Source organism: Anopheles nili, chromosome 2 (genome assembly GCF_943737925.1).
Source record: "Anopheles nili chromosome 2, idAnoNiliSN_F5_01, whole genome shotgun sequence".
NCBI classification, from domain to species: domain Eukaryota; kingdom Metazoa; phylum Arthropoda; class Insecta; order Diptera; family Culicidae; genus Anopheles; species Anopheles nili.
The window spans coordinates 63,661,166-63,732,754 of NC_071291.1; the positions used below are offsets into that span (position 1 = coordinate 63,661,166).

The 71,589-nt window shown below is 48.0% G+C and overlaps 2 protein-coding genes across 2 annotated transcripts in view; one reads left to right on the top strand and one right to left on the bottom strand.

Annotated features, from left to right (window-relative positions):
• Nucleotides 1–2,742: 2,742 nt before the first annotated feature.
• On the bottom strand, nucleotides 2,743–52,051 carry LOC128720307 (uncharacterized). Its single transcript, XM_053813972.1, has 19 exons — nucleotides 51,502–52,051; nucleotides 48,635–48,816; nucleotides 48,418–48,556; nucleotides 46,565–46,695; nucleotides 42,393–42,670; nucleotides 41,349–41,484; nucleotides 41,068–41,252; nucleotides 40,788–40,959; nucleotides 40,581–40,697; nucleotides 40,305–40,343; nucleotides 9,948–10,048; nucleotides 9,312–9,570; nucleotides 8,095–8,163; nucleotides 7,930–7,935; nucleotides 7,070–7,150; nucleotides 4,773–4,871; nucleotides 3,144–3,335; nucleotides 2,976–3,068; nucleotides 2,743–2,871 (listed from the first exon to the last, which is right to left on the bottom strand). Exons 1-19 carry the CDS (start codon nucleotides 52,049–52,051, stop codon nucleotides 2,743–2,745), a joined length of 2,958 nt encoding a protein of 985 aa, XP_053669947.1.
• Nucleotides 52,052–70,643: 18,592 nt separating this feature from the next.
• The window catches only part of LOC128727989 (uncharacterized), a 5,425-nt gene continuing 4,479 nt past the window's right edge, over nucleotides 70,644–71,589 (top strand). Inside the window, exons 1-4 of the mRNA XM_053821845.1 lie at nucleotides 70,644–70,710; nucleotides 70,792–70,911; nucleotides 70,984–71,241; nucleotides 71,329–71,574. Coding sequence (XP_053677820.1) covers nucleotides 70,644–70,710; nucleotides 70,792–70,911; nucleotides 70,984–71,241; nucleotides 71,329–71,574 — 691 coding nt within the window. The remainder of the gene's footprint in view (nucleotides 70,711–70,791; nucleotides 70,912–70,983; nucleotides 71,242–71,328; nucleotides 71,575–71,589) is intronic.

Here is a 71,589-nt window from a genome sequence, read left to right on the forward strand (position 1 = left end):
TTTCTAACTGTACGGTTCTACTACCGCAGAAAAGGGCACCTTTCGTGCGAGCAACCGAGGACGAAGGACAAGCGAAAGAACCCAAATAGTGGAGCATAGTTTCCTTTCCAATCCGTTCGCCCAGCACGTGCTCCGTCGGTGCTGACTTTCCCTAGAGCTGCTCCTAGCTGTCGTTAAATAAAAACACATACATGCACGACAAAACAAGGCTGTTGGCAATGGAAAGTGCTTCCAAACACACCCTACGCACACGTGCTACAGACAACGTGCTCTAGCGCGCTCTACTCGAGTTTGTTGTTTTGTTTATTTGTTATCGGATCCTACTAGCGTTTTTAACAGTGTATTTTTTGTTTCGTGAGTTTAAAGTCACCTTCTCGTGGCTCTTTCGACGCCCATTCCTTCCCACCGCCCTACGGTATCCTACAGAAGCAAGCTGGCAGACCATTCTAAATGCTACCACTAAGCAAACATCCTTGACCCGTGGAGCAGCTCGAGCTGCAAACACTGGCTGAGCAAAACGTAAGCGACACAAACGTCTCTCGCCACGCGTACTATCGCACGCTTTTATATCTCTTTTCGCTTTCCTCATTTTCCACACACATTTTCCGGACTTCTTCGGGCACGCCAACGCCTATTGGATCGTCTGTTGGAATTTCCCTTGCCGAGGATCTAATACAAACGCATTCGTTTTCGTAAACGAGCTCCTTGCTTTGCTGTTTTTCCTATCTCGATTTTGGGTTTATGTTTCCCCGCCCCCCCGTCCCCCACCTTTTCCATAGTTTGAAGCACTAGCGTGCATCGTTTTGGCTTGCCGGGAGCCATTCATCGTGTTCACCGTTCAGCATTAATGTTTTTCAGACTCATACCATTTCCTTCGCGTCGAAAGAATGACAACTAGGACGTTGCGATCCCGTGTTCGTGTGCGATTCGTGTGTCGTGTGTGGGTGGATCCCGCTTTCTTGCGGGGTGGCCAGTCAAGCGTGTTCGGGTGTTACGTGTCCTACAGAGCTGCAATTTTGGGGGCACTTTCTAGCGCGATCGTACAGCGAAGGGCCCATTTTGGCTAGCTCGAGGGTTTCGCTTCAAGCTGTACGCCTACGAGTTCACTAGCACAAGGGGAAAGGGAGTAGGGGTGGGGGGAAATGGGAGGAGGAATAGAGCTGCCGTTTCCGCACGATTTGGCACCAAGAAACGGACACCTTCAGCCTCTCTGTCTATGAGTATGGCCGTTCCCCGCTTTACCGACGTCGAAGTCGTTTGTCTTTCTATCGTGTGTGTGTGGTTTTTTTGTTGTTGTTGTTGTTGCACCTTTGTGTGTCCCTGGTGTGTCCCTGTGTGTCTGATTGTGTAGAAATAGGTAGAGTTTTTTTTGCCACACGGCTCAGCTCAAAAACTGAGCGCATTGGAGGACATCGCCTTTTAAAAAAAGGGCTACCCCGAAGCCGTGCGTGTATCAAAATGGCCACCTTAGGCAGCCCCCAGAGGGGGTATCCTGCTGCAGCTCGAACACGACGGTTCGGTTCCGCATCATTTCTCCTGCTCCTGTTCGTCCACGTTATGGTTCATTATCATTTATCAACTTCAAACATTAGTCATCCCTGACGGCTAGAATATCTCTGAATTACCGCGAATAAAGAACGCTGTTTTGCTTTCTCCTTTCCCTGCTGATTAGATTCTCCTTTTTTTTTTAGTATAGGTTGCTGTTGGTAGATGTTGGATTTGCTTGCAAAAGGTTTTTGGTTCGTGGATTTTGCGAGAAGGTTCGCTGAAGGTTTTGGCAAAAGAGATAGAGCGGCAGAAACGATACCGTTCACTCTGTGTCGTGGAACGATGAGTGTGTGTGTGTGTGTGCGCGAGCGTTTTTAGAAATACAGAAAATCAAAACGGTCATGCTGAGCGCTGATGTAGAAAAAGGACCTCAAGCGGCATTCGAACGAAAACGCGTAGAAATGAGGGGGAAAAAGAATGGAAATCAAACGGCTAACAAGAGATGGGAATGGGTTGGAAACGAAAAGCCTACGTTCAGTATCTTATCATGCCAGCGTAAAAGTAGTCAGTTCTCGGTCTAGTCTAGTCCCTAGCGGGGGCTTTCGCCACCAGATTGTGAGCATTCGCAGCGATATATAAGTAACGGCAGTGTACATCTTAAAACTAAAGTTACGAACGAAAAACAAAAAAACGAACGGGAAATGCGAACCCCCTGCGCTTAGCCGGGGGTGTTTTCGCGAGTTAGTTGATTTGTCTTAAAGCTCAGGTGCCACGTGCTGTTTAAAAATAGGACACGGGCTCTTTGATTGAACCGCGCGTTCACATGCAGCGTGCAAAGCATGGCCTACTAAACGAAGAAAACATAGTGAAGAAAAATAGACGAGTGCGATCGAGTTGATTGAGAAGGGCTTGAGAAAAGGCTTCCCCAATCCAATCCAGTGGCATCTCGCGCGGCTGTTTCTCACTGGGTATTTGGCGGTTAGTTTCGAGGCAGGTGGAAAGCGTAAAATCAGAACAGCGCGAAAAAAGCGGAACGGAAAAAAATTAAAACAAAATGGAACGGAAGTATTGCGAACAGCGTGCGTGCGTGCGTGGTTGTATGGTTGTAAAAAGGAGACAATCCAATTCGGAAACGGAAGAAACGAAAACGTACGATACCGAGATCGTTCACTTCAGCTTATCAGCGGTAAGGTCGATCCCTTTTTCTGGTACTTCAGAATTATCCGGATCGCTAGCCGGCAGGGAAAGCAAATGCTATGCTTCTAAAAATATTAATGCTGTTGGTTTCGGCTCTAGGTTTGATTTCTTTGCTTCCACTACGAGAAAGGTGATGTCGTTTTTGTCGCGGGCCGCGAAACACTCCGCTATCAGTCGAGCGACGTCCTGTGGAGGTGGGAGAGAAAGAAAAAGAAAATGTATTACAATCATCCGTCCTCGATCGAATGGGATCGATTGCTTTACAGCTAAAATATAAGGAATATTCTCACCTGATGATGCATTCCCTCCACCTTATTCCCGTCGACCTCCAGTATCAGCTGCCCTACCTCCAGTCCACCCGCATCGTACGCCGCTCCGTGCTCCTGTCGTAGGAAAAAGGATTGCGTTACATGTGCGTTGCATACATTTAGGCGCTTAGTGGTCCGAACGATCCTTACGTGGATGTTGATGATGCGCGGCAGCGGATGTTTCGTATTCGCACCGCCCTCGATGGCGATGCCGAGGATTGGCTTCGATTTTTTAACAGTTATATGAAGATTTCCTCTATGGTCAGGTACTATATGTGGTGGTTGATCTTGATTCTGTTCCAGCGACGATCCGTTCTGGTCCAAAGGCAGCCGTTGCATTGACTGCTCAATGCGGCAATGTCGGTGGCACGGAAAGCCGATTGCGAGGACGAAGGAGGAAGGCAAACAAAATCGTATCGTTAGCACACACGCATGAAAAGGCAGACGGCAAAGACGAGATTTAAATATTGCGCCAACATATATTGCATCGAATCGGAGACCGTTTGCCCGCTCCGTGTGAAGAGGAGCCGACGAGATGGGGCGAATGTTTGAAATAAAATTGCCCCACGATTTCCACATTACACGGCTCCGAGATGTTAAGGAAACTGAAGGTTGAGCACTTTTTTTTAATCATACAAACATTTAAGGTGATGCGAAATAGTTCAAACGGATAAGACTAAGAAACTCCATACGGGTAAGTTATTATGATTCGTGCGGAATATCGAAAGAAAACAAACAGAGAGATAAAGAGAGATGGGTGCGTGATGGTACGCACTAATGTCAACCACTAGCATACAGTTAGTCAAAAACAAATCGAAAGCCTTGCAATGTTGTACTTGCACTACGTATTTTGCCTTAGGAAGCGCAAATATAGTGTGTTTAACCTCGTGTCGGTGTATCTACAACGCTCAATAACATACTGCTACATTACAAGGCTTCAATTGATCAGAAATAACTACAATGTAACTGTATTCCGAAGGTGTACTGAGAGTATATTGCGAGAGACTTCAATGCTACGTACAGCGGGAAACCCTTGCAGAAGACAGCTTGTGATACGATCGAGGCGTTATCTGCTCGATTTGCTGTTTTTTTTTTCAAAGGAAGTAACGCTGTACAGCTTAGCTTGTGGGAGTGTTTGAGTTCGTTTGTTGAAGGCGCTATAATTACTAAATTATTTTCACGTAATTTAAAACTACTGTTCTAACGATTACTAAGCATTACGTGCTAAACTAGCTACGGTACACGCCTGTCAAGCTACTACAAAATCACTATAAGCCGCGCATTATAACAAGGCTTTCTCGATGCGTACGTAAGGGTGTGTGTTTGTGTTTTTTTGTGTGTGGGCTACTTTGTACGTAGCGTTAGTAGGTTGCCCTGTTGTCACGCCACATGATCGTGATGTGATTGAGCTTAGGATTGGCGATCGACGAGCTACATTTGCCATCCTGTAAATCCTAGCTTAGCTGGCAAACACACCGACATACAGCGGACTATGGAGCATACATGAAGAGCCCCCCACAATCGGGACCCATTTGTGTCTACATGAACAACTCCCCCGAGAGGAGACAACGATCAAGCCAAACGTTGTGCGACAAATTCACTAGAAGATGGCGATGGTTTTATTTTACGTAATTGCTCATTTATCGGCTCGCTGGGGGGCATACGCAGAATGTGTGACAAAATCCGTGCCGGTGGACGTTTTCTGGCACGATTTCTCGTTCTCGGACACGGACACGTATGATTACGGAAGGCACACATCACAGCACATAGAGCATTTACCTGATGTCGTCTGACACCGGGATCGGTTCCTAACAGTGTTCCGCTTGCTCCGTCCTCATCATTCAAATCAAAACTTCTAGACAACTTTATCGACAACTCCTAGAGCGGTTGGGCGCGTTCGTGTTTTGGTGTGTGTTTGTTAACCGTGTACCAACCCCCGCGCAGGGCAGTTGCGGTACGTACGCAGAGGTTTTACGTTGGAGAAAGAAGAAGAAGAAGAAAAGATGGAAAAAGAAGAAGAAGAAAAAAAGAATTGCACAGAAAATGAAAACTCATTTCGGTACGGACGGTAAGTTAACGCAAAAGCAACGAGCAGCAGCGAGCAACCGTTTTAGTACGGTAGCGGAGGGAAAATTAGGACACAACAGGATAACCGGCTCTGCGCTCTCAAAGTATAAGCCTGGGCAAACGAGAAGCAAATGAACGAACAAGGAACGAATAACGATCGATCGAACGGGCGAACGAGCGAACAAACGATGTAACAAATGAGTAACGAACGAACTAATTTAACGCACAAGAACAAGAACAGAAGCGTAGAGCGCAGAGATTTGTTGGGAAATTATGAGCCGACACAAACAAAAGCAACAGCAACTTGTTCGAGAATAAAATAAGTTGAGCAGTCTACAAATAAATATTCAAAACATACGAATAAACACAGTGAAACAAATATAAACTAATACATTAGATCATTAACGGAAAATTGTTGGTTGTAGTTAAAAAATAAGAGCACGTTTAAAGAAAATTATTGTTGAAATATACCAAATGTATTATATGAGTGGGACAGCTATTTCTTTTTTAAATTAAACATAAGAACCAAACTACGCTAAATAGCGTCACAATAATTTCGTGTAATAGGGCATTGTTCAATGTTTCCCTTTCCTGTTGTTGTATGCCTTCCAATACTTGCGTCTATTTATGTTGGAAATATATAATGATGCTTTTGCATTCATTTGTGGTGATTTGTTACACGTTTATGTGATACGAGCGAGCGATAGCTGCTAGGCTTTTTGCGGAGTTTTCTATACAAAATATGCACTATCAAATGAGATGGTTCAAATAGTCCGGTTGACCGTGGGAAACGCGGATTCGTTAACGCTTCCCTTGGCTCGTTTCAATCCTTGATACTATATGAGAAAGGTGCCCCATGCTTGCGAAAGAAAGTGCAAAAAGAATACGCGAATGTAGATCGGTTGCAAGTGATTACAGAAGGCCAATTCCATTGCCAATCGGATGTTAAGGAAACGAAAAGTTTTTTTTTTACAAAAAATGTGTGTGGCTTTGTGTGTGCGTGGGTTTTTCCATTAGCTCCAATACAGTGTCCATTTATATAAATATCGGTAAGGAAATTATGTTTTCAAAAGTCTCGTGTTACTAAAGGGTTACATACTTGTTTAAGAATTAGCAAAGGACACTAGCATTAAAATTTTAGGAAGAAAAATACGAAACTCATGCAAAGTGCGAGTTAAAGAAAGTTATCTACGTTCTAGCTAGCTACACATAGAGATAATGCAGTATGGAAAATGGGCTTTTTCAATAATGATGAACTGTTTTTTTTACTAAAAAATAAATCGTCTAATGGAAAATAAATTAAAATAAACGATATGATAAGAATATATATATAAGATTCATCAAACTCCTGCAACTATTAGTTATTCATACGAACAAAAAAACGTAATGAAAGTTGATGAGTAGGAAACGAAGAGAAGTAAAGATCGCGAAACAGGAACAGGATTTTATAAAAATGGACACGATTCGTGCATCGCAATACCGATTTATGGGTGCGTCTTAGAAATACTGCCAATGAGGAGGGATAATTGTAAAACAACAAACCAAAAATCAAAATGAAATCATAATGTAAACTGGAACTTTTTTTCCATGACTGATACTCAAATGTCATTGTATGTTTTAGAAGGCAATATGAAATGGATGGTTGGTAAGTAGAATTGATAATAGAAGTCGTTCGATTAAAATTTCGATGCTGTCAATAAAAACACACACTGATAGCTTAACGCTTCCGATATAAGAGGCATTAGAAAAAAAAAGACAGCGTTTATTCCAAAAAACCAATTATTCAAGTACACATACAGCATTCACAGATATTATTAAAAAGAAAAACCATACTAAAACGTAAACGTATAACTGTGATCGAAACCGCATGGTGAATTTTGAGCAAGACCAGAACGGGCAAGTGAAAGACAGAATGGAAGAAGTAAATCAAACAGAAAACACAGAAAACCCAAACTTTGGAAAAACAGAAGGGATTTAGGTTGTAGCATGTATTTAGAGGTTGCACTTACGAGAGGTCTTCCCCAGTACCAAGATTTGACTCGTTGCGTTAAACCACCTAAATGTGATCGTATTCCATCTAAGTAGCTTCCCTGTAAGTTTGCGGGCGAGTTCGTCGGGAAGAAAAAGAGAGGGCCATGAAACGTCCGCAATGGAAGGGCGAGTGCATCGCGACGAAAATAGTGCACGAGGGAGATGGTTCGAAATGAACGTTAAGACGATCTTCGTATGCTCGGTTCGGTGGCTGATCTGACCCAACGCAAAGGGGTCGCGCAAATGTGAACAAAATCATTTTTCGAATGCCCTAAAGCTTCCGCACGGACTTGTGAGTAGAGTGAGGGGCTTTGAACGAACGAACGAACGCAAAACCGAGGTGATGGAACAGAAACGGTAATCGTGGGCGGTTGGAGCTACAAAACGAAGGGAACATCATCCGGGGCGGATGTAAACGCTAGGTAGGTTTTTTAAGCTATACAGTAGTTTTGCTAATTTTGTAACCTGGCCAACGCAACGGTTCTACGTTCGCGCTACATTTGGTATGGCGTTGGAAACGTTATTCGATGTGGTATCGCTAGCTAGTGTTGGTTTCGGTTAAATGCTTGTCCTAGCTAAGGAAAATTTAGAAGAAGCCTAATGGATGGAACTCGCTCGAGATTGTCGAGCGCATCTACGAAAGAATCGAACTACTGTAAACCTTTACGACCCCCCATCACCAAGGTGACCTTGGATGGGGGCGGGTGAATGATGATGGCGAATGTATATGCCACGGTAGTAGGCTATGAATTGATGAAACACCAACACTGGACAAAAGATGGCACTGATGGACGACAAACGAATGAAAGCGAACGTAGTAGGCGTTGAGTTAACTTACCTGATCCTTTAGGTTGCAGGTTGCGTATGATAACAAGGAAGTAAAAATGTTAATTATTAAATAGAGTAATAACATTACTTTGCATAATAACGTGAGTAAGGTTTTATAACTCAGAATTAAGCCCGGAAAACTCCCCGCAAGGCTCAATTGGTCCCGCGTACTTACCGAGTCGTAATCCGCCCTAGATAGCTGAGTCTCGCTTCCTCTCCTGGGTCGTGTAGGATCATTGTAGTCCTGCGAGATGCGACCGACCATAAAGGGATACATGAAAGAAGAAGCACACATGCACACACGCACAGGTGGGAACCATTAGCGGGGGATAGTAACCCTTGTCGGCAGCTCGTGCGTGCCACGTGGTGAAGGAAAATGAAAAACCAACAACAAAAAATCGAAAAGTTGCGTGATGTGGTGTTCACTCGTCGTGATTTAGATGGCGTTTAGGTCGTTGATTTAGATTGCTTTCGAAGAGCACAAAATAAACAGGTGTCGCTGAACGGTAACAGGCAAATCTCTCACGGACCAAAGACGATGGGGGATGGTGTGAGCGTGTGTGGTGGGGACTATTTGCGTGTGTGTGTGTGTGTGGGTGTTTGGGGTTTAGTGTGTATATTTTTTTTTTCGTGGAAAACAAACGGAACATTAGTGATGATTTTCAACAGTCTTCTCTGGCTGTTTGGCCCATGAGGTGTCAGGAGTGAACGTTTGAATTGTAACCTTCTACCCGCTAAAATAGTACTCATCTTTTGGTAGAAAACGCACGAGCATAACGTATGATTTTGCTAATCTTCTTCTAGTATGAAGGAAACGTAACTAAAAGACTACGTATGTGTGCCTATGTCTATGTATGTGAGAGTATCTGTTTTTGTGTGTGTGTAGTTTTAGCATTAGGTTTTTCGTTAACGTTCGGTGGATTTGATATCAAAATGTGAAGAATAGTACGCATAGCACAATGCAAACGGTACGAAGGTTCAACTGTGTTTAGTATTCGAAGTAGAGAAGACAAAATGGAGTCGAAAAGTTGCTTGCAAGTTAAAAAATATCGACAAAAATCGAAGTGAAATAGTGGAAATGAAAAAGAAACAAAAATGGAACAGTGGGTCAGATGTGGTAGTGGGTGGAACGGTTCGTTTCCAAAGCATACGAGTACAATGCAATTTAACCACAGAAACACTCGTTCCCTAACGGAGTGCGAAACAAAAATGGAATGAAACACTAAAGAAATAAAATAAAAAAGAGAGCAAACGAGAGAAAGAGAATGTAAAACTAATAGGAAGAAGAAGAAGAAGAAGAAGAAGTAAGACACAAAAAAAAACAGAAGAACAAAAGCCCGAAAGAAAAAACAAAAGGATGCAAGAAGAAAAGAATGCAATCAAAACAATCACCTTATTCTTCAACTGTTTAACGACGTCGCTAGACGAGGAGGATATTTTGTGGCGGTTCAGGTGATGCAAGCCCCCGATGCCAACGCCCCCGGCGCCGAGGGCCCCCGGTGGGCCGCCCGCGAAGGTCAGCCGGTTCGGCGTGACCGTGAGAGGATTATGCGGAATGTCGGCCAACGATGCGTTCAAGTGGCGGGACGACGCGTGATGGTGTAGGATCGGTCCTGCCGACATCGGCCGGTACGGTAGCGGTGCTGGCGGGCTGTGGGCGGGATGCCCCAGTGTCCCAGTGTCCCCCGTGTAACCACCCCACCCCACCGAGCCAGGTGCACGAATGGCCGAATGACCAGCCGTGCGGGGGGGCGTTTGTCATTCCGTTTCCCAAAATGCCACCCAGAGAGAGTTTAAAAATGGCGGTTGAAAGGAGGAAATCATAAATCAAAAGGAAAGGAAAACGAAACACAACACAACAAGAGAAAACCGTAGTCCCAAACCCCAAGTGAAAGAAAAACACACGGAAGGTGAAATAAGAGAAAAACAAAGAGAAAGTCATAAAAAGAGAAAAAGGAGAAAAGAGAGAACAAGAAACAGGTTAAAACTGGTGGGAAACGTGTGGGGAAAGCGCTCCAGCCGATGTACCGATTGCGAATGTCCGGCATCGTCGATGCCAATCCGAGGCCGGCATCTTCCGCGGGACTGCGACCGGTCGCTTCTATTACTTCCAGATCCGTTTCAGACACCTGGAAAAAGGGTTCGATCGAGGGGGATAGAGAAGGGCGATCGGTGACTATGGCGGTCTTGTTTCGAGGGCTCGGTTGTGCGCTTGGTATGGCGGCAGTGGCGTTGCTGGTATTTTTTTTTGTGTTTTGAGTATGGCATGTTTTAATTTAACTATGTTTTTTTTCTTCTCATTCTGGAGGAGCCAGGTTTTCCTCCACTAGCGCCCGTGCGCCCGACTACGGGTGGCGTTTTTTAAAGTATGAAAGATAGCAAAAGAGGCACTACTACTGCACTAGTACGAGAGGCTACGAGGCGCGCGATTCATACGCGTGTGTGGGTGTGTGTATGTGTGTATGAGAGAGAGATAGAGAGAGAGCGAGAGAGATAATACATGTGGGTGTTTTGCAGGTGTGTCTAATCGAAGTTGGAGCGAAAATTCCGAGCGCTAAAAGGACGTCTATGGAGGAGCAGATTAGTGAAAAAGAATAGTAAAACAAGACTACAAAAACTCGAGCAGTAGAAGAGCAAAAGGAGCAAATAACAGGATGCTTAGACGCGGGCTAGTAGGCTACGAAACGTGAATGCAGCGAGTTGAAAGTAAAACGAAAAAAATGTAGAAACAAACGATTCTCTAACTACGGGATGCGCAAACGGTTCGATTCAGAGCAGGCAGGCTATGAAGTATGGTACAGATGCGAAGGCTTGCTTTGATGCAGTTGGCTATCCACCGGTAGCCGCGCAGAGTAGTGGAATGTTTGGCGGGTGGTAGGCACACATGTAAGGGTCTGGCCTTGCATGCCCAGTGTACGGTGTTCTGCATGGTATGGGCAGTTACAGTGTAAGCTGCGGCACACTCGAAAATCGATCTCGTAACGTATGCCGCTTCGGATGATTCCGGTTTTAGTGTAAACGTGTGAGCAGAGAGACTAGAGGGGTTTGAGAGCAACTAGTTACTAGTTAAAGTTCGTTTTATGAACTAATTTCTATTCATGTTACTTTATGCAACGGTATCGGATGTTTAAAATGATAAATTTATCCTTGTAATCTATTACAAGCATGTTCGATTTTTGAATAGAAAATGAACGCGTTCATCGGATCTGGCCCTCTGGCGGTGAATAGCGGTGAAATATTTCAAACAACTTTGCGACTGATGGTTAAAGGAACAATTAATATGTTTTAAGATAAAACGATTTATTGAATAAATTCAGAAAACTTTACAGCTGCAACATAGGCTGCAGATGCAGTAAAATGAAATATGCATCTTTTTGCATAATTTCGAGGTATATGCATCTTTTAATGTTCGTTTAATTTCGAGCAGAAAAGATGATTGATTCAAAATCGATGGTTCGAATGGTTCAAAAGACATCATTTAAACATTCACTTGCGGTCATATAGCCCTAACACAGGCGGTACACAATCACAAGTGGCCTCCATTATCATGAAAACACTATCAAAAAATCAACTCCACCGTGGGTGTCAACATCACCGTCTACCGACACTGGCGTCACCGGTTTTCAGAACAGGCCGTGCCGGAATCTGTTTCTGAGCATTGTTTTTTCCCCCGACATCACGCACCATTTGCTTTGTTTCGTTGCATCGCCGTATGATAAGCGATCACCCGGGCGGCGCGAGGACGAGCTGGGTCGCTGGGGCGCTGATAAGATGCGGAACTTGTCTGAGCTTGCGTACACCCTGAAAAGGCCACGGGTATGGCTCATCGTTGGTGACATGCTGGCAAGTTCCTGGACGCCCGGGTGAGCCTTTGCAGGGCGTCTCTTTGTTGCCAACGGCGCGGCGAGATTAGAAGTAATCCTTCCATAAATAATCGCTCAGCAAATAAAACGCCCGATGCGCTGTCGAGTGCAACACGTTGGCCAACGATGGGTGCAGCATAATTTATTGCTGATTGCGCATCGATTCGGCCTCACCGGCGTTCATCTAGCGGGTGCGTGAATGTTTGCCTTTCTCAAGCTATCATGTTCAAACGAGCAGCCAAAATCCGTGATAAGTTGTTTGAGAGAGATTGCTTTTAATGTTTTTACCAAATCCCAATGACACAATGACGGCGCTCTTGTGGGCGGATGTAATTTCCAAATTGCCAGTTTTATGCCACTCATCGTTATGAGCAGGAAGGTTGAGTCAAAAATGGCACAAAGTTGAGTGGGATTAAAATAAATGGAAATAAAATGATAGCTTACAAATGTGGGAGATAGTGCTAAAATAAATAACACCGACGTACTGAGAGCAATGCATTTAATAATGCATTGTTTTCAAACTGTATTGTTAATGTGTGTAACTATAAATATAACCAAATGCAAAGGACGAAGATTGCTTAAATATTTCCGTTCGTTCAATATATACGTTTTTCAACAATGTTTAACATAATGTTATTAGCAAGATTTCATTTCTCATTGCATCAATGCGATTATTATTATTTAGTTAAGGACGGCCAGTTCATATTTGGAACCATTGAGATTATCAAAAGTATATGCTAATGTAAATCATCATAAAACTTCGGTACCTTTTCAGAAGATGTATAATACGTATTTAATATGAAACGATTCATTACACAAAATGGTTTTTCTTACCCCATCACAAACCATTGCCACGGATAAGGAAAGGAACGTTGCTTCATCAACTCAACCAAACCCACCCCAAAGCAATCTAGCGCACCCGCGTACCGACTCGTTTGCGGCCATTTTGGATTTCCATCCGCACGGTAAAAAAGTAAAAACCTTCAAAAACGAAAGCTCCTCGCCTGATTCGACGAGCTCGCTCCAATCCGCGTTCAGCGCGCTCGTGGCGTTTTTTTTCCTCCCTATTCCCTTCACAAATGTGGCCCTTTTTTGGGTTTTTTTTCTTGGCGGCGCTCGTTTTCCTGCCACCGCACCATCGGCTCGAGAAGGGGAGTGTTTTGGGATTTTTTTATGTTTACGCTTACGCAACCGGCCAATGCGTGCGCTCGGATTTTTCCCCGCGTAAAGAACGCACCCGAGCACGGTATATAAGGGGCGAATAAAAATGAAATGAAAACAGCATAACAGCGTGGAAAAAAGCGGCTCTCTACCACACACATACACACTCTCATGCTCACCATCCATGTGTCGGGCCCTTGTTCGTTTTCCCCCACAAGTTTCTGGTGCGTTAAAAGTAAAAAAAGACTGCTCGACCCTCCGTGGCCGTGGCTCTTCAACACGCACACCAGTGCACGCACTCCCTTCCGATTCCGGAGGGATAATGGCGTGGCGATAAATAAATGGGGTGCCCTTTTTCGGCTGGGTTTTTGTGTCTCGCTCTAGCGAGTCACGTGTTATTATGAGCTGAAGGCAGCTGGCTGGGACTCGCTCACACACCACCATCCGTTCGGGAAACCGGGGGTGCAGATGTCGCTACGTTTTCCCTTCGTGTGTGAAGCAACGAACCCACGAATAAAAACCTCCAGGGCCCGTGTTTTTCCTCGCGTGAAGGGCGCCGTTTTTTTGTCGCTTTCTCTCTCTCTCACTCGCTTTCTCTCTCTCTCTTTATCTGGGTGCGTTTTCTGGTTTTCTCCCCATCCCCAACTCGTTTTCTCGTCAGTTACTCGCACGTGGTTTCTTTACTTTTCTCTCCCCATGCCTGCGCTATTTATCCAACCCATCGGGCGCCATTTCCATCATTTCCGGCTCGTGTGTGTGTGTGTGCGCGTTGGTGGAGGCTTCTTAGCTCCCCTGAGCCTATTCCGGCGCATCCTAGGGAGAACCATTAATGGACGCTTCCCAAGAGGGGGAGCTTTTTTTTGGTTACAGGACCCCGAGGTAGGTGGTGCTCCTTCTACCCTTGCCGCCCGTAAAAACAACAAATGGCGCCACTCGATAAATAGGAACGCTTGGGCAGGATACGCGAGATGGAACCATCCGCAAGGCAGCTCGTTCTGGCATCAGCCGAAAGAACGGTTTTGTTCTCCCATCCGTGTGGTTCCGTTTTTTTTCCGTCGACTGTCCTTCAACATCCACCCTCACACGCTCACGCCCCCTCCCACACGAGCCACGGCGTCACTGCCATGGCCGCCTTTCCCCGACCTGGGGGTGATAATCGGCTGAATCACGCGCGTTGCCATGGCGACAGGAGCGCTTAGCCCTGGGTGCGTGCGAAAGGACGCCCAGCTTACTATGGGAAAGTGAAGGGGTTTTGTGATTTATTTTCAACGGCCAATGCAAGTTGCATGGCTTGATGGAATTGCATTGGTTGGCCCTTTTCATAAAAAGAAATTATTTTAAAATTCATTACTAGTTTTTTTTTGTTTTTGACGAATAATATGATGAATAAAATTATGCATCTTTTCAATATTCTCTGATTGCACTTTTCAAATGAAATGAAAAATAAAGTGCCACAGCGGAGATTTATCCAAAGAACAGTTGGGATAAACCAAAAATTATGTCCCTTCTTCAGGGCCGTTCTGTTCCACAATTCCAGCCGCCCTTTTTCAAAGGGGGTCAGCCTTTACGCCTTGCGTTATATTTTGCCTCTCTTCACAACCAAAGCTAACAATGGGGGAGGGAAAAAAACGCAGCGTCCTCCTGCTATCGGTTGGTTAAAAGATTTTCCCGATTTTTTTTTCTCACCCCACCATTGCCATTCTTTTTCCACACTCCCTGTCTTCTGGTTGAGGTTTTCCGGTGCCGGCATTTTCCGGCGCGCGCGGACGTGCAATGTGCGAAGAAAATAAAAAGCCCCCAGGGAGTTTTCCTCACAGCAGCAGACGTATCAGCAGCAGGCGACCCCCGGAACCCCTCGTAGGCGGTCTTGTGTGGGTGGGTGAATGTCTTTTCCCGGATTCGGGCGCATTTCCATCACGGTGGCGTTGTTGCGGGAAAATGCCCGAATTTGCCCCCCGGATGGGCGAATGTTTCATTATGTTTTGTTTTTTTTGTCTCTGTTCGTTTTCGTTTAACATTTTTCTCTCGATTTTCCGACGATAACCGCATTGTTCTTTTTCTCTCTCTCTTTCTGCTCGTGAGAGTGAAAGTTGTTTACTTTTGCTAGCGAACCTTCGTCATTCCATTTATTCTAGCGCTTTGTTTCCTGCGGCTATTCGCCCTCGCCGTAATGCTATCGGTAATGTTTAATCGGGTTTGATTACCACGGAACGTGCGCCATTCCCAGCATCCCAAAAAGCCCTCGGCCAAGGCCTCGGTTATGAGTGTAAATAGCGCACCCTTCCACGCGCTTCGCTCCCACAGTCCGGTCTGGGGAAAGCCGAAAGTACGCTCAATCATCGACCGTACTCGAGGTGGCCATTTTAACATCACATCCCGATTGCACCGTATCTTTCGTTTCCCAGTGGCCACGTACGCGATCTAAGGCCTCGCAGGAATGTTATTTTAACACGCGAGGCCAGTAGAAAATTTATTTATTTTCATTAATTTGTCCCCCACGCTCGATGCCATCCGGGCCATCGGTACCGGGGCTTCGTGTCGTTAAAGTGCATTTTAAAAGCAATTAATGCGAGCCTGCAGGCACCCGGACCGGTTCCGGCGGTTGTCGAGTGATTCGGCGCTTCTGGTTTTGGGTTTTTGGTCGCCGCATTTGTGTGACCGGCGCGACATGGCGTGGAAGTGGAATAATAAAACACGATTCCAGCAAATAATTACGTATCTAATGGAGATGATGATTGGGCCGCCTGGGAAGTAACACAGACTGGGTGGGTAATGGTGCGCTCGTAAACATTCCGGATATGAAGGGCAGGCTGAAATTCGCTCGGAAATCGTAAAACAAGCTTCCTTTTTCGTGACACGGATGAAGCATCCTGTGCAAAAGGTAATGTATGGCGGAAATGGCGGATAGCAAAAATTGGTGGACCATCACAAAATCACCATCTGCTAAAAGGCGGAATCTGTTTCTATTTGCTGGTAGGAGAATGTTGAATGTTTCCAAAATGAAGCAGAGTTTCATCATAGAATAGACTCTAATTTGAAATCATACAGCACATTAAATGATAGAGGAATATAAGCATAATAAAGAGATTGTTTAAGTAATCGTTTACCATATACATTGATAGCATATCAATCTCTTTATTCTTTTATACTCCATGAGGAGAATAGTTCTATGATACATTGAAGTAGCTCAATTCTGCATTCTATTCAAACCTGAGCTGAAGTACCTCTATTAACATTCTATTCGTCACATAATAGAGCCCTCAAAACAAGATTAAAACATTCCAATGGGTAACAAACGGCCCAGCGCACTAACAAAGCAGGTGGCTTTCCCAAAGGGTGTTCATGTCTCCAAACAGGTCAACCCGTTTGCACGTTATGACATCGAACTGGCCAAACCGCTAAACCAAAAACCAGAAGCCCGTCTTCCCAGAGAAAGTGGCCCTTTAAAGCGCCATTATATGGAGGGTGGCAAGGAAGAAGATTTTGGAAACCAGCAAAAACCCGCCGAAATGCCGCTCACTTTCGTTTTCCGCGTGGAAAGAATCGCCTGAAAAGGGGGCACTGGAAGTCGCAGCAAAACCGCGTCCAGTTTTTCCTTCTGACCTTCGGGTGGTTTTGTTTTCCGTGTTCCGCTGTCCCGCTCGCTTCGAAGCGGCTCTTTTTCACCGTCTTTGCTCCGGCTCTCTCTCTGTCACACTCCGGTGCGAGTTTCGTTCGACTTCCGTCAGGGCATGCCCCAGGAAAGCCGACTTTTCCACGCTGCGTTCTGCTCGCTCTAGTGTGTAAGACCCTTTGCGGGTATTACCGTACGATGAGAGTGAGTGAGAAGGAGAGAAGCCCTTCAAGAGAGAGAGAGAGAGAGATAGAGCACCCGAAAACGAGAGCGAACGAGCGTACCCATAGCAACGGCTCGGTATGGCAGAGCAAGCGAGCGAGCGAGACCTTGGCTGGCTTTAATAGGGAAAACGAAGGAAAAACGAAAAAAAAAGGTTTGTTGTGCGCCGCTCTTGCTCGCCCAACACACCCCAGCGGATGGTCCGGGAAGGACGTTCGATCGCGTACGGCAGCAGGTCCCACAAAAAATCTCGGATCAGTCAGTTTTTAAAGCGCTACAACCGAGTGCACAGTGTTTGGTCCCGTGCTGGAGCTGATGCTCGGAAATAAAAAGCTAAGGACGAAGGACCTTTTTTGAGCGGATATTAAGCACGGAAAGTTTAGCACGTAAACGGACGGACGGTACGGGAGTTTTTATTTTTGGTTTGGTTTTTGATAAGCATCGTAAAGCAGTTCACGCAGTTGATAGTATATTTACGGGACGTTGTGAGCACGCCCAGTGCCGTACCGGTGCGTGGCTTTCGGATAGTGTGCTGCAAGAGTTTTGCGGTTGGTGAAGGTGAACGAATCGTGTCGGTGTTAAGCTTTCGTCCGCGAAATGCGGTAGCGTGCGTGGATTCGCCCACGACAATCGAAACGCATCGTACAACACACGACCGGCAACAACGGCCTCACGGTTAGGTCCTTTCGACGGATTTGCATCGAACAAGCATCAGGTAGGTTTCGCACACAATCCAACCCTCTCAGGTACCTTTACCCGGCACAATGGGCAAAGGCATCTGCAGGACGAAGTTGATTGACCCAGATACGCCCCCTCAAAAGTCCACCCAACTCTTTTTGCATGGGTGACCACCGTGGGCACCAATGGGTTTATGGCTCCAGACCTTTTGCCTTGGGGTTTTTGGCAAACGGTTTTGACTTTTTGCCACCGGGAAAATGTGGGTGACGGAAAGGATCGCTACCTCCGCGCTTTGTGGGTTTGCAAATTTACGCATCCTTTGCCTCAAGGACCCGTCTGATGGGCGGTACACGGTTGGGCGAACGGAGAAAGTCAATCCACGGCATCAGGGTAGACGGGATAAAGTGGCCACGTTTCTTGAATTATTGAAACCGTCGCACACACACGCACACACACACACACAGGCAACCTGCGTAGAGCGTCCTGCCCGGGGTACACCGAGTCTCGATCAATTACCAAAGAATCGTTGTGTGCAGTAACCGAGAGAGACAAAAAAAAAGGCGAAAACGATCGAGAAGTTTGAAGTAAAAACAACAACGGGACCGTGGGACGGCTCGGTTTTCTGAAAGTGTCCCTCGAGGGGTTTACCCTTTTGCGATGCTCCCTGAGTTTCCATCGGTTCGACCTCCGTCAAGGGGTAAACCGGGGTCGTAAACCGGGGCGAGGATTTTTATTTACGAGCCGTGAGGGAAAGTGTTTGGATATTGGGGAAGGGGGCAATGAGCGAAGGGCCAAGGAATTCAGGGGCCACCGTCAAGGCCGTAACCGGGCGATATGGAAATAGCGCCTGTAAAACAATGCTGCCTCTTTCGGGTGGGTGCAGTTGCAGTCGTTGCAATACCGAAAGCGGCACGGTAATCGCACGCTTTAGGGTCGTTGTAAATGAGCCTCCGGGAGTCCGGGTGAGAAGAGTTTTTGACACGTTTGACAACAATAAGGACAACATAAAGAGTAAAGTCCCTTGCGCGTCGTATGTCTTTTGGATGGTGAGACAAACGTTCGAATTTAGATGAAGTAATGCGATTTGAAATAAATTCGTTTGGAAAATTGCTTTATAGATTTTATGATTTGTCTTTTAGCCTGAAATGTATGTCGAATTGCTTTAATTTATATGTGCATTGCTCTTTCATGCATATTGTGTGTGCCATAAAATCGCAAATTCTTACATCCATTATCCCTTTTGTTATAAGTAATGTAAGCGTTGGTGATACCTTTTTGCTCCCTTATAAAAACAAAAATCGCTTCAATTCCTTTCACCAACGAACAAAGCTTGACATGGCACAAGAAAGCAAGCAAAAAAAAAGATTATGGCATTCTGGGAAGCCTGAGTTCCCCCCCAACTGCACTGCGAGTATACAATCGTTTATGTAGTGGCGTTCTCCCTCGCTGGCGGTACATAATAAAATGCTTCCTCCACCCCAACCAATCGACGTACAAAACGAACCCAATATGATGACAACTGAAGGCTAACGCAAGAAAAAAGCGAGAGTGAGCGAGAGATGAACGACTGGGGGGTGTGCGAGAAAAAACAAAGTAAATATCCTGGATTACAAGCAAGAGCACAGAGCGGACAACAAACCAAAGAAGGAGAAGAAGAAAAAAACACCCCACGGCAAGGAGCCAATGTACGAGGGCGCCGGGGCTCATCACACACAAGAACACGCAACTTTTCCTTTGCCGAGTGGTGAGGATTTGCTATCGATTTTCCAAACCCACCGCCGGCCCTTAGCGAGGCGAGGGCCCAAAAAATAGAAACGCATTCGCAAAAACTACTCAACCCCTAACGTGAACGCTACGCATTTTCCACCCCCGACGTGCGTGTGGGGGTGTAACGCGAACGAAGAAGCGGAAAGAAACGGCAATAGCAAGGGAGAGAGAAGAAAAAAAGCGCACACACAATCGCCCCGCGGCCTGCTAGGACCAATCTCTAGGTGCGTGTATTTTGGTTTCAGTTTCCATTTGCCGGACGAAACAATCTAGTGGGCTTTGCTTTCAGCTAACGCATACACATGGATGGATGGTACGCGTCGACGCACACACCCTCACGTGGAAGGGAAAATAAAACATGGCCAACATGGCGCTGGAAGGGCAGCGAATAAAAAGCAGGATGAAAATAAAAATAATCACCACCGCCGCCGAGACAAGCCGTGCGAGATGATCGTGGGGTGGGATCTGGGATGCCAGCGGGAAGGGTGTTTTGGGACGCGTGCGCTCTCCTTCCTGCCGGTGGTTTTTTGTTTCCCAGGGATTTCCACGCGTCGGGGTGTTTTGTGTTGCTCGGGAGCATTTAATTTTGGGGAATTTTTCTCCCTACGATCTCGGTTCGGTGCGTAGGGGCGTACCAAAAAAGGACATAACGTGTGCTTGTGTGGGTTGGTACTCGAAGGGCGCACTATTATCCTGTGGCAGGGAGAAAGCGCAAACAAAATCGTTCCTTTATTCCGCATCCTTTAGGGCGTTAGGGAGAGGATGTAATAAAAAAAAACCCCCGAAACGCAATTTCACCATTCGCGAGCATGTTTTACTGATGGCTCGTTTTTTTCTCTCTCTCTCCCTCTCTCGGTTTTCCACAGAATGCAGAACTTTGAGACGATGCTGTCGGCAGCACAACCGTCCGCACATCAGCAACAATCGGGAGCGGATCCGCAACATCAACAACAGCAGCAGCAGCAGCAGCAGCAACAAAGCACGCCCGGTGGATGGTTCGATCTGACGATCAAATCCGAACCCGTCGACTACCATTCCCTGCATCATCCGATGCTGCATCATAACCATCATCACCATCATCATCATCACTCGCAGCACCTGAACCATCAGCAAACAGCGCAACAGGACACGCTGCTCCCGAGCGATCCTCACTCGAATCCAACCTCACCGCAGAGTGTCGATAGTATGGACTCGCTGCACGGCAAGGGTGGTTTCTTCGATGGAAAACCCACCGGTGGGTTGATGGGTGGTGGGGGTGGGTACAACCCGCTCGGTTTCAACCCCCTCACACCCCCGGGATACTCGGGGTTGCTAGTGTCAACGGCGGGCGGAAATCAGGCGCATCAACAACACCAGCTGCCTTCGCAACACCTTCAGCAACAGCAACATCAGCGGCTTCTAACACCGAACCGGTTGCTGTATGGGGGTGGAAAACCGGATATTGCCTCCCTCACGCCCACCCACACACCCCCGATGGACGTAACGCCCCCGAAGTCGCCCAAGGAACCCCTCGAGACGCCCATCAAAGAGGACGAGCCGGGTTCGGATTGTGAGGACGCATCGTTGGACGATGGCAGCGAGGATGAAGACGGCATCCGGAAGCCGAAGGTGAACTCGCACGGGCAGGTGAAGAAGTTCCGGTGTAAGCAGTGCGATTTCGTTGCGGTGACGAAGCTCAACTTTTGGGAGCACACGCGCAGCCACATCAAGCCGGAGAAGATGCTGACCTGCCCGAAGTGTCCGTTCGTGACGGAGTACAAGCACCATCTGGAGTATCACCTGCGGAATCACCAGCGCTCGAAGCCGTTTCAGTGTCCGAAGTGTAGCTACAGCTGCGTGAACAAATCGATGCTGAATTCGCACATGAAATCGCACTCGAATGTGTTCCAGTACCGGTGCGCTGATTGTAATTACGCGACGAAGTACTGCCACTCGCTGAAGCTGCACCTGCGCAAGTACGGTCACAAGCCGGATGTGGTGTTGAATCTCGATGGGACGCCCAATCCGTTGCCGATTATCGATGTGTATGGGACGCGTCGTGGTCCGAAGGCGAAACCGCAGAAGAACGCTGAGAAACTGTTGCTGCAACAGCAGCAGCAACAGCAGCAGCACGATCAACAGCAGCAGCAGCAGCTTGAACACCTTCAGGACGCTGGGAAGCAGCAGGATGTCAAGTTCCTGGCGGGAGTTAGCTCGGGAGAGTCAACGCAAGCACCGCTAACACCTTTAGGCCAGCAAGGATCAGCGCAAGGAGTCACACCGACGTCACCTTTCACGCCTTTAGGTGGTGGTCAAACGAACGGGTTGATGAGGAACCTCTTCCCACACCAGCTGTTCCCGAGTCCGCTGGCGCACATGTTCAAGAGTGCGGCAGCTAATGGCGCTTTGCCGTTGTTCCCGTACCTGAACCTCAACTTCCAGATGTTCGCAGATCAGCAGGCAGGTGGTGGTGGCTTTCAACCCAACCTGATGGGGCAGCTCACTGGTGATAAGCTGAATGGAAGTGGTAGCAGTAGCACCAGCAGCAGTAGTAATGGCTGTGGAGGTGTCGGTGGTGGTGTTTCGGAACCCGACAATGATCTCTCCGTAAGAACGAGCTCCAGTGGAGGTTCACTGGGTGAGGAGTTGCTAAAGCAAATCACAGCTGCTGCCGCAGATAGTTCGGCATGTGAGCCATCGGTTTCAGGACCGACGGCGTTTGAGGAACCACAGACCAACCCACGCACCCCTTCGCTAGGGGTGAAAGGTGAACGAAGTCGCAGAAAGGGTCGAGCTTTCAAGCTGGAACGGTTTAGCGAGCGACCATCGTCATCTGGCCCGGATGTAGCGGAACCAGTTGAGCAGCAGTACGAGGAAGAGGAGCCACCGAAGGCGAGTAATCCCACCTGCACCGGTGTTACTCGTGGGGAGCCACCAAAGGATGGCCAGCGGTCACTCGAGTGTAGGTACTGCGATATCGTGTTCCGGGATGACGTGCTGTACACGATTCACATGGGCTATCACGGGTATGACGACGTGTTCAAGTGTAACATGTGCGGTGAGAAGAGCGAGGATCGGATTGGGTTCTTCCTGCACATAGCCCGTAAGGCGCACTGAGCGGGAACGTGAGCCACACACTCTCTACCTGATAAGTATTTATTTATTCAAGGCCAGCAAGGGGATAGGGATCGAGAGAAGCCAGAAGATGCGGGTGCGATAGGGATTAGGGACAGTGTGAGGGGGGGGGGGGGCGAGAATTTAAGCACGTTTTTATGCAAGTACGCAAAACGCAATGGCAGGAAACTAGTCGCCGTAGAACGTCGCAGAAGGTGTAACGTTTTTGGTGTAAGTGGGGAGAGAGATAAAGGATGAGCGTTGCATACATTCAGGCGTTTACAACGATCTACCTCCCGCGCTACGGAAAAAACAAGCTGCCCAAACAAATCCAAAGACTGAGCAAAGTGTAGCAGAAAGGTCCTGAGGGATGTATGAGATTTTGAGGAACACGAGACAGGAAGCAGACAGTTGCCATAGTTAGTAAGAGAGCGGGTTTTGGAAATGAAAAAGAAGCCCGCGAAAGACGAGCAAATAATCAAAAATCATAGTCGAGGTAGTAGTAGCCCTTGCGGTAAAAGGAAAGCGTTTTTTTTTCGCTTTCGCTCCGCGTGTGGAACATGAAAGCAAAAACTTGTTACGAACTCCTCTAGCGTAGGACGTGTTAGTGCGTCAAACATTAGCATTATTTATACTGGTTGATGGTGCACACAATAAAGCAGACCGTATTACGTACATCGTAGGAGTCCGTTTTCCATCGCGATCCGAAAGAAACACACGCATTCCGGCAATTGTCGCAGCCTACTGAAATCAGGAAACTTTACAGCTCATTATCGAGAGCGCGTGCAGTTAAGGGGGGGATTTTTTTCTTTTGATTTGTGTGCCTTCTTCACCGGGGTTTTTCTTCCGTTATGACCCACGCGTGTGACCTCAAGAATCGATTTCCTTGCGCAAAGACACCCCTCGACGTGGCGACACGTGCCCGGTATTAAAGGCAAGATCCTTGAGGGTCCCTGCGTCGATTGGTACGATCGAAGACGAGCCGCTTAAGACCCTTCGTGCTTCGGAAAAGGTCGCGGCACAAGAAACCGTCGGAAGCGTTTCTCAGCGTTTGTGGGGTGATTTTCCCCCTAACGCAAGGATGCACGATCCTACCGAGAGCGGGTGGCACGTGCGACGGAATTTCGGAGGTCTGCCGTTAATTGAAATTTTTCCAAGAATTTAAATGCCAATCTACGCACCACAGGGCGGATCCCATCGCAAGGTCGCAAGGGCACGCAGGACCATATGGTCGGTATGGGAGGAATAGGCCGTTCACAGATCGTTCGCGAACGGGCGAGCTAACGAGGGTCACGACACACGGATGATTGATCAATCGATGGGTTTTCTCCCATTTTCTCCCTTGTACGGGGGTTTGGTTTTTTTTTCCTTCAGTTGGAGTATTCAAATTGAACCGCTAAGTCATAGCGCGTGCGCGATGTCAGTTCCCTTCGTTAATAAATGTTGAGGAATTCACGGAGGACTCGGAGGAACGTTGGCGCGATCCCCCTGAGATGGTGCGCGTGATTTATTGAGGTTAGGACGCCTTTCGATCAATCCCAGCCGAAGGACCAAGCATTGGATAATAGACTAGAGAGTGGTGCAATTTCTCGCCCATTTCGCACCGGAATCGGTTACAAACGCTACCGGGCATCGGTCCAGGGGAGGTCTAAAAGGAACAGACAAAAAAAGCTGCCATCCTTCCAGCCGATAATCGCCACTGAGACGCAAATTTCGCACTCCACACGCCATCGTCCTTGTGCCGTAATCATGTGTGCTCCAATTCAGGTTTCGCAAAACGAACGTCTCAATCTCGAAAGCCCTTCTCGAGCGCAAACCGTGAGCCAGAAAGGTGACACAGGGCACGGTCTAATACGATTAGCGCCGAGTGCGGCGAATGGGATTAAATCCGACCCAAACCTTAGGACCCCGGGAGTAAAGCCGCACTCGGCTGGCTCGGAGTGGCTGCCATTTCGCTAACCTTTGGCCCGCGCGTTACGTTGGTTGGGAGAACTAAAAAGGAAGCAAAAAAAAAGAACTCACTCCACAAGTGACCTCTGAAAAACGTAACGTCTTGTTGGCGTCTGCAACAGCCCGATCGCAACGAGCGTATCGGAAGGATAATGAGCACCGGTTGATGAAGATCGCCCCGAGGAAGGTCCTTGGTTAGGATGCACGCAAAAAAAAGGGAGCGATAAATCTTGGCCTCGCTTGTTGCAGGTCAGCTCGGAACCGTTGGCTGGCCGGTGGCTTCTAATGGTCCGAATGTTCCGCGCCTAATCCTATTAACGCTTGCCAGGAGTGCGTCGGCACGGGCGTGTCGATGCGGGATCGCGCCGGTTGCGGTTCCCGTTCGGGAGGGTATTTTTCTCGCTTTCCATCGCTAAATGATCCCGCGACACATGTGCACGTGGACCGTTTTTCGTCATAATTCATCGCTGTATATATGCATTTTTTTCTCTCTCTCTCTCTTCTCACTTTAAACAAGCGCCACATCCACATGGTGGTGGGTTTGTTTTGAGCTAAAGGCGGTACCAAAACACCATTCGGGAGGGCTACTCACGATGCAGAAATGTGTGCCAGCGAAACGGCAATTTTAAGGCCTAGTGCCGAGTCGAAAAAGTGAACCACAAACACGGACCTTCACCGCCAGCTGACAGACGGTTGGTTTTTGTTTCTCTTCTCACTGTCCAAGGGTAATGAATCAATTTTTCCCTTCCAGCGCAGGACCGCTTTTCCCAATCCTGCAGGTTCGCGTTGTTGCCACGGCGCTGAAAATGAGTGCATATTTTTATACACCGTGGCGTGTATTTTTCGCTCCGGGTTTTTGTTTCGCGTAACCCTCATGTCGCTCTGCCAGGACGCGTGGAAAAAGGTCCATCTGCCAGCGTACCCGATGGTGGACAATTATCCTTACCGTACAGGGCCACATCAGGGTGGCGACCTGCATGAGTGCCGAAAAATGATCGATGATGAGGCGAAATGGCGGCCACAATCAACACCTTCCATGCGTTCGAAAGGGGTAGTGTGGCCTTTATTTATCCAAACCGTACCACGCCATGTGCATGCGTACGCATACACGCAGAATCGGAACCCGGGACAGCACACAAAAAACAAACACTTTGCCTCAAAGAACCTGGGTCCTTGTAAACCCCTTGCACCGAGTTGTTGCACCTTTACCGAATCAGGCTCTCGTGCTCGCTTGTGCATCTGCACTCGATGCGAAATTGAAGACCACGGTCACGGTGGGTGGGTGGGCAACAATGGGCACGCAAACGGATGGTGTGTGCATATGGGATCCTTTTTACGCTCGCCGAAAAATGGTGCCATTCACACAAAGTGCAGATTGCAACGAGTTTTGGGAGGGTTCGTTTAGACTGCATTGTTGGGGAATAGATCGCTAATATTTGGTTTTAGATTTTACATACATTATCGTTACAATTTTATGCAAATTAAGAGTATTTTCGAGCAAGGTTTAGTTAATGAATGTTAACTTTCCCTTGTAGCTGCTTTAAGCGTTGGCGAATAGATCGTTGATATTTGGCATTGGAATTTACATACCTTATCGTTTCATTATTAAGCAAATTGTGAGTATATTTTTGAAAGAATATTAAGCCACATGATAATGTTATCGTTGTAGCGGCTTAAAGGCATAATATTTGAGTAAAAGATCTGTTATACATCGTGAAGATCACTAGAGTCCCTCAGAAAGGAAGCAATAGCTCATTGGGCTTTGGTTAACCGGTAAGGAACCAGGATGCGCGTGTAAAGCGAACGCATTCCAATTGAACTACTTCAGTTCGTTCGTCGTGGTTCTAAATTACCGTTTAAAATCGTGCCGATGGGACCTTCCCAGCCTGCACCCTAGAAGGGCGACATTCGAACGGCCAAATCAGAAACCAAACTGGAAAAGAGGAAGAAAGCAGCGAACCCAACGAAAAAAAAAAATAGCAAGTCAAACACGCGCCAGTCAGCCCGGTCCGAGCAATACGTTTTGTTTGGATGCCGGAACGCAAACGAGCCCAAAAATCCCTCGCCAGCTGTCCGACGATCCGCACCACGGCAAGGAATCGGACACCCGTTCGGGTGTGTTGGCGGTGGCCAGGATTGCAGCCCTTGGTCCTGATGCTACTGCAGCCACCACAAGCTCACTCGCTCGTCCTTTCAACCTCAAACAGTCTCTCTCATTCTCTCGCTCTCTCGCTTGATCGTTCCCAATGGGCCGCAAGTAGCCGTTGCTGGGATTTGTTTCTTTTTTACACCTTCACCTCGAACCGTTCGGGGGTTTTGGTTTGTACAGGATTCCTTCTTTTTCTCTCATCCTGACAACGGCCAGTCCCGAGCTCGCCATGCCAGCGCCTCGGGAAGCTGCAAACGCGTTCCACGGCCTCGGCCAGGAAAACGGGGACTTTTTTCTCGCCCTCCGGCGCGTCCCGTTGGTCCTGTTTTTCCCGGGGTGACATATTTTACGAGCTCACCGAGCCTGCTGCACACATGTGCCCCGTGCGCTTCGCGTTGCCGCGTGCCCGCCGATTTATTTATAGAAAAAAATAGGCACGGAACCGAGGGAACGCACCCATCTTCGCTTCCGTGTGGTGCGAGGGATTTTCCCTTGCTTGCGGGGGAGAAAAAGAAGAGACAAAAAAAATAATAAGACGAATATCCCAAAACTACCAAACGCACCATCAGGACGAAACGGCGCACTCATTAAACCCAATAAGCGAAGTCAAATGAGGAACGCACGCACGCACGCGCACACGATGACGAGTTCCGGCACATCGGAAAAAGGGAAAAACGGCGTAAGGGCGGCAAAACAAAACGCCAAACACCACGGGGGGCACCACGCAAGGACACGAGCGCGGAACCGCGAGAGTGTGAAATTAGTTTCGACATTTCCGTGCGCTTCGATTTCCCCGCGGCCAGTTCTCGGAAAAGGGACCCTTTTTTCGGTGGTCCCGCGTGTTGGTTCATCTGCTGGCGGGCGCGTGGCCCCGATCGTCGCCGGCTAATGAGGTGAAGTGTAAGGATTTGTCGAAAGATCGGTCGATCGTAGCCTGGCGAAAAGGATGGATTGTGTTACCGACTGCTTTTGACTGGCATACGATCCATCGATCAAGCTGTGCCTGCGTTCGGTTGCTGAAATGCTCATTTGCTCGCGCAGGAAATAGCGGATGCGATTTTAATGGATTTTAGATACCTTTTTTTGTTTGTTTTATTTCGCTACCCCAGCAGCAGACGGTTATAAAACGATCAATCGGATACGAAACGGGCACACAAGTGTGCCTTTACCCTTCTAGAAAGTCATGTTACGAGTAAGGGTAAATGGAAAGGGTAAATTTCAAAATCAACTTTCATACACGCCCCTCTCGTTTGGGCGGCCATTTTTAAATTCCAGCCATGTTGGCCCGTTAACCCCCTTTACCCGTTGGTTTAATTACACCGATGAAAGGCTTACCCTTAGGGCGCAATAAAAAAAAAGCGAGCATGGTTTAACTTGTTGATTTCTAGCGTTACGTCGGTACGCCCCTTTTTGAGGCCGAGAGAAAAAAGGACTCAACGTGGAAATGCGGTAGAGAATTAATAAAATGCCACCGGCTTCACGGTCTGGCATCAAAAGTCAACACCAAACCCGTCAACAAGTTCCCCTCTTGATGATCGGATAGGGCGGGAAGGACAAAAAGATCGAGTGAAAAAAAAAACAAACCACTTCATTACAAAAGAGGGGAGTTTTTTTAAAATAGTTTTCCACGGGCTGTACGGAAGCAAAAAATCCCCCCAACACACAAAGGCATCAAACCGCAACAAAACAAACACCAAACCCCGTGCACTTGTGCGCGAGAAAGCCTCAATTTGTTAGCTCAAATTACGCGCCCTTTATTTTTTTTGGTATATGCGTTTTAATCACGTTGCCCGTGACTATTGGAAGAATGAAAAAAATGGTTCAAAATTTCTCACCCCTCTGTGAGCACTAGATCGGCGTTAAAAAAAACGCTTCTCTCGGCCTCGCTTTAGGGGATGGAACTGATTAACCCTCACTTGAACTCAGTTGGCCCCGCAAGGTCGGTGTGTGACTCGTGCGCGGCTTTGAAGCTGTTTTTTTCTTGCCCCGCCATATTACGAGATTGTGGTGAACGAAAAAAAAATGGAAGCATAAACAACCCCGTAAAAGAGCATCCAAACGGTGAGGGTTTTTTCTTCTTCTGTTGGTGCATCTAAAATTTACCTATAAAAAAATTAAACCACACAAATGCACCTTCCAGTGCGGGAAGAGAGCGCTGCCAGCTAGGGTGTGGAATTGTTCCGTTTTTTTCACCCCAATGTTTTCGCCTGATCGGATTTGTTTCTTCCATATTTTTTTATCCCTGTTTTCGTTCCGCTTTCAACAGAAGGTTTTTTTTTCCTCTCCCGTCCGTTTCAATAATGCCCACGGGGGAAAAATTACTTCCGATGCACATGCACAACGCCTCATGATTACGGATATGGGCGTGTAGATATGTGCGTTTTTTTATTCTTGTTGTTGTTCCGCTGACCTGCCTAACCTTACCCGCTGCGGTTTCGGGAGTGGAAATTGGATCGCTTTTTTTTCGCTTCCCTTCTAAATCCCTTCTATTGAATGGTTTTCGGGATGCGTTTTTTTATGCACTTTCCGAGCGATTCGGATGCAATAAAGCGACGAGCGGTTTCGTGGAACGCAGGAACGTGCTTGGAAATGGAGCCGTGCACATGTGCCGGGAAAGGTGCATGGTTTTTTTTTCTTCCTTCGTTCGTTTGTTTGCACGTTGTCTAGTGGAACCGATCGGTGGAAGATGATCGGTTTGCGGAAATGCGCGATTGAACAGATATGATCGGGAAATCTCTCCGTTCGGTTTCATTACTATTGAAATTAACAAGCGTGGCAGCTAGCTTTTAAATATGCCTCTAAAGCATAATTATGCTGTCTTTTCGAACAATTTTTTACAGTAAATGAGAGCTTATTATGTGGCTTGAATATTTTAAAGATATACGAAAGATTTATTTAAAGGTAAAAAATGGTGCACAAATAAACAAGGAAAAACTCACAAGGCCGTGGAAGATATTGGAGAATATTTCAATCACTCACAGCTCTAGTCACTAAATTAGGAGGTCTTTTTGCACCAATGTAAAGGTAAAAAAATCCCAACAGATTACAGCAAGCAACACCCATGGGTACAGCAAACAAAACAAAGCCATTAAATCCATTGATCGATCATGCCCGTAAAGCTTAGGGCTGATCGTGTAACTTTCCGCTATCCGATCGGAGGCTAATAATTTCGTCCTTTTCAAAACGTCCTGATTTCCCGGATTGTTGCCAACGCCACCACCGGCAAGGTGTTGGCAATATGGGCAGTTTATGGTCGGTCCGATCGTTGTAAGAACAACGGACAAAAAAACTGGTTGTAAAAAAATCCTTTTGTCGCTGGCTTCGTAATTCTTGTTTCGCCCTTTTTTTTTCGCCAAAAAGAACCAGCCGGTCAAACAATTATCGGTCCGATTGTGGCTTGGTTTTTATCAGATGTGTCTTATGCTTTTTTTTTGTCCTCTCTTTCTCTCTGGAACCGCTCGACCGGATACATTGTTCGTCCAGTTGGTCGTCGAACGATCGCTTTTGTGTTCGATCAGTTTTAGCAATAAATAAAGCCGGCCAACGGACAGTGAGCAGAGAGAGAGAGAGTGAAAGAAAAAGCGTCCACAATTAGAGGGAAGTAAGCTGGAACGTTGATCTATAAATGATCGACCCGGCCGGCGGCTTACAAGCTTGACCTCCGGCTCGAATCTCAAGCTGGGCCGGCTGAATCAACGTTCCGCGTGTTGTAGCACGATCCTAAGGACACCACGGTGGTGCCATCCGGACACGCGTCCTCTCAACGATTGTCTCCGGCCGTTTAAAGGGCGACAACTGCCCATTTCTTTCAGGGGCGAAGCGAAATGGCCCGTTCCAGCTGTCCGGTGGTCGGCTTGGCGCGCAAGGATGCGTTTGTCTGTTTGTCTGTCCGTAAACGCAAACGAGTCTGCAGTTGTTTAAGGACGAGCATGGGCAAGCGCCGGACAGTTGGAGAAGATTGGATGGCAGTTTTGCTCCACAGCTCATCTACCACGTCTTGTGTCTCGCGTTAATTTCCGGCTCCAGCGGGCAATCCTTTCTGATCCTCACCAGACGGCTACCGGATCGTGGACAGGTTGGACAGCAGGTCACATCACCGTTAGATCACCCTACAGCTCAAGGACAAACGTACACGGAGGAAACGAGTTAAAAATACGCACCCGGAGCCCTCACAAGCCCTCATTCGACCTTCGGACCCAAACACCCCTTTTTCTCGTCTAATTCCCACCCCTAATCACCTTCACTCACAGGAAGGCTGCCAAAATGGGTCTGTAAAAAAATAAATCGATGCCCGTATAATTTTAAACGGGCTAATGTCCCGCGCGACGTGGGCGTGGTACGTCACTTTGCAAAGTCGGCTTCAGGACGCAGGCTAACGGGCTTCACGGACACGGCCGTGCGATAAACAAACATACCGACAAAACCTTTTCCCCACGTTGGGCAAAAGGTACAGCAGCCTGGCCTTGCCTTCGGAGAGGGGTGCAGTAAAACGAAAGTAAAACGAAAAACCAAAAAAAAAACAATAAATGGAAAGACCCATTACGGCAGCAAAACGCATCCCTTCATCGGCTACCTTTTCCGCTGGAAAACGGGTAAAGAACCCGACCATGGATATCTCCCTTTTCGCATACACCACCCCCATAATGAGCGGTGTCCTGGCAATCAATCGAACGAGTTCGACCGGGCACGAAAAGGACGAAAAAGGGAAAGCGTTTTGCGCATTAGTGAGCCTTTCTTTTTTGTGTGTGTGTCTCTCTTTCTTCTTTCCCAGCGATCGGTCAATTTTTGACTTATCCCTATTTTTTTCTCCTTCTTTTGGCCAACCTTATCGGTCTGGGAAGTCAACTGTCTGCTCGTAACATTCCGTTACCCCCACCCCCCATTTTGGGTTGAGTTTCGATTGCTTTATTGCGCCGGTTGTTGACTTCTAGTGATGCTGGTGGCTGTGGAAGATGACTTTACGGGGGGGTGTGCAAACCCGGGGCGAGACAAAAACCGGGTGGAAAAGAGTTTTTGCCCTTTCGGGTGGGGCAAACGGGCTGGCTTAGAAAATGAGTCATCTACCCGGCCGGGAAAGGTTGATGGTTCCATTGAATGTGGCGGCCGGGTTTGGGAAGCTGGGCTAATAAGGCCAGCAAAAGGACGACGTTTTGGTGGTGGTAAAGTAATTTGAATAATTTCCACACGGCTCGGTGAAAAGTGAAAGCATTAACCTTCGTTTTCCCGTTCGCTGGAGGAGGGAAAAAGGATTCATGCATTGGTAGCCTGTCGTTTGTTTGACTTTCGCTTTTTTGTTTGAGTCACAAAATAGCGTACGTTTATGAGTAAACATTACCCGAACGATGATATAAACGATTGGGTTTAGGAGTTTGATGAGAAAAAAAAAATACTTCGATGGCTTCGAAAGTGAAATTTAACCTTCCGAAAGGAAACGCACCCACCCGGGTTTTGGAGTGGAATTGAAGTGCAAACAGCGCATCCCTTTCCCAAGCGGATCCAAAGCTGTCCGAGACGGGCCACTGTGAGACAACGTCCAGCTGTGTTTATGTATCCTTACAACTCTTTCCATTCCAATGGACATCGATCAAACACGCGCGTCCTCTGACGCACTGTGAGGGGGGTTTTTTCTCTTCATTTTCCATTTTCAATCCACCATTTTCAATCTCCACCCCCGCGAACAACCACAAGGAGTGGCCCTCGACAATCCCGACCGTTTGACAGTTTTCTCGCCCGGAACGCTCGAGCCCAGCCGGTGGTAATATGAGCCGAAAGCAGCCACGATCGAGCCACGCAGCTTTCCTGTGGAAGCCAGCCGGCGATTTAATTTTACACTCGAACCATTATGCCAGGGGACACGCGCGTGCGCACTAGTTTTTCACGGGTCGGGTTTGCTTCCGCCTTGGCACGTTTTTCACCAAGTTTTTCTTTCACCGAGTTCAGCGCCCAACCGCCGTTGGTTCGTTCCGGTGGGTTTCTTTTCTCGCAAGTGGGTTTTGCTTCCTCAAAGGAGCTCCTGAAGGCGCAAAAGGAAGGTAGCATTGTGTCGTGTGCGGTTGTGACGCCTTTCCATCGATCCTTGATACCAGGCGGAAAGATAAGGAAGTGATTTTTAAAACCCGCATGAATTCCCAACACGATTCCTTAAACGTCAATTTGCGTTACGTAAGCTCGAGAAAATGCGTTAAAAATGCTGCTTCTAATTTGTATTTAAAATCACTAGGTTTCACATCCAAAAAGGATTCTTTTGCGTCCTTTTAAAGCATATGTCGCTTTATACTCCGGTGAAGAGAAAAGCCCCCGAGCAAGAAATGGAAATTCGGTATGAAATGGTCCTTCCCAGAGACCGCGTTTTGTGTTCGGTTGTTCTCTTTGGTGTGGCTCTCAAAGCAAAAAGGGCCACCCTTCTCGATGCCAGCCGCTTTTCCAGTGCCAATTCATCCACCCTGGTGCAGCTCGCAAGAAACTCGGACACATCGGAAAAAGGAAGTAATTGTCAAGGCGCACTCATACAAAAAAAAAAAACGCAACCATCACCGGATCTTTAGTTGGGCGTTTTTTGAACGTTTTTTTTTCCTCTTCCATTCTTTCATTCGCTCTCCTGCACTCGGGACATCGCAACAATGTGTACATTATTATGACGTTTTATGCTTCTTGCGTTGCACAAAAAGAAAAGCCGGGAACGCGCGGCACAACAATAATGAAAGCAAAATCCCTTCGATCACCGGTACACTGCCGGAAGGAGAGTTCTTCTTGCCAAGGGGCGAGGGCAACACGAGCCAAATCCGGGCACCCGTGCGTCCCGCAGCGACCCGGAGAGGACTTTGGGTCAGCTTAGTAACCGAAGATGCTCAATTTCAAAGACATTATGACCCCGGGGTCCCGGGGAGGGCCACCGATCATTACTCTTCGTACGGACGGAGCGACGGAGTTGCGCAAAACTAGCCGACCGGTGAATCTGCGCACGAGTCCTGCCTGTCTGTGACGCGCACCTTGGGTTTTTTTCCTTCTCTTCTTGTTTTTTGTTGTTGCTGCGTTGCTGTTCGTTCTCCTTTCTTCTCGATCGTACGTCCCCGATCGGGCTATCGAGCCGCACAATAGCTATCTAATTCAGCGAGCAAGCGAGCTCTGTGGCTGACTTTTCGATCGATAGCGATCCGTTTCGTCCTTTCGAGAGCTTTTTAGGCACGCATGCCGCCATGCACGCGGCATTTATGATTAATGATCGCGATCGAACCGGCTGGCCGGGGCGAGTCTGTTTGTTTTGCTGAACGAACCCGGCACGAGTGCACGTCACGGTTTCGGTGTGCCATTCGCCTTCTTCATTTGGCTAATTGAAACCACCGGTGGTGTGCGGTTTTTAACTGTCAGAGGAGTAACGGGGAACAAAATAGTGAAATAAAACCCTTACAATGAGCGGGAGTTTTTTGGTGTCTCTTTCCCCTGGGTGCCATGTGGGATCCTCTCGAAGGATACGCTTAAAAAGGCGCCCTTATTTGTTGCACATTTGCCATGGGTGGTGAAGGTGGACCGTGACTTGCGATCGCGTCACGGAAGGATAAGGAGTTTCGGCCTTCAATGGCCATTAAATAGAGTTTTTTCACATCGGGTGGATGGTTTTGTGTGCTTACGATTTTGTTTTTGTTGAAAAAGGGAAATACTCTATATCCTTAGAGAAGTGAAACTAAGGTTTTTTTTTTCTGAGAATATTAGAATTATTTGTTTAATAAACACTAGCTCTACTCATTGCTTGTTGTGGGGTAAAAGCTCGAAATGTTTTCTGTCGAAAAATGATGATTAAATGATTGTTTTTGAACGATACGAAAACTAAAGGAATAAAGCTGAGTTTCTTTGTTATTATAGCTTGGAGTTTAACTATTCACACATTTAATCTGGTATATCTCACTGTTTCTATTCTATTTCTCGCCAGAACCCATCTCACTATTGTCACTGGATTAACAGGACTAATATATTACAGGATATCATTCATCATCATTCAACAGGACGCTATATTCAGTGATACCTGACAGTCGAATTTATATGATGCTGATTATGAATAATATCATAAAAATATCATAATATCTCTGCGGACAGATCTTAATGCTTTTGAAGGCAGAAAATCCAAGTCTTTTTTTATGTATAGTGTACATTTATAGAATTTATAGTGTACAAAATGTACTATCAAATAAAATAGTCAAACAAATGTAGAATCAAATAAACAGTGTACAATCAAATAAAAGAAACAAACTAACTATCATACTTAGGCACACAAATGCTAAACACTACTCTATACAAGGCTTTTCCCTATCTGAATTGATTGATTTCTGCAAATTCTTCAGCAACATTGATTAGAAATATAGAAATTCATATCGATAAATTCGCAGATGTGTAGCTGAGACAGAGATTACTTTAAATTGCCATTAAGATATTAAATGCTCGACAAATATTAATACTTTTCGTTCGCCATTGCACAATGGGGGTTACAAAACTATGTTGCCCTAGTTCCGGCCGGCTTGACCTCTCGCCCGACATTCACACGTCCTGGTGGACTGGCAATGAATGGCGATCGTAATTGCGCAGCTTACAGCAAAGAATTCGCGTCCGAAATCAGATTACACGACGGCTAACGTGCCAGATTACGGTGATGGCGCTGACCACCACCCAGGGCGCGCTTTTCCCAACCGAACGCATCGAGCCAATCGTCGAACCGTTACGGCCGGCTGACCAATCAATCGCTTTTCACACGCAGCCGGCCGCGGGCTCCTTAATCCCGTTGCTCCCTCCACACGCAATTGCAATTGTAATAATGAAAATTTTCCAAGACAAGCGCACCCCGGAAGCGGCAACCGGACCCGACACTGGCCGGACAATGGACGCAAAAACGCGGCATCGGTCGACATTTGACAAATGGTGTCGGTGTGGCGCTCAAACTCGGATCCCAGCCACCCGGGCAGGGGTCTCGACAGGATTTCTCCGGGAAAAATCCTTCGGCCGGACAATTACGCCTTGCGCGCGGAGCAACGCCGCCTTTGTTCTGGCGCGCACCGGGTTGTAAAAACTGGCGCAATCGGGTTGCCAAGGGTAACCGAATGCTGTCATCGAACGGTTATTTATTTGCATGTTTTCGTAGCGAACTTTGGCCACAGGCACGGCTTAATGGTGCGAAGCTTAGGCCAGCTTCGCTATTGTTTCGGTGGCGGGCTGACCTTGCGACCCTTCTCGTTTAACCGGGATGGGCCCTTTTTGCGGGCGCAAAACTTTAAAATTGTCGCCCTGGGATCACCCATTTCCCAGGCCTCGGGGGAAAAAAAGGGCTTCCCTGGTAGGGGTTTCGGTTAAAGGTTAGCGCTAACGGTCAGCGAGGGCAAGCCCTCGAGCTTGACCCCTTGGTCGGTTTTTCGCGCGCAATCCCCGGGTGCGCTCGTTGCGTGCTGCCGCTGTTGCCAATCCGATAATTGTGACGAATCCGGGGCAGCGATTCGGAGACCGCTTGGTGGTGACCTTTTTTGGCCCCGGGGTGACCCGATGGGTGGGCGCGGGGTCAAGACGGCGGGGAGACGATTTATGGCCGGCGGGATGGAGAATTTATATTTGCAATTGGGTTTAATTGGATCGGTGGGACTTTTTAGGTCTTCTTCCTCGGCCGTTCGTCCTGGCGGGCCCGAAGCGCCCCGAGAACAAAAGGATGGCATGAAAAATGGAAAACGATAAAATTTTAATATGAGAAATATGTCACCGATGCGCGCTGAGTGAGCGTCTGCCATTGCTATTGTGATGCAACCGGATGCTGGCGCCGGTTTCTCATGTACCCGGAAGGACGGTCATTTTTCCGTTATTGCTCGTGATTCCTGAACGATTGAGCTTGACATGCATGTGAGGAGTTCGTATCGATGTGTAATTTATTCAAGAACAGTTCTTAAATAATTAAAATACTGTTTCAAACATGCTTATCCTAAGCATACAGCAACATATTATGATGTAATTTTTACATGCACTTGAATTCATCGAGTAGTATGATGAAACATTTCAAATATGAAATATTTCAAAGCATGTAGTCCTCTAGCGGCAGATAGCCAAAACATATTAGTTCATCGTGAAATATTTCATAGAATGAACTCTTGTAAAGGGGTGAGTATTGTATAGTGAAAAACTGAGAAGAAAAAAGGACATTTGTTCATGATTTAATTGTGAAGAAGTGCGATTAAAAACAGTAGCATGTTTTGAAAAAGCATTTTCAAAAAAAGGATCAACGACGAGGGGACAATAGGTGAGCAATCTAGCTGAAACAATAGTCGCCTTGTTGCATGTGCCAGAGAAAGCATCGTTTGAAAACACCCTAAGAGTTTTCCTCCAAACTTGTAGGCTTTGTGCACTGTACAAAGCACCACCAAAAAGACGTTCAACTGATAGAGAAGTTCGTGCTGCAAACGATGCCATTTCATTCCACTCAATCTTGGCTGAAGTTTGCCCGATCGATTACCGGAATGTGAGGGGAATCGCCGGGCGTTAGGTAAGACAATGGCGACGTGTCGTGAAAAATACCTTCCGACTTGCCGGTCGAAGTACTTAATGAAATACTTTCGAGCAAGTCGTCACCGACGGGGGGTGGGACAAATATGCATCTTGTCAGATCGCTTCTTCATGTTCCACTTCGCACGAAGGCAACTCTCTGGTTGTGCCTTCGAGAGAAAATGGAATGAATAGCAAACGAAAAAAAAGGGGAGGCTCAAAACCCACCCACGCCACCCCATTATGCCACTGTTTGGCAAATGCACTTTCCAGGCTCAAGGTAGCAAGCCGAGAAGCTTTCCACCCTCCGCGGCAAGGACCAAACAGCCAGTAAGGCAGGGTGTGTGCGGAGAGTTCGCTAGAAGTTTGATCAAACTTTTCGGCGTCCGCCCGGGGATGTCGGGGTTTTTCCGGTTTTCCGTGTCCTGCCGCCTGGCTCACCCACTCGATCGGAATGTTGCCAATGCTGGCCGCACCACCCGGAAGTTTCACCAGGGCCACGGGCAGGACGAAGGTATTTGTATGCGGGCTTTTCGGGTGAGGTGGGTGGGCTAGGACAGATTACAATGCTCTTCCGCTTGCAACGATAAGAGTGCCGGTGAATGGTTTTCACCACCCAATGAAACCAAACAGGAGCGCCTTTTTGGGCCGAAAATAAATCAACCCATAAAACGCTACCACCACCCCCACACACACACGCATGCTGCAGGCGGCAGTTTAGGTGGGAGGGAGTGCGACTAATATCTGTGAGAAAACGGCACGGGCGCCAAACTGAAAGGGAAGCCAACCGAAATAAGCCGTTTACTCGCGCGCTTGTGGGAGCAAAAATGCAAAGAAAGGAGTAGGAACAAACAAAAAAAACACATACACACACACAAACTCAAGGTCCCCGCTCGATGGCGCTGGGAAACAAACATCCTTCCTTTGTAAATGACCTCATATTATTGCTCGTGCTGCACGAAAAGTTTGGTGGAGGGAATTTTCTGCTTGAAAACAACCCAAGCCGCACCGAATGTGTGAGGGGGTGGAGGGATGGGAAAGTAGTAGCAAAAAAATGCAACCAAACTTTCGCCAACCACCATGCCCGCTTCCATGCAACACCGAAATCTATTCAAAGTGAATACGATTTGCGTTTTTTTTTTTGGTGCAAAAGACGAGAAAAAAGGGCAAAATCATGCCATTCCGATGGCATTTTTTTTTCGAAGCAGTAAGAGAGAAAGATTGAAAGAGAGAAAGAGAGGGAGAGAACGATGGAAATGGAGACACAAAAATCTCAGGGAAAGGTAACAGTTCCAGCGCTGCAACTATCAACCATAAGAGCATACCGGAGTGGATTATAAGAAAACCAATTACCACCGAGCTTTTTTTCTAGCTCCTGCACAGCTCTTTCTGTGGTTTTTCCGGCCGTGCACCTTATGCGGGCCAGTGTACCCCACCGAACGTGCCCCCTTTCGCACCATTTCAAAGCGAACATTCCAGGTTCTTTTAGTACACTTTTTGTGTGATTCACAACTTTAATTTGTGGCGCTCTTAAAACCAAGGGATCATGGCCTTCTGTGGTTACGGGCGAAAGAAAGCGAAAAAAAAATCTAATAACGCTACATGTTCATCTCTCCCCACAAGACTGGTGGGGTGAAAGCTCTGGATGGGAAACTTCATCCCACGCCCAAGAAAGCTCCTATGCGCGAGCAAACACCCTCCCAAGAAGCCGGCGAGATCTGTGCGATGAGCCTCGGCAGCGGAATCTCGTTACGATGCGAGATAATTAGATTAGGATACCTCTAAGTAGCGCCATTCCCGTGGACGTGCCCTTGCGGTGTGGGTCGGAGATAGCATAATGCTATTCCCATTTCGCGTGGTATGGCGTCGCCACGGGCGACGGGATTTATGCGAGGATGCGCCTACTCGTGTAGTGGGAGCCCACAACTATCGCGAACCCATCGAAGGAGCCGGCGGACAGCGTTTATATCTGATGGTACGAAAGTAAGACGATCAAAGTAAGCCGTTCAAGATACGGCACCGTCGCAACGTTCCTTATTGCGGTACAATCTTGCCACATGGCGTAATCTACTAGAAAAAAAAATGGTGACTAAGTAGCAGAAAAAAATCTAAAATAAAGAAAAACGTAGCTCTACCGATATACCGGCTACAACAAAATTGCATCTATTGCCGTTACCGTTTCACGGCACAAGCCCTGAGGCAGGTGAGATTTTCTAGAAATTTTCCCATACACGTGCTCTATCTCGTTGGTGTGTTTGTGCATTGTTACAGGCGATGGCTAAGTGTATGTGTGTGTGTGGCTGTGTGTGCGTGTGCTTTGATTAAGAAACTAAAAAGGAAACAGAAATTCAAACAGATAACCAAACTATTTTCCACTTAGCACCGACAGCGTGAGCCAGTCTAATTTCCAGGTGTGTATACCGTGCACCGATGTGCCGTTGGTGTGTGCGTAGGTGAGAGAGACTGTACGTTGGTGTATGGGGCGTGTGTAAGCCGTGGTGGAATTTGTCGAAATAATCGCAATGCTAATGAGACGGCCGGGATTGAACCGAATCGCTCCGGATCGCGCGACAAGGGAGCCGAATAAGCAAATATAGAAAAAACGACCCCAACAACATTCGCTCGCGTGAAGTCGAAACGTGTATAGTTGCGTCCTTTCCGTTCCCTTTTGTCGCGAAGGAATGGCTTCCGTATTCGCCGGCGGGCGACTCCATTTGTCTTTCGCGACAGGAAGCTTGGATTTAAATTTAAATTCGTCGCCCTGCTCCAACCCCTCGCGCCGTGTCACGTAATCGCATGCGATTAACATCTCGAAATTCCACCGGCAACAAGTAACTGCGAGAAAAGGTGAGAAAGCTTGCGTCCGGCGATTAAAGTTTGCGATTTATATTATTCTGTTTTTTTTTTGGTATGGTTCGTTAGCGGTAGGTAGAGTAAGTAATGCTGACAAGCCGTTACTCGAGAGTAAAAGTGAAGAGAAGTAGATGTAGCCGAAGAAAAAACGTGAAAGAGTGTATGAAAAAAAAACAGGTGAATAGCAAGATAAGTGTGTGGGTGTGTGAGTGGTTTTGTGTGTGTGGTACTGTACTAAAAAGAATACGTTTTACTGCTTCACCAATTATCGAACGAAAGCAATTGAAGTTTGAGAATTTCGCACGCTGCTTTTAGCTCCATCGTCCGTCCCGTGAACAAAGGAGGACGAGAGCCAATCCGCCAAACAAATTAGCATAATTAGTGAAACAGTAGTTGCTTTTTTGTGTGTTTTGTGTGTGTGTTTTTTTTTTGCTGAGTGAGGCGCAAATATCGATCGTTAAAAGTAGATGAAAGTAAGTTTGAAAACCAAAGTACGTAATAGCAGGAGGCATGGTGTGGCACGGACTTACCGGTATATCGTGTGAATGAGGTAAATGATCTCCTTTTCTCTGTAATACGAACGAGACGAAGTAGAAGTTTTAATGCTATGCGTTTTAAGTGACATTTAAAGGTGAAAAGGCGTATTTTGAGAAGTAAACAATTGAAATACGTTTAAAAGTTCATTTTGGCGCCTAGATGTAGGCAACACATAGCACAAAGGACTAAATGTTTTTTAACATATGGTAAATGATCAACTCAAAATATAGAATAATAACATTTTCACTCTAAAAGCTGCAACTACTTACCCTATGCCTATCTAGTGGATCACCGTAGACGTCTCTACCTCTCCTATATACAAGTTCATCGTACCGCGTCCTGTCCTCGGGGAAAATTAATTCCCTTATTTCGGTCACTAACGTATGCTGTGGGGAACGAAAACCCGAACAAAGAAACACACCAAAAATCAAGAAACGGTCTCAACCGTGATGCTCCTGCTGCTTTCCCCGACTTACCTTTTCGGGTGTATCTAACATTTCTAATAAAACAGATACGAAGGCCTCTATGGTCATTCCTCTAGCACCATATTCCGCTATATAATATGATAGGTTAGCAAAATGATGACGAGGTAATAAGGATCTGGCTTTCTCTTCAACCATCGCAGACACGGGACATTTCCTGCGCGTCCTGAAACGAGCGTCAATCGGAGGGATGGACGTGGCCGCACCGATCGGCGGTTGGCAGGCGGGCATTAGTGGTGGTGAAATGGGCGGGGGGAACGGGCTCGAACCTTACCTCACACCGGTCGGGCTGTAGGCGTCCCACGGTTCCGGCTCAACGGTGGTACACGAGTGTGGCACTTTCCCGACGTCACGGACCAGCAGCGACATTCGTTTGTGGAACTTAAATTGACTAACAGCCTCGTCATGGGTAACCTCCATGAATGATTGACCATTCACTTCTAAGATTTGATCGCCGACCTGAGGATCGAGAAGCAAACGAAACGGCGCTAAGCAAGCTGCGCTAAAAGGGTGAACAACCGACGCGAACAAATGGGGGCCGGGTTTCACACTCACCATCAGTCCAGCCCGGTCGGCTACGCTGTCCTTGTCGACACCGGTAATAAAAATTCCTAACCCGTATTCCACACCGCCACGTATCATCAGCCCTAAGGACTGGCCGGGTTCTATCAGCAGGTCGACTCTCCGTACCCTGTGTTTTTTTTTACCGTTCATTCGTACGGGGAGTTTTTATTCCATTTTCATTAATGCCATTATTTCACGATCGAGGCATCCGTCCGGAAGCAGAGGCATCATAGGGCGAATGGGAAAAAAAGGAAAAAAGAAAAGCGGGATAGAGGGCAATAAATTTTAATTCCGGTGCGATTGCAGGTCCACTGCAACACGACGCTGCTGCTGGTGCTGCTGTGCATAGAAAATTACTTCTTTGCATAATTCGCGTCGAGGTGGCTGCAATGGAGCTGTGGCTGACCCACATGTTGGAAAAAAAGAGGGAGCGAATTATATATTGCGCCCTGGGGCGAACCGGGACCCGGTGTAACGTTTAATCTCGCCTTTGTGGCTAAGGAGGAAGCGCGCTTGCTGGTAGAAGCACCTCGAGCACATCGAGAGCTATATTTTATTTCACGAGCACCTGCAGCCGTATAATGAGCTCGTGTGGAACGTACATGCACTGCATCCAGTAGCGGTGGTTTGAGGCTCTTTTCTGGAGGGTGTACTACTTGGTGTTTTCCATTGAAATATCTTCACCCTTTCACAGCGGTGGCGCATAGAAAATTGTGTATTGATCGAACTCGTGGGTGCTGATGATTTAATTCCAACGCTCAATGATTTAGAGTATAGCAAGAAAAAGCTCCCCCAGCGCAAGTGGTTTTAATTTTCATCTAGCTGGGAAAATTCTAGGTGTTCAAAATCAAATCACCAAACGGGTCGCCCATCGATTCAGCACACTTAGAAGCTCGTTCTTGAGACACTCTCTCGCACACAAAATCGTCATTCAATTTTAATATTTATCCTCAGCCAACCAAGACGTACTCTCAATCTCTCTGCACATCTCCGTAGCTTTTTCTTTTTTCCCAGTTTGGCCACCCTCCAACTCACCTATCACGTCGCTCAGGTCGTCGGCCGCCGTACTCGTACGGGGGCGAGGCGGGCCGCCCTTGGCGATCCATCCAGGAGCAGGTTTGGCGGTTCGGCGGTGGCGGATAGATACCGGGCGGGGGTGGTACGAGATCACCCGCCACCCGGCCCCCGGGTACGCCCGGGGGTGGTCCGAACCCGTGCAACGGAGCGGTCGAGTTGATCATCGAGGCGGCCGACGGTGGCGCCCGCACCGTCATGCTGATTTGCCGCGATGATTTCAGAATCTGCACACATCTCTGGGTTGGTGAGAAAAAAAGTATGGCAATAGGAGAGAGACAGACGGCTAGATGAAGGGCGTACAGGGAAGGGGGGGGGGGGGGAGCACAAAACTAAACCATAGCACGTGGAAGTGGAAGAAACAGGCGAAAAGGAAAAAAAAGGGAAGAAAAGCGGCAGCCAAACAGCATCGACAAAACTAGCGGAGCGTGTGACGCGCAAGCACGTTGGGAAAGCGTGTTAGGTTAGGGTTTAGGAGATTTGTTTGTCTTTGTTTCGTATTTTATTCTTTAGGACCGCACAGCCTTGCATTGTACACCCACAGCTCGATTGGACCGATGGAAAATTCATCTCGAGCATCCCTGGGGGAGTGTCTGTGGGTGGGGGCAATACATCTGCGTTACGGACACCATTAGCGATGCATAGCGTCGCCTGCAGGGTGGTACTCCTTTCGATCGTAAATCTGTCTGGATTGCGTGCTGTGTGACAAGCATATTCCATTTGCTCGTTTCAGCGGCACCATGCGGGAACGGGCGCCAATAAGTTATGACATTGTGTGTATGGAATAAAACATAGCAAAAACGCGCTTTGGAGGAAAAACAAAAATACCGGTTACAACGGACTGTTGGGATGTGGCTTGAATTCTTTAACACTGTTCAATGGTCAGCATGCGACCAAAATCAAGCAAATGCATCGAAGAGCATTAAGCATTCTACTAACGGTGAAAATAGAAATGATTATGCTCTTATCATTAGTGACACCTTTTGGCTATTTTAAACCTATTTTATCTTTGCTCATCTGAAGCATAATTTATTTTAATATTTATTGAATAACGAAGTCAACGATGCTTCTCAAAAACCATTGAGAAGTACTAGGCGTCTCCATCAGCTTGTGGCAGTGGATGTTTTTCACTCGTAAAATCAAAGCATCATGAGCAAGTTAAAGAAAAAAAAACTTACTCTGTTTCAGATTCAAAATTATAATCTCCAAGAAGCTAATTAATCCGTCAACTGTGATTCTGACATATGTATTCTAGTGGCTATGTTACTAATGATGGAGACGCCTGGTGTTTTGTGACAAAAAATAAGAGCATGTTAAATGGTATTCTTCGAAGCCAAACTCAACCAGCAGATGTTAATTTCAATTGTTGAGAATGTTTAATTTAAAAATTATAGATATTGATGCAGTAATGCTATCCGTGATCGAAACGCCTTGTGTCTTGTCAAGCTATTTTTGGAACGTATTGAGTGAATTTCTCGATGCTTTGCAGACACAAATGATTCTCTTTTCCATTGGAGTTCTATGATTACGTCATTACTTAATGCTTCGATGTATTGGAATTGTGTTTATAGAATTTTGTCATTCCACCACATGGCAAATGAATATTGTCATTTCTTTTCCGTAAGTTTCTCAATCTCGTAACAGCTGAATATTTGTTTTTTTTAAGCAACATTTTGAGCGCCTGTGTATCTTAATCATCTTTATTGCTCATAAATATATGCAAAGCAAAATATTCATTCAGAAAACCTACTCGCGGAGAAAAATAGAAAGCACTACATCAGCTCGCACCATGTGGTTTTCTGAGATTACTTTGGAAACCAACCACAAAAGCGGATTTTGAAATGAAACACCACGGCTATCAATATTCCCATTTCGTTCTCTGTTAATTATGTTAATTTCCGCCACGTTGCAAAACTCTCCAACCACCCGGGGTATGTTCGGTGGCAAGCATTTTCCATTTTCACCAGCAAGATGGACGACAGAGCGACTCGATCGTCTATTAGCAACGCTCGCTCCTAGACCATCTCTTGGATGGTACTGACGCTATTGCGATCTCATTGGCCCAGTTCCCAATTGGCTGGGAGGGCCACCAACGGCTCATTTGAATTTTATATCACACTACCGCAGTTTTATTTTCCCAAAAACTTTCCCACAAGGAGCCGCAACCTTCTGTGGCTCTCGCCCACGCGGTTTCTCGTTGGTCACACGATCCGGGTATATTTTATACTCGCTCGTTTTTCGCTCCTTTCCCGGGCGCTAGCTCACCCAGCACGATAACCATCATCCGGCGGGTAATTTGTTAGCCACAGCGCGAGGAACGGAGAAAAGTTGTAATTTATACAGCCTCTCGACTCATCCGCTTCCGTCTTTCGGTGCCAAACTGGTGCCACGAGGCCGAAGTCATTACCGCGCGGCTCTAATATTACAGATTTGCGCGACACAGCGGCTTCACTCTGTGTGATGCTTCGGGTTCCGCGCCTGGTGGGGTTGGGTTGTTTATTTTCTGATCACTCTTTTTCGCGCTCGTTTCTCGTTTAATCCGGCTACCCGTTAACGCTATAAGCCCACCCATGAGCATCGAGCGTGGCGACAGTTTGCGCAGCATCACATCGAGCTCGGCTTTCATCGTCCGAAGGGAAAGCTCGCTTCAGAAAGGTGCCTTCATCGCATCACGGATGCGTCCAGTGCCACTACAATTGTGTTTATCTTTTTCCACTTTCGCGTGCAAGACAATAACACAACGCCGGGCACTGGTTGGTGGCTGGAGGTGGCTTCTCGAGTGCTTTACACGAGTTCCTACGATCGCACGACATGGCGTGGTTTTGGATTTCAACTTTTAGCGGTAATGCAAACGAAGTTAGCTAATAACTTTTCGGCCTACGCCTGGCAAAGGCTGAGGCTTTGTCGAGTGCAGTGCAGTGGAATGCAGTGTGGATTAAAAGTTGAATTTTTCACGGTAGACGTTTTTCTATTCTCTTTTTAGAAACGCCTCTTGGGGATTTAACAGCTTTCTGGGTTCAGCCAACCGTTTGCTAGAGGAAGCCTACAGTTTGTTCTTTTATGCACGGAACTAGCACTTCTTGCGCAAGTGCACTAGAGGCTGGAAAATCTCAAATACTTCTACTTAATGAGAACATTGGGTTATTCGGTGCGGTGTGATGGTTGTGTACGAGGGAATGTTGTAAAATGTGCTAGCGAATGAAATAGGTGCTTCGGGAGTGAAAAATACGAGAGTTTCAGAAAAAAGAAAGACTCACAAAAGAAAAGGTTTTGCTAGAAAAGCTTATCTGCGAACGCTGACAAAGGTTCCTTTAAGAGTAGCACACAAACTTGATGCAATGCAAGTACTACGGAGCCAGCAGAATGTAGGAAAAAGCTACTTAGGGAAGCAAAAAGCATGAAAAAGACACGGTGTGTACAAGCGAAACAGAAGCAGGCAGCAAGAAAGTGACAGCATAGTGATAGAGAGTGACAGAGATGCTATTGCCAATCTTTTTTTCTTATTAAATTAAATTATTGCATTTAATAATATATATATCATATGAGGTATTTAAGGGCGATCCGTTCGTCGTCGGTTTTAACGAATACCGAAGTCGTTTAACGCGCGGTGTATATCACGCCGAACTAGAAACGTTTCAAGTTTAACGGGTTGGTAATTTTTTTTTGTTAATTTTAAGCAAAATTTTCATTACTCATGGCAATCAAAGCTCGTTTGTGTGGGGGCAAAGGAGTGATTTTCGTTGCGGTTTAAATTCTGATTCTTTTCGGATTGCTGCACGAATTTCTTCATGCCCGATTTCGATTGGGGATGGGAAAGAAAAAAAAAACAGCAGATTTAAAGTTGAAAAAAAAAAACACAAAACGAAACGAAACTCAAAAACGCGCATGCCATTTTGTAAAGGGGGCCGAATTTGCCAATAGTACAAACCAATCAATGCGGAACCGAACAAACGTGTCTGTGTATACCGAGTGGTGGGAGTTTTTTTGGGGGGAAAAAAGTAACTGAGAAAAAGAACCCGAGTGGGAGGGAGCGAAAGTAAAAAAAAAAACGAACCCACCCTCTCTCCCACACGCGCTCGCACGGGGAGAGTGGGTCGGACAAATGCCGGAAAGCTCCGGAAAACCATCCTTACCTTAAGCGCTTCTTCATGGTTGATGGAGGTGAACGGCGTACCGTTCACCTCGAGTATCGTGTCACCAGGCCTCAGTCCAGCACGTTCAGCGACCGAACCTTCCTCGATTCGGGAAATGTAAACACCAACTCCTGTGGAATATACGGGGCCGAGAAGCAGCAAAAACAAAAAAAATAGAGTGGTTTCGGTTTTTGTGGTGGAAGCCGGAAAGCCAATAAAAAAAATATTTCCCCTACGTGCTGGCCGTGCACGTTTACGTTTTATAGCGTTTCAATCGGTGAACTCAGTTCCCCATGGAAGACGGCGAGCATCGCAAGCAAACCGAAACTAATTTTACGACAGCCCAATTTTCCCACGAGACTGACGGAACTGCAATTGCAATCGAAAGCGCTGGGAATCGACTTTCGGTTGGGTCCTCGGGCATCCAACGATGGAAGCCTTGTTTTGTGTTTGCCTGGTTTTTTTTGTTGTTGTTCGTCGGTGAAATAAAACTCACCCCAAAAGCATGCCGAAACCATGCGGACCAACATAATGACGTGTGCTCGGGGGAAAGCGACATGCCCCGTGGTGATGGCATTCGAACGAAACCGAAATTTAATAATGTGATGCAAACGAAACAAACGGCCTGCGGGGTTCGGTTCGGTGGGTGGTGGTTTACTTCCTGCGACAGGAGTTGGCACCGGCGCTTGAGAGGTTTACTCGCTTTGGCCTGCCGAATCACAAAGGCCACCCATCAGGCGAGTGCAATAAAATGGCCTTCAGTCGGGGCCGAGTTTTGGGGCAGGTTTTCGTGACCGGGAGCATTTTGTCTGTCCCCATTATCGATTCACCCTGACCATCGGTGGGCTTTCCCTTCTGTTGTTACGAAAAGGACGGTCTCGGGTCGGTTGGTTCCGGCTGAAGGTTGAACTCCGTGAGGTTTGCCATGTGCCGCAGCGCCCGTTGCTTACTTTGTATGAGCAATGTGTGAGCTGAACACGTTTCATGTCCCATTTAAACACGAGCCTGTTGCTCGCGAATACGTTTCGTGGCATTTTATTACCAGCCTCGTGTATAACTTTATCTCACTGTTTTAAGGCATTAAAAGTGGGAGCAGTTTTTTATTTTTCCTTAAAAATAAATAACCATTAATTCTGTAACAAATCGAAGCTATCGCTCTTCGGAAAAAAACAGCATGAAATAATACCAATAACGGCTGATAACGTAACAGCATGCTAATATCGAGTGTTCAGAAAAAATATGCTTCCATTGTGTGCGTTCCCCCGGAGTGGCTTTATTTGATTTTCATTTCCCTGTCCAAACAGTGCCGTTTTTATTCTCTCCGTCGTGTTGGGTGTATGCCGAGCACAAAAAAAAATAGGAGTGCCTTTTTTGTGTTTAATTTTCTCGTTCCCACTCTCGGATTGTGGTATCCTTCATCCCGGCATTTGCTTCAAATCTCTATTAAATTGTCAATCATTTTCACACGTTCTCTGATTTTTTTTTCTCTCTTTCCCACCCCGTGCTCGGCCTCCTCGTCTCGGCTGATGCGGACAAATTGAAATTAGATTCACAAAACATGCCTCCTGATGGAGCGGTCGTGATAAGGTGCATCGGTACACCAACAAAACCCACACAGCTGGTTGGTTCAGGTAGTGGAATAGAAAATCACTCACTCGCACACACACACACCCGTTGAGAAAATAAACCATTTTCCGATTTCGAACCTTCCACCGAATGCAAAAAGGTTGACCGGAAGCCTTGCACTGGCATTTGGCACCGTGCCATCAACGGCGCGGGCCGGTTGATGGACATCGGACACAACGGAGCTGCTTTCTTTGTGCTTTCCCGACCAACAACCACCCGCTACTCACCGGAATCTTTACCACCCTTGACGCAAATCCCGAAACCATGACTGCTGTCGGATTGCTGATCACGGGACATGTTCACGGTTCGGGTCGTCAGCTGGTGTATGTTCGTTATGCTACGATCTCGGTCGCGATCGCGGTAAATCTGCAAAGAGAGAGAGTGCCCGCGCGTGGACGCGTGTTAGCGGAGGAAACACAAAAGGCAAAACGATGACAAACTCACTTGATGGGTGGTGGAAGGCGGACTGCTGGCGGGACTTCGACGGCCTCGGTCACGTGTACCGTTACTATGATAACTAGTAGGAACTGAAGAAGACGAACTAGTTGTATTAAACATTCTTATGACCTGCTCTGGTGATATAGGCCGCTTCTTACCATTATGTCTGGTAGAATTTGGAACTGTGCCTAATTTTGTAAGGGGAGAAGTTGGAAGTTTTCAAGCAATACAGTATAGAGAAAAAACGGGGAAGACAGGAAGCACACTACCCTCGGGCTCGGGTGGCCCGCGGGTGACAGAAAGAGAGAGAGAGAGAGAGTGAGAGAGAGAGAGAGGCAGACAGAGTGAAAGAAGGGAGTAGCAGGGGTTAACGGTGGGGTGGTTTTCGGTCAATTGGAGAGGGAATGAACGAAGAAGAAGAAGAAGCCACGACAAAGACTGTGTGAAGCTCCTTCTCGCGAGGTCCACCATAAAGGTTCAAGGCTGCCGCGCGCAAGCAAAATGCCACTCCTAATTGAGTGCCCGAATTTGGGTGGAAGTGGGTGGTGATGGGGCGAAGGAGAGAAGGGGGACGTAGAGTTTTCAAGTCGCAGCCTTTTTTTTCCACCGGGAATGGGCAGATGCAGCTGCCCGCGAGTGAGCGTGTGTGGGTGGGTTTGAGTTTTATCCTTTTTTTTTCATGAAACCACCTCGATCTAGGACAGTTGGGTGAGTGGGAAAGGTGGGGGGGGTAAAATACATACCATAATTCATATACATAAACACATACACATAAAGACACACGCAGACACACTGTTCAACATCGAGAACGCTAGAACGTAACACGGTTGACAATAACATCGATCAACAACGGGCAAAAACAAAAAAAAAACAGAGGAAACGCTAGAGGGATCAAACATCTCGAAGGAGAAAGGGACACCAATTCGGTGGAAAACAGACGTCCAATGGGGACGTAAATGGGGAAGAAGAGAGAGGAAAAAAAATCCAACAACAAGGGAGTGTGCGTGAGGATGCACTAACGTTCGAGGGGGGCAAAGAAGGACGAGACTAACACGCAACGAAACAGGGAAAGAACAATGGCAAGGATTCGTGATTCGAGAGCCATCGACACGCGCTAAGTGGGTGTGTTTGTGTGTGTGAGTGGTGGGGGGCTTGGTGGAAAACTAGTAGAACAAGAAGAAGAAGAAAACACACACACATTCACAGTAACGGTACTGACAGCACAATCTGAACCGGGACACCGGTTGAACAATTGGAAACCACGTGAAAGGACGTGCCAGGACATGGCAGCGATCGACGAGCCAAACCGGCTGTGGCAGTGTCGTGGGGTGGTGTTGAGTGGTGTGTGCGTGTGTCTTGGGTTGAGGTTTTGTTTTGTAAAATTCCATTTTTTTTCTCTGTTTTCAACGGCCCCCTTTTGTTCGATCGCCAGGAAATCGACCGTGGAAGGACTCACAGACGACACGCGTTGCGTGAAGGATAAGCGGTCGGGAAATAGAGCACAAGAAAGAGTGAGAGAGTGAGAGAGAGAGAGAGAGAGAGAGAGAGAGAGAGAGAGAGCGAGAAAATGCCAGAGTCGGGAAGTAGTGGACCGAGGAAAGAGTATCTGCTATCTGTTGGGTGTGGTTGTGTCTTCCTGTACGTAGGGGTGTGTTAATTTAGTGTCACCGCGTGTCCTCGTGTTATCGGAACCATACTTCAGACTGTGCGCTGCTGTCAGCTTGCGCTTCCGCGCATTCATTTCCGGTTCACTCATAGACATAATGGCAAGCAGAAGAACCGTGACCAGTTGCATCGTATTTATATATTCAATTAGTATTGGATAGCAGAGCGTTACGGTGTATCTAGATGGTACACTACGGGGGCATGGCGTGGAGCTGGGAAAAGGGCACTACGCACACACTACAAACGAACGGATGGCAGTACCCGCCGGAATCCGGCTGTTCGGTTTCTACTCTACTGGTGATGGTTGAATTTCGAGCAGGAACCACAGCAAACGGTGGTGGATAGCACACAAAAAAATGCTTTACGAGCTACTGATCTAGATGAAGATCGCTCAAAACTAGGTGCAAAATGGGGGAGAGATCGAAAAATAGAAAGAACGAGAGAGAGAGAGAGAGAGCGAGAGAGCGAGAGAGAAAGGACACAGTTACGAGAGAAGGAGCAGAGAACACAAATGGAAAGATAGTTTTTGGAAGGATAACAATGTGGGGTACATCATGACATGGAGCGCTATAGGGATAGAGCGATGGCAGACAGGACGAAACGAGCACCGAACCGAACAAGGCGTGGTAAACGAGCGTGTCAATGATGGCTCTACGGCAATCTAGCATGCCAACCGGCGAAGGTCAAACGAAACCTATTCTATTCGAGCACAACGTGATGGGCGTGATGGGGTTGTATACATCCAAGTAGCCATAGAGAAGAAGCAAAATGCAAGAAACGTGTGATGCAAAGATATATCATAGGAGCAAGAGAGAAAGAGAGAGAGAGAGAGAGTGAGAAATAGAGTAATAACTAGAGAGCGAAAAAGAGAAAGTAAACAAAAAACATTGACGTGGGAGAAAAAAAGTAGATGATCTCCTACAGGTAGCGTGGGTTGTCGCAATGCGGTAACAGATCGAGCGACAGTTGAACGGACATTCACGAGAAGGATGAGCCGAATCCGGCATACACCGGCAGGACATACTACTAGCGATCGATCTACGAAAAAAGGGGGGTTGTGAATGGCGACAGCGACTAGGGGGGGTTCGAGAGGTGGGCATGAGAGGTGGGGTTTGGACTTCAAAGGGCGGAGAGGCAAAGGGGGTAGTGGATGAGAGAGGTCGGGGGGGGGGGGGGGTGATGTGTATAAGTAGAAGACGTTGCTTTACCTGCACCAGTTGAAACACCTAAGCTAGCTGACTCTAAATAACTACTTCTACTTGGCAAAGAACCTCCTTTGGAAGGGACACCGGCCGTGTTATAATAATAATGAGGAGAGTGTGGTCTTTCTCTTTCTACTATTGTATATGAAGTACCGGGTGGTGAATAATATAAACCTGAACGTCCGCGTAGCGAGCTTGTGCTGTTGCCGATGCGCGTACTGCCGTACGGGCCGATCACGTCCTCGGCCTCGAAGCTGTTGGAGCGCACGTGTCCACTGGCCACCAGCCCACCGTGACCGACGTGGCCTACACCGTGAACGCCGCCACCCGGGACGCCCGTGCCGACGCCGAGCGTCGAGCCGGTGACGCCCGGCACCCCACCGACGGCGCCCGCCGTCGTGTGGTGGTAGATTGAGTTGACTGGCGGCGAGGCCACTTGCTGGTAGCCGCTCCGGGAGCTCCATCGGGACGGGCCGAGATCGCACAGCTCGGCGTAGTCGTTCCCGGCACCCATTGCTAGGGGGTCTCCGCCACCGGGGGCGCCCCCTAACCGCATTTCCAAACACCTGTCAGATGGGGGAGAGAGAGAGAGAGAGAGATAAAGGATGCGAGTAAGATGGTGTGTAAAATGTTCGAGGAGAAGTAATTTATGGGTCCGGGAGAATAATAACATCTTATTCGAAGGATCAAACATCAGGAAGAAAATGCCCCCGCTTAGCGTTGCAGGATATTCTCAAGGACCTCCATTGTAGAACAAATTGCATACATTTAGGCGCTGGAGATAGTAAATTGTGAAACAAACGTTTTGAAAGACCATAAAAGTGTTGTATTTCATTGCAAAAACTATCCCAATAATTCGAAAACGTACATCATACTTCTTAGCTAACCCTAGCAAGGCAGAATTCGAACCGAAACCTACCACACGGAAGCCCCAGCGCGCCTTCGATAGGTTATCGATCTTTGAATAAATTTTTGAAATTTGATATTTCTAAGACCACGCCGTCCAGGAAGCCCTAGCGTGCGGAACCGACATCAGCACCGGCCGCACTCTCAATTCCGTTAAGCACCGAAGCCTTCCGGACGTTGGCCGCTCCCCACACCCCTGGACACACACTCACAAACACGGAGGGGGTGCGTAAGACGTAGTCGAATTTTATTGAAATTACCTAACGCTTTTACGACCACGGTCAACGTAAAGTCGTTCAGGAAGCCCGCTCGGTTTGGGGTGGTTTTCTTCCCCCATCACCTTCACTGGGCACTGCATTTTACGAAAACCCAGCGCCAGTGCGCGTACGTGACCAATTTGATTCGTTCAAGGGCAGAAAGCGGATACGGAGTTCCGTTTGCGCGCGGATGCTAGAAACGACGGAACCAATTACATTACCGGGAGGATCGTCCGTTTTTCTTCCTTTTTCGTTGCTGCTCGACGTAAGTTGTATCGTGAAGTGTTTCGTTAACCGGCAGTTTGGTGGAAGCAAGGTTCGATCCGTCAAAGCTAATACTCGAGGGAGCTTCGTCGTTGCGTTACATAATAAGGACGTTAAGGTTGGTTGCTTGGCCGTGTCAAAAACCGCAAACAATTCGCCTTTAATTGAGCCGCCTGCTATTCAAATAAGGCATGGAGTTTACTAGCAGTGGAAGTGGCCTACTCCAAGCGTAACGTGCCAACAAAATCCACCCTTCACAGCGACTACCAAACGTACAAAATGGCCAACACTGAGCGCGATCAGAAAGCGAGAGAAAAGGACACGTGAACAAAAACCAACCAATCCAGCACACCCAGCACAATGGAAGCTCCACCACGGTGGAAATGCAAACTGCATTCGTAAACAAACCGCGATGAACCGTGGCTCGATAAATTGCAAGCAAGCGAACGAACGAGCGCACGAGTTCATAAATCATTCCCCATTGCCAAACCGAACGCAGCAACCGCAAACAAATCCTGCCGGTGTGTTCCGGTTCCGTTGGAATGCTGCGTAATGTGCTGCATTCTCGCTTCGGGCAGGGGTTTTCCTTTTTGTGTGTTGATAGTAATCCTAATGCAGCACACGTCTGGAAACATTTGTAATAAAGCGTCTCAAAAATGATAGGAAACTATTATTCAACTAGAGAGAGAGGTGGATAAAGAAAGAAACCGCCTTCGCGAACGACCTCTCAACGATGGCAGCGTTATTCGGGCATTAACGTGAAGCGTCGTTAAAATTTGATGGATTGTTTGCTGCACATACACCCCGAGCTAGCTGACCGTGAGGCACCTTTACAAACACGACATACGGCGTGCACGAAACTCGTGTAACCCATCCGAGGCCACGTCACCGGAGCTAATCGGCTGGACGGCGTGCGTCAACGTTTCAGCTCGAGCTCGATGCACCCATCCCTTATTTTTTTTTGGGGGGGGGGGCTTCAGTTGATCGGCTGCCAAAAAGGATGGTGGGTGGAGTGAATTTAATTAATTTTTCATCATACCATCAATCGCGGGGCGAGCTAATTTCGGGCCCGCCCCATCACGCCGGGGGCGCTTTCCGGTGACGCCGGAATTGGCAACATGACATGTGAGCGGAAGCATAATCAATGGCTGTCTATCTTTCTCCCACGGGATGGCGTGAGGCGAATGAAGCAGGAACGGAAGCCCACGCGGGAACAATGAAGCGTATTCCCGAGGAGAAAGCTAAATTCCCGGAGGAGAATTTAAGCCCCCAATTCATGGTGCTCGGAAACGCAGCCCGGATGGGAGGTTACCTAACCAGGACGCTTAAAGGACCAAAACCATTCGTTACTGCTAAGTGGAGTGGCACTTGGAGAGATTACGCGAGACCGTTTCATGCCTACCGTGGGCTCATAATGGAATAGATCGAATGGAAACGATTTCTTTTGACCCGTCGGTAATCACAAAGCTGCTTGCTAATCATACCGGCAACTCGAAGCGCTTGTTTAAGCGACGTGAGTCCTTTTGGAGCGTTTTTTTGCTCTGGTTTCTCGCTAGTATCACATTCGGCATGAATTCCCTGGCCAATGTTTCAGACGATGTGCTCGCTGGCGTGACGTGACGTTTCCTTCCGGTTATTACGTCACTTCCATTAGACGAGTCTCACGAGGACACGTGGGCGCACAACTGCTTCCCCCATCAGTTGCTCATTTAAGGAGAGTTCGCTTGCAGCTGTGCTAAGCTGTCAGCACAATTCGGGATCTCTCGGCAGGCTGTGACCAACAGGTTGAGCCACAGGACGATGGGTTGAAGCAACAGGAGCAAAAAAAACGAATGAAAAGACATCCACGTTTCCGAGTGCAGCCACCCGGAAGGTTCCCAGCGCACACAGGCCGTCCGTTTGCGTGCCTGCAGACTAAATTACATGCAGATGTGGGCCGCTCGAGTGGCCCTCCTCGGTTTGCTGCGGGTTGGACGCCACTTGCCAAGAGGCTCTAGACGTTTCCGTCGTCCATTGTAACGCACGCGGTGTGGCAGAGGACGAGCATCCGAGGCGCGTTGGCGCTTTTAGCTGGCACGGTTTGCGCCGTGGTTTGCTCGCGATGGTTGGAAGGCTCGGGTTTTTTTTTGTGTTTGTGTGTGGCCCAAAACAAAAAGCAACCGCGCGGACAAAGAAAATGATGTTGGACACACAAACAAAAAAAAAAGAAGCAAACTCCTCAAGCTCGTAAGCCTTTTGTGAGGAGGATTTGCTCTTATTTTCTAAAGCTAATGCTCGTTCAATCTCACTTGCAAACATTTGCAGCATGGCTGCAAGGACCTTTTTCAGGCTCGTCTCGTTAGTCGCCTTTAGCTTAAGTTTAACGTTTTCTTCCCTTTTTAGCCCACCGGGAAGCTTTTCGAGGTCGAAATCTCAAATACCACCCTCGAAAGACGAATGGCTATAATTTTCCCAACCATCGTAAATTACGCCCCCCGTTCCGGTTGGTATCATTTATGCAAATGAAATGACAGAAATGGAGAAGAAGAAAAAAAAAGCACAATTGAAACGAACTCGCCCACACGTGGTGAAATGGTACTGGAGGAAGTAAAAGCAAGCTTCCGCCCTATCGACAACATTTTGCACCGGAAATGACGGTAAGCAGCGGCGGAAATGAGCGAGGAAATTTTCTGCCCGAACGAAATCAATTTATTTGCTCATTGCCCAGTTCCGCCCGCTAATCTTCGATCCATCTTCACCTCTGGCGCCGTTTGCCCGTGGTCCGGAAGAAGCCCGCTTATCAGACCGTTGGTATCGGTGGGATTTTTCACCATCAACGAGGTGCTTGGCGCGTGGCTCGAACGATGATCGTCTCGCCATTGCTTAATCAAGCACCAACGCTCGAACGAATGGACTGCAACGCCTCCACCATTTGACGAGTCCTCGAGACGTTCGGGCTGGGGTGCGATTGCAGTTTGCAGCCTTCATTAGCAAGGCGTGCGCTTTCGGTGCCGGGGTGGAAGTACGATATTGGCGTTTTCTTCCGGTTTTTTGTACCCCACCGATGGCTGACGCTAATGGAGGCGAGCAACTGATTACGAACACTACCATGGGAGGGTGAAAACTCGAGAAACTCGAGTCCGTGTGCCGGTGGCGTCAGAGAGAGTGGAGTATTATTTTTCTTCCACCCTCTATGGAATTTTCCACGCTTCCGTGATCAATGCACCGGAAGCTTTTGTTCTTTTCATGGGAGGGCGGTTTTTTGATTTTCTCCGCCGCTGCTCGTTGGGGTGGCGAGATAACATGCAAAGTGCTTCGAGCCGGATCGGGTTCCTTTGAGATGATAAATCATCTGCAACAAGGATGATGTACATCTTCGCAGGAACGAACGAACGCGGGCGCAAAGTGAAGAGAAGTGATTTATATTTGCATTTGATACGCCGAGAAGGGCCACGTTTCGAGCGAAATGTAAAAGCAATCCATTAATTTCGATTGAAAACTTTCGTTTTAGTATCTTGTCAATTCTGTTCGCTTATGTTTTGTTCATTCTCTTATCTTGAAAAAGTCCTTTTCAAACGATCAATAACGGTTATTTATTTTCCATTTATTCTAGAGCTACTTTTACGAGCCAAATTGTATTGTGGAGAAATAAAAGAATGAATATTATATGAGAGAAATATAGCTATGCCCCATTGAAAATAGGCAGTAAATAACCCTTTCCTATGCCTTTTAATAATTAATCGCATTTCATATGTGATTCCACCACCGTGTGTGGTTCCGTCAACCTTTTCAGGCAACGAAAATGAAGGTACGCCCGCTTAAGAACACCACACCAGTCACCATTTTCCACTCGTATCCAATTATAACACCGAGGGATTCCGGTTTCGTGCTCTAACCGAGGGCTAGCCTCGATCCTTGTAAGATCCGTTTCATTTTCGAAATTAACTTATGCACCGTCGGACCACCGAAATTGGCCGGTCATCGGAACACGCAATTATACGCCCGAATGAAGTTGAAAAGAAAAAAAACCCCTTCGGAGACCCCAGCGGAACCGGAAACGGAACCACACGTCCACGGTCCGCAGCGGAAAAGCTCGTTCGGTTCCAAACAACAGGTTATCGAAAGGCCGTGAGGTTGCAGTTTCTTTGCGAGAGCTGCAGCTTTCTTTCCCAAACGAAACGCCACCCGCGAAAACATGCCACATGTTCGCGAATGTTCCAAATCATCCCGCCGCACCATCGCCTTCTCGAGCCCCATCATTAGAACCCCACGTGTGTGTGTGTGTGTGTAAGCGTTGGTGGGGGAAAAAAGGGGAGGCATTTTTCATTTCCCTCGGTCCCGTTAGCGTGCGTTTGCCAATGGGGTTCGGCGTTTTCACCGGATGTGCGGTACACGGGCTACTGCAGCGCATTCGTCCTGCGTACCGCAGCGCCCCAGGTGGACCGGGCGTTTGTGGGCGCGTGTTATTGAATTTCCTTTTCAATTTCCACACATCATAAATTTCAATTAATGGCGTCTGCATAGGGCGGCACGTTTTGCCGCAACATCGTTGACCCCAAAAGTGGCTCCCAACCAGCGCTGGTGTTCGGAAAGGACTAATCACCGGCCTCGTGGAGGAGGTCCTTCAGCTTTGGGGCTTGGCCAACGCAAAAGCGGTACTCGAGTGAAGTGCCGTGCGATGTAACACGCCAGCCCGTACGCAGCGAAAGGGAATAAAAAGCACCGCGGAATGTCTGCGTCTAATCGTTTGATTGAACGCCGCAGCGATGGTACGCCAGTGGAGCTTGTGCGGTTTGGAAACGAACCCGGTCCGCTTTTCATGTAATCTATTACGAGGGAAAACCACCACCCACAGTGGGACAGAGTGTTCGATCAATTTACTTTCCAGCAGCATCAAGCAGATCGTGTTTCAGCGCGGAAAAGGCTCTCGGTGGCAGAGCGCTGCAGCGCGTGAAACGACGAGCAAACACGAATTAAGCGCTAAAAACATCAAACGGGCTGGCAAATTGGGCACGATAAATCGAACTCTATTAGCCTTACACCAGGGGGTGTCCCGGTGAAGGCGAACGGATCAAAGCGGGTCGAGAACAACAAAAAAAACGCAAGCCGCTATCGGTTGCATTTTAAATAACGAAAGCATAAATCAATACGCCAAGCACGTTTGTCACCAGGCCCGCGATTTCAGCTAGATGTTAAACAAGCCTAAGCTTACGCGCGACCCACGATCGAGCCCTTCCCGAAGGGAGGCAAAATTAATTCATTATTGATTGTTTGACAAACGCTAAACATGGGACAGTGCTGGGGCGAGCGAGCCAGCGCGCGAGGATTGATCAATACTTCCTTGTTTATTTGATTGCCTATAATTATGCAGGAACGAAATAGTTGGGGGCTTCCTCCGGTAAATAATAGCCCCAAACTTCACCTGCTGAAAGGGTTTGTGAAAATCGCTCAGCTCCAGCGACATCGGCGCCGTTTCGTGTTATATTTAAACCTGCGTTTTTTTTTAACAAACCCTCTTTGTCACGTTCGGTTGCAGGCGCCGGAGGTCCTTCGAAAAGTCCACGTTGGCAAAAAGAAAAAACCGAACAATAAAGAAAAAAAAGAAGGATACAAATGCCTCTCCATCGAAACACGGTTCGTGGCTTAGGCAAGTCGACATGCCAATCCGTTGCACAAAACATCCGGCCCAGGCATCCTTTTGCGCGTCCCGTCTGGTGGCGGTTTTCGGTCGGTCCAGTTCTCGTACCCTTTTTTCCCCCTTCTTCTTCTTCTTCTTTCGCCTGCTGCTGCTCGTTGCGATTTTTGGCACCGAAAAAGGCTCCCGTGTGGTCGGCAGACACCCGTGTGGTGTTGACACACCTGTCAGTATGGGGTGTATTTTCGTGCCTATGTTCCAACAACCGTGCACCGGTTCGCGAGCACCCGGACGCGGCACAGATAGTGTGCCATGGGGTACCGGATGGATCTGTGTCAATTTGGGGCCAATTTTTGGGGGAACGCCCGCCAAATTGGAACCGGCAAAGCTCGCGTTGTCGCGACGTTCCTAATACGCTTTGACGCCGGGCGTTTCGGGTGGTTGCCAGCATGGCGGTTGGGCATAAAATTTCGCTTTAAAAACCTTTACCACGCCAAAACAGGGGAAAATTGGATGGAAAAACCATACCCAGGAGGTTGTGAAAATATGTTAATTTGTCGCGGGTGTGTGCAACCCATAAAACAAACCCTAAATGAGCACGTAACTGGAACACTGCACCGGAAAATCAATGTGCAGCTCCATTTGATAGGTCGCTTGTGTGTTTGACTGGCAGTGGGCTATTTTTACAAACGTGCAGGCGTCGAAGTGCGTACGCTGCAAATTGCATTGTGGCCGCTAATTGCTCTCCCTGCTCCCTAGCGGGTTGCCTTCTTCTCCGGAAGCCATATTGGCCGAAGGGACGGGCAGGCTCAAGTTAAACAAAAGAAGCGAGCAAAACCCAGGACATCCTCGGGTACGCACGATGGTACCGTGCCGAGAACTAGCTCGCATGCGACATATGGCATTAGAACACCTCTATTTGTGAAAGGCACCGAGCCGGTGACCGGTTACCGGGGCCATGGGCAGCAAAAACGCAAGGGTGCGGAATAAAAAGTACGTACGTTGGGAGCGCAACAAAAAAAAACAAAATGAAAAGGGCACCTGGCACCGACGATGGAAAACGAAACGGCACCCCGGCACGGGAATATGTGTTACGAAATATTTATGGAAAAATCGATGTGGCCGCCTCGGATTCAAGCTGCTGCTGCTGTTGGCTGTGGTGGCCGAAAATTACTCGCCATTACGCAAGTTGGCGCTGGTGGCGTATCCTAGCCGCTGGTGCGTATCGCGCGCGCAGATCCTTCGCGCTTTTTTTTTGGTTTTCTTCTTCTCTTGCCTCTGTGAGCTCCGTGCGTGCGAGGATGCGGTCGTTACTGGCGTTTCCTGCGCCAGTGCCGCGTTGGAGCTCGCGTTTCATTCAGGTGTCACCGTGGGCGATAATAATACGGCCTCTGTGGAGTGCCATTCGGTTGGGTTTTGCGTTACTCCGCACCGTCCTAGAAAGCTGCCCGGTTTTAAGCGAACGCGTGACCAAGCGCCATCGTGCATGCATTTTACCGCGTGGCCACGCGAACCGGCTGTCACAGGGGCTGTGGCCTTCCCAAAATTTCAACGTTCTTTTTTGCTTCCTCACTGCCACAATGTACGAATTCTACGTTATGAATAATCATGAGAGCTTCTGCACGGGGCAGCAACTGTTCGGGGATGGTGCCATATAAATTGGTCTTGTTGAAATGAAAATTCATGACAGCGATAAAGTGAAACTAAATTTAAAATGCTTAAGTACAGAGACTTTTTTAAATGACTTATTTTGTTCTGAGGTAAATCTATTTGTAATCCCTTTCTTTCAACAAACATCCTTAAAATATTCTTCTTGTGCTCCTTATAGTTTAACAGCGAAACTAAGCAACGGTTCGTGACAGAAATGATGCTTTTCAGGGCCATTCCCAGCCTACTTTGACTCACAATACTCAGAGTACATGACATTTGAAGGTTAGAAAAAAAAACCCTTGACTCATCCACGCAGTAGCTTTCCCAATAAACTGTCAACACAGGATTAATTTTCCCCGAAATAGATTCCCTTTCCCACAGCTCTTACCTTTTCTGTTAACGTTATCCAAAATACGAAGCACAACAGCTGAGTGGAGAATAATCCATTGCCACAACACCGCAATCAGGTCATGCCGCGGCACACCTAAGAAGGTTCTGACATATTCCTGCGGCTAATTAACAACGCACCGACACCGACGCCACTGCACCGTGCATGCTGCACAACCGGAACGGGCACTTTTCCGATGCCTGTCGTTGCCCTCCTTTCCACTCACTCCCCCAACACTCCCGGCTTCCGCTTGAACTCTCTAGATCACACGAGCTTCCGGTTGCTTCGATGCAACGTTCGACTGCATGCTCCTGGGCGGTTCTCGTACCGCCCTCGCTATTTGCTGCAAAAACGCACCTCACGGACAGCCTCCAAAGGACAGCCAGAAGAAAGGAACGATCGATTCGCGCACTACCACCACCATAATCTTCATCGGCACCATCACCAAACGGCAGGATATGCCCGCATGCGTCGCGGGTCACAGCATCACGCGCGCACTGGCTTAGTTTTGCGGCTGTGCATTTCGATTGCGATGCTGGATGCGTTCACACATTCACGGTCGGTGTACCACCTACAAACGCACACACACACACCCACACACACGGGGGGTGGGAAAATGTAAGCTGCGAAGAAACACTGCGAAACACTGCACGCGCGAGATGTGAGAGGATTTATTATCGAGCTGGCTGAAAGGACGAAAGCAGCAGCATGAAACACAACCAGAGAGTCCTGCCGAGAGCTTCGAAGAACGGGTGTTTGGGATGAATATTTAAACGAAGGCGATCGGCATGCTCGGTACGCTCGAATCGTGAAACCCCTTAAAAGGATGCGCTTCGGTTGTACGTGATGTGGTGAGCAAGGAATAAATAACGGATAAAACCTCGCACACAAAGGCGCTCCCTGCCACAGTCGGTGCATGCCAGCGGCATCGATAGATATAAAGATAAAGTGCATCCCAGGACCTGGCCGTCCGCTAATCGACGTCCTTGACGTTCATCGAGAACAAAAAAAAAAGAGGCGAGTAGAAAAGGATACGAACGAACGAACGAAATAAACAGGACAATGGTGGAACCTCCTTTGACGGTTCCTTCGCTGTTATCGGGCGGGTTTTCCTCGGCTTCCGGGCAGCCAATCGCAAATCGAAGTGGCTTCCGGCTCACTTCACTTTCTCGCTCATTGACACAGTTTCTGGCGAGTGTCCGTAACCTTAAAAAAAATCCCTTCATCCACTCACTTCACTCGCAACCCTCTGCAGAAGGTCCTTGGGCGGGATGTTTGCTTCTCTCTCTGTGTGTGTGTGTGCGCGCGTGTGTCTCCCCCAGCCCTCTGGCCTTGGGGATTGCATCTCGTGTTCCCGGGCGACCCCTGGGATGCTATCCTTGCTGACCTTAGAAGGGCTCACGGTGACGGTTTCGCATCCCACGGCGTTTGTCTGCTCCAATTATGCGCTCCGAGCTCCGAGCAGGGATCAAAAACGGATGGCCCGGTGCGAATTGGCTCGATGACGTGCGTACCCCATCGGGATGACGTTCGAGAGCTGCGCATCCCAGTTCGTCCGCCCAATACGTCCTACACTCCCACACAAACACTCGAATGCACGGTCACAGGTCCTGAGACACACGCATACGTCATACCCGAGTCGAGTCCAACGGTCGTCGGGCTGATGTTTCTGCTTCAAAACGTTCACACACGTCGCATCCCTAAAACGGGCTCCTGTTTTTCTTCTCCACACTCCGCACCATCCCCATTTGGCCGTCCCTTTACTGGAGGGAACTGTCAAAAAACCCGCTCTACGTACGCCTGCGCCCTGTGCGCGCTTGCTCACCACCCGCTCCCGGGTTCGCAACGATCGAAGCTTTTCCTCGGACGTGCTCTGGGGAGGGAAAAAAAAGCTGCGCTTTGCTCCCGAGCACGTTTCTCTCGCTCTCACGGACGTGCGTATCGATGGCGCGCTCCAAACGAACGCCCCCAAACCGAATCCATGACCAAACGAAACAGGGCAGGCCTTTCGCCTCTTATTCGCATTAAAGCTAGCCTGTCTTATTAAAGCAAAGGTGTGCTGCGAACGGGCAGGGTTCTGTGCTGTTTTTTTCCTGCTTCTGCTTGCGCCGTTTTGTTTGTTTGTTTCTGTTTGCCCAACCAATAGATGCGAAAATCAGTTCTAAACACGACGGATCAGGTGTTTGGTTCGCTGATTGTTATGATGTCATATTAGCCTGCCTCTCGAAGGATGGTGGGCTTTTAATAAATTTGTTTTTCTATAGCTACTTAGTAGGCTTTGATGCTTGAGTACGCTCTTGATACGTCAAATTTGAGTTGACGGTTGCGTAGCGATAGCAAATTACGTTACTCAATCCGTCACACTTGGGCGAATTTTGTTCCAGCGTAATAATTTGATTTATTTAAGCACTTTTAAAGTAGCTTTCAATCGTCTATAGGTATTCGACATGATGTACATCACTGCTTGATAATTAAAAACAAAATTTTTGGACATTTCTTTATCTGAACAGAGCCTTCTTATTATAGGAGTACAGGAATGGCTCTAAAAAGACATGCACTTGTACAGTTTTGGTCCATGTGAAATTCAAATCCAATTGCAAATACTCGGCACATTCGTCGACGTACGTATCCGGATGCAGTTACATGAGCATATTGAAAGGACAAACCCATCCAGCATCCGACTGAGTTAGCATTGTGCTTTTCCGAAAGAGAGAGAGAGAGGGAAAAACTCGAAGTGTCGACGCCCATTTATTTATCTTTCACGTCCCCGAGCTGACTTCTTGAACGTCAAACCACGAGCCAGACGGCCATTGTTCTGGTCGCACAAAAAGCCACCCTTTTCACATCGATCAACACCAAACAGCCGAGCTGCTCACACGTCATTCGCGTCCGAGCTAATCAATTTATATCCCCGATAAGTCACGGGGCCGACGAAAAATCGTCCCACACGCCCGGCGACCCGCCCGGGCTGGCTAGACCCAGACAAATGCCTTCCAATCATCGCAAATCGATCGAATAAATAAATCCAAAACTCATGCAAATACAGCGCGAAACCGTTTATCACGGTTCGCTGATTTCCGCACGCCGGCTGGACGGAAGCGAACGAGAAACAAGACGACGACAAGATCGAGTTGGGTGTTTGGGTGGGCGGGATGGTGATGGCACATCCTTGATTAAATTTCATCACGTTTCATTGGCGGCTCTCGCCAGCCCGGATGGTCCATCCATCCGGTTCGGTTCACCCAGGGTAGGACGAATTAATCCTTCGGAAATGATGGCTCATTTGGGGGCGCTGATGTCCGCGGCCACGGGCGCATTACAATCGAAAGCATCCGATGTTCTCGCTCGCATGATCAATCATCGGTGCACACCGTCACGTGCGCTTACGGTGACGCACGTACATCCGTCGGAACCCGGGGAGCCCTTTTTCCATTTTCCTTCCCCAGTTTTCCATGCAAAGGGCACTGGGAAAGGGTTCTTGGCTTTGGCACCGTACGACGCCATATGGAAAACGGAACAATTTCCCATAATAGCAACCATACCCGGTGCCTGTTCCCCGTTCGATCACCACTCGGTACTCGGTCCTTTTTGCCACCCCACTGCAGACCCATTTGGGGGGGTGGGCGAAAAGTTTCGTGTCCTAATTTTTGCCTACCGTCGTCGTTTTGCAACGATTCAGTTCGGGCAGATCGCCGGAACATCCAGCTGGCGAAGAGCAAACCGGCCAGAGGAGGGAGAGAAAAAAAAACACGACAAAGCAAAAGAAAAATAGATTGCAATGGAGAGAAGAGAAAAAAAAACATACACACAGCAACGAGTCATACACCCGGGGAAAATGTATCGGTATACTAAAACGGGTGAAATTCGTATGCAGGGCACGGCTATGATGTTGAACTTTAGTAGGCCCCCTTTCTCGGTCGTCCACCCGCACCATCTACTGGGAATGTTTCTTCATCATTTTTTTTTTCTGGTTGTTATCTTCTACGTTGTTTTGCCGAAAACGGGCGAACTGAAAACCCCGGAACGTTTCTCTTCCTGCGACCTTCAGCCATTCAGCACGCAGCCATAGGAAATAACGCCACCCCGAAGACGGCGAGGACATTAGTGTGGAACGGGGAAAACACACACACACACAGACACATACTTTTTTTTGGGGGTTGGGAGGAAAACACATGAACATCCGGAGCCTACCGCAGCAACCATTGGGATGGGAGTGAACCAGCCTACTAGATCGGGCTGAAGCGAGATACAACGCCAACGATGATGATGGGCAAGTGCGCGAGTGAGAGAGAGCGAGAGAGAGAGAGAGAGAGAGAGAGAGAGAAAAACAAGACAGCAGGAAGTAGTAGATACGATGCATCGAACAATCAGGACCCGGGTTGTCGGTTTCATGCCTCCAGAATCGATCGAATCCACCCCGGTTCGGTGGCCATTTAGTCCCGGCATCGTCCTGAGGATGGAAACGGGAACACATGAACAAAAAAAAGGACCCGCGCAAGGAGGGCTAATTTATATGCTCCATCTTTCGGCGCGGTGGGTGCTCTCGCGGTTCCCAATTTATTTTCGGTTGTGCTTGTTTTTTTTGTCCCCTCCCGCCCCCCCCCACTCCTCTTCTTCTTCTCCTGTTGCCCTTTTGCCTGCTCGCTGGCTGGTCGTTGTCAAAGGATATGCAAGGACGCGGGCTCTTGCAGCTTGGCTTTCTAGTGCGTGGCCCCTTCGATTGGCCCACTCAATGGGCTCCAGCCAGCAGTTCTATTCGAGGCTTGGCATCGAAATTGGCAAGCCACCGTTCGATGCTCGAGCATTTTTGAAGCTTTTACCCATTTTTATTAGTTTTCCATCCCGATGCCACTCGATAGTCGTCCCCGGCGGCCCGTTATTGTCGGTTTGTGAGCGCACAGTCGTGAGATGGATTTTCCCGTGGAATGTGCCTGCCTGAAATTGCGCAATAGAGCGGGTGCGTGCGGGTGGTTGGGAGCCGTTTCCCCCCCCCCCCCCCCCTTTTAATGGTCCTTGGAGTACAATGGAATGGGCCATTTAGGGAAGTAAAGAAAACAAGAGAGCGAAAGAGAGAGTGAGCGAGAGAGAGTAAATAACTGGAAATTGAAAACACCAGATTATATCGCAACGGGATCCTGGGTGCGAAACATGAAAGGCAAGCATTATTACAACACCCTCGAAGGAAAAGCGTTTAAATGTCAATAAATGTTGCTATCATCGAATGAAATCTCGCCTTGGAAGGGTCCTTTTTGCTTTCTTCTCGTTCTTCTATTTTTTGCAGCGTGTTTGCGGAACGCAACTAGGCAAACAAATAGCAGATTGCTTTATGAGGTAAACAAATATTGATCCATGCAGTTAAACACATCAAACGGACGCCGCTGGCATTCCTTTCTTCGGCCTCCTCCTTCTAAAGAAAACAAAAAAAAAAGAACCACTCTCAGACCTGCGTTTGTTTGCGTAAATCCACTTTACAACAGCAGCCGCCTCCCGCACCACGGCCGTGGGTAAGTTACGGCTTGACCTTGCGATTTCCGTTCGAGTGGGAGGCGTTTTTGCGCAATCTAAATTGAAGCCGTGAAGCCCACCCAGGGCCAGCACCCGGCAGCGAAGGAGGCCCAAAACCCAAGTGGCCAAGTGGTGGCGCGTTCGCCGAAAGCAATCTTCGCCTCGTTTTTATGTTTTCTGGGTGCCATTGAGAGCGCACGCCGCGCTGAAGCAGCTTATTAGCAATCAAGAGTCGAGCGAAAACGACTTCACACAGCCCTCGGTTCTAGCTCCTCGCGCGTCCGCTTATCAGCCACCCCGCTAAGGAGCCAGCGGACGAGCGTGTGGTTGGGAGGGTCGGGAAAATTCCGGACACGATAAGACACGCGTGCTCGTGGTGGGTGGGTGGGTGGGTGAGTGGGTGGTTGAAAATCGATTCTCGGATCGCAAGTAACGTCGATTTCCTGGCGCACGCAAAATCCTAGCCCAACCGAGGGGTAGGTTTTAGGGGCCAACAACCCCTCGCAAAGGGGTGGAATCGCCCTTAATCGCCAGCCAAAAGCCCTCCCCCCGCGTGTGGTGGCCGCGAGCGATTAAAGGTCGGCTTTTCACACCACCCTCGCTGGTGACGACGACCGAGCGAACCCCAAGGTCCAACGGACGCGGGTTGGATGTTACCGTTTTTGGGGTGCGGTGGCCTCGGGAAAACCTAATCCTTGGGTCCCGCCGCCATCACACTAATTGTCGCATGGTGAAATTAAATCATGCACGAAAGCAAACGCAAAGCCAGCATAGAGGGTGGGTGGGTGTGTGCTGAGGGTGGTTTTCTGGGGGGTGGCCATTGTGTGCGTCGCTATTTGGTGCTGGTCGGGAAGGGGCGCGCAGGGACACGAGAGACTACCGCACCAACACCAGTGTGACGTACGACGTCACGGCGAGCGGAGAGCTCGAGTTGACCGAACACCAGGCCAGGAGCGAGACACACACGCACACACACACCATCAACGACCATCAGCAGGACATCCGTGTGTGGTGGAGGCGCCTTGTGACGATTCCAGACGACGACGACGACGACGTCGAGACTCCGCGCCAGCTCGCCAGCTCGTCTTCATTCCATTACACGCAAACAACACACCACCAACACATGTAACACACAACCATACACACACACGCGCGCGCGCGCGCGCACACAGCAGGAAAATGCTTGCTTTCATGAGTAGTAGGCGCTGCTTTTCCGTTTACTCGATCCTACCTCACGGACTCATCTATGAGTGCACACATACACAAACACAGTGACACGTTCATTCGACACACACACACACGCGCGCTGACGCGGAATCACACACACCCACAGGCAGAGCGATGGAACCACACAGGACACACGAATCCTTGTGAGAGGCACCCTGTGCGCTGGCTGCCGCCACCTTGCCCTACTTCCGTGCGCGCTTCGCAAAACGGGTGAAAGCACATTTCTCACTTTTCCTTTTTTCAACCCCCCCCCCCACCCTCCCCTACGCCAGGACCAAACGGTTTCGTTCGGTAACCATTTTAAGGGCGCACGGTACCCGATGTTGATACTGTGTGGCGCCCACCGACAGGATCGTCGAAAGTCACGGCATTAACAATGGGCGCACACCCACATTTTTTGTGTGGCTATCCTCTCGCGCTCACTCTCTCTCTCTCTCTCTCTCTTGCTCTTGCCATGGTGCGCACACAAACACACGCGACGACGTCCAAAAACCCGCTCGAGAGCCTGGCGCCCTTTCGACGGGTGGCAAGGATGCGTCCGGGAGCCGTCAAAGTAGGCGGGTGGTTTGGCAGAGAGCGAGAGCAGGGGGGGGGGGAAGAAAAAGAGAAAGCAAACGAAAGCAAGAGGAAAAGGCAAAGGTTTCCTTTGTGGCAACGGCTACACGCGGAAAAAAACGGGACACGGCTTTCAAAGTCAAACCGTTACAGGAGCTTCGCGAATGGTGGCATTTTGGGTGGATTTGTTGTGTACCATCCCGACGGTACACGGTCGCTTTTCTTCTCTTCTGTGAAGTCTTTGCTTCGCTTCTCCCACCCTCGTGGTCGTCCTGACGGGGCCGTGGGCGCCACCACAACCACAACCGCGAAAAGGATCGCTCTGGATCGATGCGTACGGTCGTGCACCTTATCTCCGATTCGATTTCGGGTAAGCTCGCCTGATTTCGGGAGCTTACCACCCTCACGCACCTACACACGCGCGCGCACACGCACACACACACACACACGCACACGCACCACCCTGTGTTACAGGTTAACTGCTTTTGGTTTGGGTTCGCGAGCACGCCAGCACGCCAGCACACCGAACCCGGATGGAGTGCTGATTGTAGGCACTTTAGATTAGCCATTCTGGCAGGCACTTCGAGTGGCTCCCACTCACGACACTGGCCATTTCCTGGCCATTCCGAACGGGGGATGAGCGAACTACGGCGCACAGAGTTCGTGAAAAACTCTCCCCAAGCACTCGGTTGATGACTGTAACCTTCGAACCCTCGGCGGAGGCTCGTTCGTGATGGAGGCGCCTGGTGGTAGGACGCAGCACGGAGCGATTACTGCTGGTGAAGGTTATTGCCACCTGGCGACGACCACGACAGGGACAGGTCACAACCAAAACAGGTCCCTGCGCTAGTACTGCTGCAATCCTCGTACTGTCCATGCATAACAGCGCTACTTTTTTTTTCTCCGCCTTCTTTGCTTCACTCCAGCAGGCAGACCCGTTCCGTTGTGTCTGGCGAATTTTCACTTGCACGGGAGAAAAAAAACGAACAGCAAAACCTTCTTTTTTGCTTCTTTTACCCCCGCGATGCCACTCGCCACCCACCGAGCGGTGGGATGGTGCGAAACCGTACCGTCGTTTGCTTAACTTTGAACGTTTCACCTCGTTTTTTCCTGGCTGCGTTGCACAGGGAAAAGCTGGTAGTAAATGCAACTCCCAATCCCGGGGAGCCTCAGAGCGATGGTGTGCTTAACTTTGAAACGTTCACACAGCAGGCCAGGTTCGCGTACGAAAGCTCCGTTTGACATTTCGGGGAAGGAAAAGCGATGGAATGCTGACGTTTGGCTGAGCGGATGATTTTTCGGCTGCGGGTGGATGTTTTGCTTGTGCTGATGATAGGGAAAGCTATTTATAGCTATATATTTCTCGATTTCACTGTCGATAATTAAGCGATTTGAATAAAAAAATTATTTCTTTTGTATATCTTTATGATAGAAGAGTTAAAACGATTTATTTTCTTAATGTGTAAGATAAGTAGAGTATAAATTTAGAAACAAAAGATTGATCAAATTCCTATTATTTCTTAAGTATGTTTCTAGGAGTAGCCCTTTTTCTACATGTATTTATGATTTTAAGTAGGGATTGTAATTATTCATTTATAATTTATCAAAAAAAACGAGAAAATCGTGTGCAATATATTAATTACGCAAAAGTATTTCACTTTTAACAAAACAAAAACTATTAGAATTAAATAGTTCTCCTTACAAAATATCGACTTAGCCATCGAAATGGAAAGTAAGAAAATGTGAGAGCTTTCGAATTTGCTGGCAGGGACAGGGCACCGTGAGCCGTTCGTATCTCCGAGAGCGAGAATGATTCGTCAAACAGTGAGAAAGTTTGGCAGATTGTGTGCATGTGGAAAACTGCGCTTGTCTGGTGATGGAAAGAGTCAGACAGAGTCGTTTGAGAGCGAGGAAAATACAGCTGGTGAGAGAGAAATCTCGAAGCTTCCACAAATGGCATGACGTGAGTTCGAAATTTGGAGAAAACGTGTGGAAAAGCATTAAGCGAGCTCGGTTGGACGTTTGCAAGAGTGTTTTGAATCAACCGGTATGAAAAGCTATTCTTAATTCGGTTTTCAATGGACTCATTCAATGTGCTGTATTCATTAAGTTTGATACGCTCGAAAACGAAAACTCGTTCAATTTGAGTGCCTTTAGAATAATGAAAGAAAAAAAATTTACAATAAATATCCTTCCTTGTATTTGAATGAGTTAAGTGCGCTTTTCGCAGAAAGCCCAACTGCTAACGTGCCCTATAACAAACGGGAAGCGATTTAAATGGCTCATTGCATCAGGACAGTAAGTATATAAGTCTGCACTTCAGATAAGAGTAAACAATAGCGATGCTACTGGATTTCTACTACAATGGGGAGATGGATTTTCGCTTTCTGGCGCATGGCCCATTCAAACAACGATAGGCGGCACGTGATGAAAATACAAGGTGTCTCTGAAACGGTCAAAAAACACTTACCTCTGAATTTAACAGGTTGCTCGATCAGGTTTGTAAGATGTTCAAGAGGTGGCGAAAAACAAAAAAGGTATTGAATAAAAGAAGACATTCAAACAACTCACTGAATCACTTTACTATTACAAGATAAATGATTAATATGAAGGTTACCTCACCGATGGCAGCACTGGTCCTGTGAAGAGGATCCATAAATATGCCCTTCGCAGCACGCCACTTGAGCGTTAGATAACTGTAATAAGCTATAGTTCAGCTGAACCAGGGTACTCGAGGCTCAGTCAAGGTCTGTAGCCGAAAGAGATCACATCGTCACCTGAGATGTTCAGCTCAACTGGCACGGTTTGGGTGTTGGTGATCACCTTCAATCTATTCTACGCTTCTGAAGGTAAGTTAGTCCTGTCTCCTTGAGGTTAGTTCTCGAATAAATCAATCAATTAACTCTTTTAATACTATCCTTCCCACGAAGTCACTGCGCTACGCTGCCTGATATGCAACTCGCACGAGCTGGGCTGTGAAGAAGCATGGCCAAAGTACGCCCACGATTGTCCACTGGAAAACGACAGCTGCTTCACAAGTGTAACGAACGGTAACGAGGACTCAAGTGACGCTCAAGTGGTGGGGGCTTGTTTTCTGACGATCGCTTTCCATTCCCTCCAAGGTACGCTGGTTCGGGGATGCCTATCGCAGCTGAATGGCAACGATGAGCTGTTGTTGAGGACGCACTGCCCACAGCAGGAAGGGCATACCTGCATTAGCTGCACCGAAAACGAGTGCAACAACGTGCTTTGGCTCAAATGTGCTCACTGCGATGACGACGTTGACCTGGAAAGCTGCACCGATAAGGAGCGTGCCCTATTATGCCCACGGTATCGATCGTTGGATCGATGCTATGAGATCGCTGGAAGCGTTGAAGAAGGTAGGCCCCAATAGGTCAAGTGTTTTTGAGGGTAAGCGATTGATTAATCGAGCAGGGCGCTTGAAACAGGTTTGCAGAATGGTTTAGTTGCATCGAAGGGATGTGAATCGACGCTAAACGCAACGGGAAGTTCCTGCCAACGATCCAACCACTGCCGATTCGTCGAGAGTAGCGTGAGCAACTGCAGTTTGCAAATAAACGTTCAATCAGCGGTATCACAGTGTCTGAGGTGTTCATCGCGCGAGGAGTCAACGGCTGGAGAGTGTACAAATGGCCAAACCGCGATGGAAAACTGCCCTCAAGAGGAAGACGCTTGTTTCTCCCGACTTCATGGTAAGGGAACGTGAC

Excerpts from the sequence above, each read along its gene's own strand:
- LOC128720307 (XM_053813972.1), bottom strand. The coding sequence starts at position 52,051 with ATGCGGTTAGGGGGCGCCCCCGGTGGCGGAGACCCCCTAGCAATGGGT. Across the intron at positions 46,696-48,417 it reads CAAGGGTGGTAAAGATTCCG|GAGTTGGTGTTTACATTTCC; the intron begins GTGAGTAGCGGG and ends TATATTCCACAG. Across the intron at positions 40,960-41,067 it reads TACAGCCCGACCGGTGTGAG|GACGCGCAGGAAATGTCCCG; the intron begins GTAAGGTTCGAG and ends CGCTCGTTTCAG.